Genomic DNA, 72,089 nt, shown 5'->3' with positions numbered 1-72,089 from the left:
AAGTCATACCCCAAGTAACTCACGGTTTGGGTGACAATTTGGGCCTTCTTAGCAGATACTCGATAGCCCATCCGTTGCAGTTCTTCGAGTAGTTCCAATGTAGCTTCTTGGCAACTCTCCTGGTTTGGGGCTGCGATAAGGAGATCGTCCACATACTGCAGCAGCACAATTGAAGAGTGGCCAGCTCGAAACTCCTGTAAGTCTTTGCACAAAGCCTTATTAAATATGGTTGGTGAATTCTTAAAACCCTGAGGGAGCCTGGTCCAAGTGTATTGGCCTGAAAGTCTATTCTCAGGATCATGCTACTCAAAGGCAAACATTTCCTGACTTTGCTTTGCTAATGGAATGCAAAAGAAGGCATCTTTCAAATCTAATACTGAATAGAAAACATGCGTTGGTGGCAATGAACTTAATAGGGTATAGGGGTTTGGCACAGTAGGATGTATGGTCTCTACTCGAGCATTCACTTCACGCAGGTCCTGCACTGGGCGATAGTCCTGAGTTCCAGGTTTTTGTACTGGCAGTAGAGGAGTGTTCCAGGCAGATTGGCACTCCCGGAGAATCCCGGCTCCCAATAAGCGCCTCAAGTGCTGTGCTATGCCCTGTTTAGCCCGAGCAGGTACAGGATACTGTCTGATGCGTACTGGGCTGGCATCACTCCGCAACAGCACTACTACAGGCGGCTGATGTACTGCCAATCCCGGAGGATTATTTTCTGCCCAAACTCTAGGAACCTGCTGCTTTACTTCCTCGGGGATGCCCGTAAACCCACTCTTACCTTCTGGGAGGGAGGCAATCAGGTATTCTTCTGATATTGGCACAGTCACTAATACCTTGCCCTCTGCATTCTTCTCCTGGTTGAAGGTTATTGTTGCTTGAAATTTTTGCAACAAATCTCGTCCCAACAGCGGGTAAGGGCAGTCTGGAATAATCAGGAATGAATGAGTAATAGTCCCTCGCGCCAGGTCTGTAATCCGAGCAGTGGCTCGAGGATATGAGACAGCTTTGCCAGTGACCCCTATTACCTTTGTGGATTCCTTTTGTAATGTCCCAAGTGGTCTCTTTAGGACGGAATAAGTGGCCCCCGTGTCAACTAGGAAGGTAGTTGGTTTCCCCTCAATTGACAGTGTGACCATAGGCTCCTGGGGGCCAACAGAAATGGAGCCTTGGCCCCGTCAATCTAATTGGAGCAAAACCTGTGAGCTTTGTTCCTGATTTACGGCCTGTAGTTTAGGGCAATCCTTCTTCTAATGACCTTTCTCTTTGCAATAAGCACACTGGTCTTTATCTAGTTGCTTCTGCGGGAGAGTTCCCTTCTTTCCCTTAAAGGGCTGCTGTTTCCCTTTTGGTCCTTTTGATTGCTGTGCCAAGAGTAGTTTTACAGCTGCTCTCCCTAACTCAGGGTCATCACGATTGACATAGACTCTCTGTGCTATTTCTAATAATTCACTCTTATTCTTTCCCTCAAATCCTTCTATTTTCTGGAGCTTCTTTCTAATGTCTGGGGCTGCCTGAGTGGCAAAGGTTATGTTTATTAGCCTGCGATTTTCCTCTGCCTCAGGATCAATAGGGGTATAAACCCGGTAGGCCTCCATTAGCCGCTCTAAATATGCAGCAGGGGACTTATCCTTCCCCTGAGTTACCTCACCTACCTTACTAAAGTTGGTTGGTTTCTTAGCAGCTGCCCTTATTCCCCTTAATAGAGCCTGGCGATATTGGGTAAGCGATTCCCTATCCCTGACATTGTTTGGATCCCAACTGGGGGGGCTCCTGGTGAGCGTCCTCTCTAGTTCCCTTTTAGTGCCCCCCTCTTCCCTAAATACTTTTTCAGCTTCTTGGCTGATGTGGATTCTTTCTTCCATTGTGAACAGGGTGTGCAAAAGCTGCTGACAATCATCCCAAGTTGGTTGATGGGTCCTGAAAACAGTCTCAAGCAAAGAAATTAACCCCTGAGGTTTCTCTGAAAACGACGGGGTCTGATGTTTCCAATTATAAAGGTCACTAGTAGAAAAAGGAATATAAATCATTCGGGACGGTGCATGTGGTCCTTCATCTAGTGGGGGCAGCACCTCCCTAAGAGGCAACATTGGGGCACCTCTATCAAAGGAAGGTTGAGCATAAGGGGTCCCCCCCCGGGTGTGGGTAGGACTCTGGACATTCTCGGGCACAGTTGAATCTGGCTTCCTGGGCTTCTGAAGAAGAGGAGGATAATTTATAGGGTCTACTATATCCTCAGTAACATCAGAAAGGACCGGATACGATTTGGGAGGCTCTCTTTTAGGTGCAGGTGGAGCGGAGGGAGGGTGAGGCTTAATGTCCGCTGCGCTCACACAAATAGCTCTCTTAACCTTTTGATTAGCTTTTATGCACCTCTTAATGTACCTAGGTTTGTCTGTAGCTATATCTATCCAAACATCTATATACACATATTGGTCTGGGTGAGGCACCTGATATATAATGGCTCTTACTGCAAAAACTATAGGCAGATCAAAGGTTCCTTCAGATGGCCATCCAACCTTAAGAGATGGCCACTCTACTTGGCTTAAGGTCCAGAGAGTTTCTCGATCGGGTGGAGGTCCCTCATAACCCTGAGCTCTCTTCTGAAAATCAGAGAAGTTACTTAAAATGCAATCAAGAGGGGATTTAAGAGTAGATTCTTGCTGTCCCATCTCGCGGTACTTGTTCTTCTCAGCCAGGTATGCTTCTAGTCCTACAAAGACAACACACAGGATTCCCTACCCTATAAGCAGGGTGATCTAGATGGATGAGCGTTGATCACACTGTACTGGCAAACAAATTAACACCAAACACAACAGTGCAGCAAATCCCAGGAGGGCAATACACAAAATTTCCTACACAGTCATTCAGGCTAAACAAACAACCAGACAGCAGCGCGGCGCGGCACGAGTGAGCTCACTACTTCAAAACGATCGATCGATTTCAGACAGAAACAGAAACCTCGGCCGGCAGCGTCCTGCCCTTTGGCCCGAGTGTCTGGGCGGGTCTCTGACAGCGTCCTGTCTGCTACCACAGACTGCAAATGCTCCGGAGCCAGACAGATTACAGAAACAAGGGAATTCCACAACAAAATACTCACCAGCTCGAGCTGTTCCGCCTGTCCCCAGCCAAAATTCCCGTAATGGGAATCCCGGACGAGCCCCCATAAAATGTTGCACTCGCCGGGTAAAACAAACACTGGAGACGTTTGGAGAGTTTCAGACAAAGTTTTATGGCCAAGAGAAAAAGAAAACAAAGCAAAACAAAACAAACCTGCACAGGGGTGTACTCAAGTGATAGTCACAAGAGCCACACCCCGAGCGCCTACAGTCTAGGGGTTTTTATAGTATAGCAAGCAAGCAGTTCATACAGAAGCAAATTTGGCATTTAGCAATTGGTTCCCCCAAATTAAATTCTAGTCACGTGCCTTAGTAACCAGTCATACAGTTGAAAGCCCCAGCTGGAAATATCCCTATCTATCCCCTAGGATGTGGTTACATTTTCTGTCTTAGCAGTTCTTGTGACTTCCTTATCTCAAGGACTCCTCAGCTCCTAGCCATCCTAGGAGTCTGACGACTTCTCTATCTCAAGGACTCTTCAGCTCCTAGCCATCCTGGGAGTCTGGGCTCATCTGTTTACTGGACTAGTTCCTTTGAAGTTATTTCTAAAGCCTATTAATGTATTTTATAACTTTTATTCGAATGTCACATTAGCACTCACCACCACACATTGACATTGGTACCAAATTCTTTTCTTGTGATGAGAACTTTTAAGATCTACTCTTAGCAACTTTCAAATGTGCAAGGCAGTATTATTAATTCTAGTCAAGTGCTGTACATTATGTCCTTATGACATTTATCTTATAATTGAAAATTTTACCTTTAAACTACCTTTGCTCACTTCACATGCCCCCCCACACACACTTCCTGACTCTGGTAACCATCGACCTGTTCTCTGTATGGATCTATGAGTTCAGCTTTTGTTTTTTGTTTGTCTGGTTTTGTTCTTTTTTGTGTTTTTTTTTTTCTTAAGTTGGAAACGGGGAGTCAGACAGACTCCCGCATGCGCCCGACCGGGATCCACCCGGCATGCCCACCAGGGGGCGATGCTCTGCCCATCTGGTGCATCGCTCTGTTGCATCCAGAGCCATTCTAGCACCTGAGGCAGAGGCCATAGAGCCATCCTCAGCCCCTGGGCCAACTTTGTTCCAATGGAGCCTCGGCTGCGGGAGGGGAAGAGAGAGACAGAGTGGAAGGAGAGAAGAAGGAGTGGAGAAGCAGATGGGTGCTTCTCCTGTGTGCCTTGGCCAGGAATTGAATGCAGGACTACTGCATGCCAGATCGACGCTCTACCAGTGAGCCAACCAACCAGGGCCTGTTTGTCTGGGTGTTTTTTATATTGTGTTTTGCAAGAGTTTGAAAAGAATTGATGCAAGGCCAGTGGCCTCCATGGCCATACAGCTTCTCATTGGATTCGGGCAGATGGTAAAAGAACTGTGGAGCCAGAGGAAGGTGGGCTATTCTGTTTATTAGAGTCTCTCAAACCAGCAGACAAACAGGCAGGGAAAACTGCTTCCCTCTCACTCAGAGCTCCCAAAGCCCAAACTTATTTTTTGAACTCTCCTGGACTCACAGGCCCCCACCAGCCTCAGATCTCATTCTCTCTCTCTCTCTTTCTCTCTCTTTTTCTGCAAAATAGGCTGAAATAAAACCCCTTCTCCAGAAAGCAATAGAAAACAATGGCTCCTCCTAAACAGAAAGGCAATCCATAATTTGCAATCCACCGCCCTGAGGGCAAGCACCTGCAGCTTTTCACAGACTACACACACATGGTGATGCCCCAATTCAAGCAAGCAAACTTTAAAAAATGTTTGTTTACCCAACAATTGATATTAATTATCCTTTAAAGGTTTGGTAGAATTCACCCTTTATATTTTTTCTTAAGGGGAGGTAGAGAGAGAGAGAGAGAGAGAGAGAGAGAGAGAGAGAAAGACTAGTGTATGCACCCTGACCAGGATCTACCTGGCAAGCCCCCTACCAGGTGATGCTCTGTGCATTTGGGACAGTTGCTCTGTTGCTCTGAAGTTCAGCTATTTTAGCACCTGAGGCAAAGCCAATGGAGCTATCCTCAGTGCCCCAGGCTAACTTTCTCCAACTGAGCCATAGCTGCAGGAGGGGAAGAGAGAGATAGAGAGTAAAGGGAAAGGGGGAGTGGTGGAAAAGCAGATGGTCACTTCTCCTGTGTATCCTGACTGGAAATTGAACCTGGGATGTCCATATGCCATGTGATGCTCTACCACTGAGCCAACTGACTAGGGCCAGAATTTATCCTTAAAGTCATCTTGTCCTGACTTTTGCTTTTTGGGAGGTTTTTATTAATGATTCAGTCTTCTTACTGGTAATCAATCTGTTCAGATTTCCTTAGTTTTTAATCTAAGTTGCTTTCCCCCCCCCCAAGTTACAGCCTTGTAAGGTACCAAAAGCTACAGAATTAATAAATATTTTTAAAAGCTTAAAGAACATTTATTAATTTGGCTTAGGCATGCAGAAAGATTTTGTAAGTGTAATTTCTATGCTTGTGCGATTAGCATCACAACCAGGATGGCCGATGGCATTGTATTGTAAATGCAGAGGGGAAGGAGAGTTGCATTCTCTGACCTCCCCCCACACCTGCAAGGAAGCCAGTGAATAGCTAGCCAGGTGCAGGAAGAGAAAAGATTAAATTAAACCTTTTTTATATACACTATGGAATACTACTCAGCCATAAGAAATGATGACATTCAATCATTTACAACAAAATGGTTGGATCTTGATAACATTATATGTAGTATAATAAGTAAATCAGAAAAAACTAAGAAATGCATGATTCCATACATAGGTGGGACATAAAAATGAGATGAAGAGACATGGACAAGAGTGTGATGGTTACAGAGGGGGGGAGGAGAGGGAGGAAGAGGGGAAGGAGAGGGAGGGAGAGGGGAAGGGGAGGGGGAAGGGCACAAAGGAAACCAGATAGAAGGTGACAGAGGACAATCTGTTTGGGTGATGGACATATTTGAATGACAAGATAACCTGGAGATGTTTTCTTTGAACATATGTAACCTGATTTATTGATGTCACCCCATTATAATTAATAAAAATTTATTTAAAAAAATAAATAAAATAATGGCACTAGATTAAAAAAACAATAAAAAAAACCTTTTCTAATATTGATGAGCTATTTACAGGCATTTGTCCCCATGGAAACTACCCCTCCCCTCCTGAAAGTGTGAAGTTAATGTATATATCTCTGAACAAAGGTGAACACTAGAAAATATACGAATATCTTTTAATATGTAGAGTGACATTTTTACTATTGTGTTACCTTGTAAGTTTTAATGTGTAGAGACATTTTTATGAATCCTATAGACAAATGTTGTAAACTTGCTAATGAATTGTGTCCCATCCCCCCTTCATCCTTTCCCCAATCTGTATAGGTGAAAACAAAGGTTATAAGCTTATGCTATAATGTCAGGCTTTTTTCCCACCCATGTATAATTAAGGGTATATAACCAGCCACTAGAATATTAATCAGGCACATGATTTGGAACTGCTGCCCCATGTATGCTGTATGAGGCTGGCATATTTAATAAACTTCCTCCTTTAATAAAACTCTTCAAAACCCATCTGGACTTGGTGTCTTTATGAAAATCCACGGAATTGAGGACTGGGTACTTTACAACAGTGGGATTTTATCCAGGTTACCACATTACATTTAGTCATGTCTTTTTAGGCTTCCCTTGACTGTGTCTGAGACTTTTTTTTGTTTTTGATGACTTTGACAGTTTTTAGAAGTAGCGTATAGGTATTTTACAGACTACACCCCAGTTGATATTTGTCTGGTATTTTTCAAACTGACTTTAAGTCAGCAGGGAGGAAGGGAGTCCTGAGCATCAGAATGGGGAGAGATTATCTCCCATTCTGATTCCCAGCTGAGGAGGATGAGGAGTAATAACAAACTTCAAGAAGACCACTTGAAAGGAAGACCAGTAACAAACTCTGGGAGTTCAGTGTTTGTAGACACTCACAATCTAGAGGGTTTGCATTACTCCTTCTGGGGGAGAATGTAATATTAAACATCTCATTGTTGGTTTAGACTTAACATCCTTAGAGCTCATGACCCTGAGGTTCTGCTGATTGGAGAAAGTGGGGGCCTGATTCCCTGGTCAGCAGAAACTCAGAGCAAAGGAGTGGCCTGCTGTGGTTGTACTCTAATATTGAAGCAAAGAATTAACTTTGTGATGTTCAAGTAAAATTTAATTAGATGCATGGATTTGCAGATCTATAAAATGAGATCAACATTCAGAAAAACAAAACATACAAAACAAAGCCACGGGGATTTTTTTTTGGTGGGGAAAAAAGAAGCAAATATCAGGGCCTTATTCACACTAACAAGGTGAAGGCTAGTAATACAAAGAACAAATGTAAAGATGAAAGGAAAGGGGGTCATATAAAAGCTACACACACCTTTCCCCCCCCATACAGTGAGAAACACCCTTTAACATCGTTGACTCCCTGTGCATTGCTTTCACATCACTCTTGCAAGATATTTCCTGGTGAACATAAATAACCATTTCTGGGTGTAAGTTTCCATATCACACTTAGAATGAATGAGAAACTTTCAGTAAATACAAAGTTAAAAGCCAGCTTTTTACTATAAAGTCAAATAATTAAAAATGAAATTATGAAATTAATGGTTACCCAAGTGGAGGATGTTGAAGAATCTGATTAGACAGTATTTATAGATTAAAACCCATTTCTTTCTCTTTGATAGTATAACTCTACCTGTGAAGGGTTTTATAATTAAGATGAATAAAAACTTTTCTGAGTAGAATGCAAAATATCTTGCCATGATGAACAAAACGAGCTTTTAGAGGTGGAAGAGGAAATGAATTACGTAAGACTTAATACTGGGGGGGGGGTGTCTTATTTAATTTATAACTACTTTTTCCCTTTCCCTCAAAGGTTAAAAATAAGCTTCTTGCATTGATGTTATTAACATGGTGAATGGTTTGACTTTATCTCTGGGTCCAGTATTACATACACCTCAGAATAATTCAAGGAAAAAATATACACTAGAAGTTTTAAATGAGTCCTTGCAGATTCTGTCCACAAAGCTGCAAAGGTCTTACAATTGGTAGCAGTGGGCACAATATAAAGAGCCCTCTGAAGAATAAAGAGAACCCTTTCCTGTGTGCCAGCTACCATACGAGGCATTTGACATGTGATTTTGTTGAATCTTCTCAACAGCTCTGTGACCTTGACATTATTACTTGCATGGTTCAGAAGAGTTGGGGCGTAGAGTAGTAGCTTGCTCACTCAAAGTCACACAGCTTATTGATGTCAGAGTTGGGATTTAAACCTTGTTTCTATCTGATTCCATGTTATTTCAAAAAATTTTTTTTTCAATATCACTCCAATGTCTCTAAGGTATGGCTTTTTACAAAATATCCTACTTGAACTTGATTTAAACTTTTACTCTGTGGATTAGTGTTTTTAAAAGTTTGGGAAACCCTCAGCCTTTTGTTTCTTCTGATATTGCTCTCTCTCCTTTCCCTTCTTCTGTGACTCCAATTAAATGTATGTTAAACGTTCTCAATGTAGCCTCTATGCATCTTACCCTCTTTTTTATTTGCCATTTTATCTCTCTGTGCTTTACTCTAGACTGTTTCTTTGGAACTATTTTCCATTTCACTGATTCTTTCTTCAGCTATGTATCTGTTGTTTTCTCAATTTTGGTTACTATAATTTTTTTGTTCTACACTTTCTGCTGGGTTATTTCTCAAATCTGTAATACCACTTTTTAAATTTCCAGTTTCTTGCTAGAGTTTCCAAGGTTGCCCTTTATCACCATGAACATGGTAAGCAAAGTTATATGATCATTTGTGTCTAATAATTCCACTATTTGGAGGTCCGATGGGTATCTCTCTCTCTCTATTTTTTCTAAGTGAGAGGAGGGGGTATAGACTCCTGAATGCACTGAGAACAGGATCCACCCAACAATCTCTATCTGGGGTTGATACTCAAATCAACTAAGCTCTTTCTAAAAAGCACTTGAGGCTGATGTGCTCTGAGCAACTAAGCCACTGGCTGTGGCAGGGGAAGAGTGAGAGAAGGGGGGAGAAAAGCAGCTGGTCACTTCTCTTGTGTGTCCTGAACAGAAATTGAACCCAGGACATCCATATGTCAGGCCGATGCTCAGCCACTGAACCAACCAGCCAGGGCCCCATGTGTCTCTTCATGCATTCTGTTTGTTTTTGATGACTCTTACTAATTTTATCTTATTTCTTTACGTGCCTTGTTATTGTTTTATGTTTGCTGGGTGTTGTATTTGAAAAAATTGCCATGAGATTAATTTGGATTGTAGACAATGATTTCTTCCTCTTGAAACCTTTTCTTCTGCTAGTTGCTAAGGGTGTTGGAAATCCATGGATTGCAATCTGCAGCCATAGTTTCACAGTATAACCTTTGGAGTTCCAGCAGGACATGGGTGGTGGGGAAGGCTCAGCAGATTACAACCCTGATAAGCTAGACTCCAAATTTGGATACTTCTTCCCAACACCTCCCTACTCTCACAAGATCATCTTCCGGCTACTTTTTCCAGTCTGAGTATAGAAGACTGAGGATTAAGAGGCCGTATTTTCCTCTTCTAAATTTTGGCCTCATAAATCCTTACTATTATTTATCTCTATAATACTTTTAAAATTAAAAAAAAATTCTTTCAGATGTTGTCTTCAGTGAAAGAATTGGTCCAAATGACATCATCTGCTATTTCCAGCTGGAAGTAACCCTTTGCTCTTTTCATGACAACCTGAAGCTGTTTCTTTCTGGACCCACCCCGGCAAACTATCCTTTACTGAAAAGGTTTCAGCATAGCTCAGAAAAATTTGAAGGCTAATTGTCACAGTGAAAAGTGAGAACTAAATACTTGGCAGACTGCCAGTTCTGCCATTTTCATGTTTTGTTTTTACCAAGATCCTTAAGTGATTCCCATGCACACTACAGTTTGAAAACCATTTAACTAATTGTGTTCCGGGTTGGCTGGTTGACTAAAAGTGTGCCTCAGTGCACGTGTGTGTGCATGTGTGTGCACACATGTGTGCATGTGTGTGCATGCCCAAGCTATCGTCTGAATGTTATAGTCAATTATTTAGTGAGTTCATACTCCAGACCTGACTGCACTGTAGTTGCTGAGAACCATCTCCACTCCACGTGGAAATAAGTCGCCTCTGCCCTCACTCTTCTTCTGCCTGGTGTTTTCTCTCCCAGATCTCCGCACAGCTCTGCCTCACTTCCTCAGTCCACTCCTCGGAGTCCTTTCTTAATCACCTTATCTAAATGGCCTCCGCATCTTCAGTCCCCTAACCCGGCTTTATATTTCTTCATATCACTTGCTCATTTCTCGCATTATCGAATAGATGGGGTTTTTAGAAAATTGTAATTGCCTACTGTCTCCCCAACTCCTGCAGTAGAATGTGAGCCCAGCAGGAGCCAGGAATCTGCCTGCTAAGCTCCCCATGTAATCTCTGAGTCTCTGCTTAGTTAAAATATTTTGCCTCATTTTCTGCAGACTATAACATGAGTAATTTGGTGGCACAAATTACTTTTCAATTTTCTTTTCATGAGAACAAATTCAAAAGTCTTGATCATGATTTTGAACTAATTTTTTGGTTGAGGCTTCTCTTTATGTTTGAGTATATTTTAAACTTTGTTCCTATTACATAAATTTGTTGATAAAAACCTAATGAATAAATCTTTTGCAATTGTGCTTTTAACAAATAGCTGTTTTGTTTTTACCTACAGTGATCCAATTCTTATCTATATGAATGAACTCAGATTTTGTTCTTCTTTGAGAAAGAGATACAGGAAGAGAGAGAGATGAGAAGCATCAACTTATAATTGCATCACTTTAGTTGTTCATTGATTGCTTTGCATACACGCCTTGACCAGGGGGCTCCAGGAAAGACAGTGACCCTTTGCTCAACTTAATGACTGTGGGCTTTAAGCCAGCGACCTTGGGTTCATGTTGATGGTCCCATGCCCAAGCTGCTAAGCCTGCGCTCAAGCTGGACAAGCCTACACTCAAGCCAGATGAGCCCGCACTCAAGCCAGTGACCTTGTGGTTTGAAACCTGGGACCTCAGCATCCCAGGCTGATGCTCTATCTACTGTGCCACCACCAGTTAGGCTGGATTAATTTAGATGTTTAATCAGTTGCAGAGGTCTGCTGAACTAATTGACAAATATAGATCAGAGTTTCTCAGAGCTAGGGATTTGCAGTACTTTTTTCTTATTCTTGTTGTATTTTTTTGTTTTGTGTTTTAAATATTTAAACCATTAAACATTGTAAGTGATAAAAATATTCAGTAATTTAACTTTAAAATAATTATATAAAAATCCATGTTTCTAAGGGATATGGAAGGGTCATGTCTACTTGCAGGGGGTAGGGAACAAAAAGCTAGAAGCTGATGTTAGGATGGTTTCTTACTCACCATGTTCAATGAGACGTGAAAATTGCTTGAATGTAAAAGAAAGCTTATCCAGTAGGGGAAATAAAGAATGACTATTCCACAAAGAAAACATCTTTATAGCATGTATACATGCCATAATATTGGAGACATAATACTAACCCTAATAGTCATACCATGTTCATCCTTTACTCAACTTTTGAGCTTTTAAATGTCATTTTCTTATATCACTTTAACCAGAATCATGGCCAGGCCAACCATCTGAATATTTTCATAAGTGATGACACTTGGAGGCATTCAATCAAAGGTAGGCAGCTAACAGTTTATAAAGTAGAAAATTCCAAGTTCACACATTGTATTGCATGTCATAAACAACTAGTCAAATAAATAAATTGTACCCTATGGATAACAACTTGGCAATGAAATTTACTTTTTTTATGCAAAAACATGGACAAATCTTGAAAACAGTAAGCTGATCAAAAGAAGGGTGTCACATACTATATGATGTATGGTACCATTTATATGAAATTCTAGAAAACACAAAGTTAACTGATAGAGGCAGCAATTAGATTGCTGGTTACCTGAGGCCAGGGAGAGAGGGGACCTAACTGCAAAAGAGCACAAGGAATATTGTGAGTGATGGAAATATTTTGTATTCGATTGTGGTGATCATCACATAGTTGTATACATTTGTCAAACTCATCAAAATATATGTCTAAAGTGGATATATTTGGTTGTATGTAAAATTATACCTTAACAAAATTGATTTGAAAAAAATATTTGTCCATCTTCTCAAAACTTTTATTCATGTACTTTTCTCATCAAAACAATTTCAAGATTCATTCAATATTAGTGCATTATCTGTTAAAAAAAAGTGTTTTTATTTACTGTATGTGTTAACCCTCCCAGTAACAATAATAATAAAATAGCCATGTTTTATTAAACCACTATTCATATTATTTAGTGAACATTTTCTTTAGGATCTGCCTGATATGAGCATCCACACCTAAATATCTACTCCTGAAAGCCTTCTCATTGGTTTATTTTTATTTCCTAACAAATAATAGAGAGATGTGACAAGTGTCATAATTTTAATACATTATAAAATATACAAATGTATATTTAAAGGAGTAGAACAGAATGGTGAGTGCTGATTTCCATATTAGTCTCTTTGGTTAGTTATTTTTACAAATAATAACGTACTAAACATAATTCTTTTTCTTACATATAATTGGACTTATATGAACAAAATAAGACTAACAAGGGAAAAAATAGAAAGAGCCCAAATGAAATTATTTATATTGTGAATTGCACAGTAAAAAGAATCAAATAAATTTGGCATTTCTGAGACGCCTTGGAAATCACACTGCATGCTGGTTGGTTCTGTGGCTGCCTGTTATCATGCAAGTCACTTCTGCACTCAGATTGAGAGAGTCATTTTTTGATTGTTGGTGGTGGTTGTAATTCTGCTAATGCTGGTGCTTATTATAGCAATCGTATAACTCAATTGACTAGGATTGATTTGTTGACTTTCGGTCTTATTGATAACTTTTACTGACCTTGTGAAATTCACAGATCCTCATTATGGCGTACATCCAAAATGCTTCTGGAAACAGTGTGTTGTCACAAGTATATAATTCTGTGAACACTGGATGGAAGAAAGGTTGCTCTGCAAGGAGAAACCATAACACCCAAACCAAAGATTTTCCTTGAAAAGCCTAGTATGAAATACACACATGTATGTGTTTATTTCTTCTCTGCTGGACATGTCTAACTCTCTCTTCCTACATCCTTTGTGTTCCAAGGCCTTTAAAACTTGCTTTGAATTCTGATGAAGCTATATCAACCCCAAAACCACTAAGTCCTATACATGTCTGTGTTGTCACAGAGATCCTTTACAGCTCTCAGAGCAAAACTGAACTCCTGCAGCAAACAATTGTTTCACACAATAGAATGTAATCCCTTAAATCTTTTATCATTCATTTCTTATCATTTAATTTGGAGACATATGTGTTGGGGATGAGAATGTCTTAGTGAAGAAAATAATGTTATGGAACCCAGAGAAGCAGCTTTTTATGATATTTCTGAAAAACAAATCCATATTTTCTGAAAGAGCAAAGCAAATGATCACGTTCCCTACAGTAACTTCATCAGTTAGTTCATAAATTTCCTGGCGTGTCCACCCACAGTATGTAGAAGCCTGTTTTACATGCTCTGGAGCATTAGGAGAAGAAACATTGGAAGAGGCATTTTGCCCCCAAGGAATGTCAATTTTAATGAGTATTAAATGAGTGACATATAAGAACACTGGGTGTGGAGGTGTGCACAGATACACATGTCTACATCCATCTCTCATCATCATCCAGCTTCTGCAGCTAAATACAGATTAACTAGGACTGCTGGGGTTTTCTTATGCTGAGAAAGAAATTCTTTATTTGTATACAATCATTCTTTTCATTGTTAAATTAGCAGAGTAAAGCAGTGATTTTTAAGTTTTTTTTAATTGAATTTATTGGGGTTACATTGGTTAATAATATTGTATAGGTTTCAAGTGTACACTTCTAAAGTATATCATCTGTATATTGTATTGTGTGGTCGCCATCCAGGGTCTGGTTTTCTTTCATCAACATTCATTCCGCTGACCCTCCTCTACCCACCCCTGCCCTTTTCCACTGATAATCACCATGCTGTTGTCTCTATGTCTTATTTTCCTAATCCCTTAATCATTTCACCCAGCCACTTAGCCCCTTGCCCTCTGACAGTTGTCAGTCTGTAGCTAGGAGTCTGTTTCTATTTTGTTTATTTTGTCCATTAGATTCCACATATAAAAAAATCATATGATATTTGGTATTTCTCTGACTAGTTTGTTTCACTTAGCATATCCTCTAGTTTTCTCCATGTTTTCACAAAAAACAAGGTTTCCTTCTTTTTCTACGGTTGAATAATATTCCATTGTGTAAATACACCACAGCAGTTTGGCTATTATTATTAGTATTTGTTCTTCTACTGATGGGCGCTTGGGTTGATTCCAAACTTGGTGATTGTAAATAGCACTGCAAGGAACAGGGGTGCATGTATTCTTTTGAATCAGTGTTTCAGGTTTCTTCAAATATATCCCAGAAATGGGAATGCAGGGTCCTAAGGCAGTTCCAATTTTAATATTTTGAGGAATCTCCATACTGTTTCCTACAGTGGCTGTACCAGTCTGCATTCCCACCAGCAGTGCAGGAGGGTTCTGTTTTCTCCACATGCTCACTAACACTTGTCATTTCTGAATTTATTGATGAGCTCCATTCTGACAGGTGTGAGGTGATATCTCACTGTGGTTTTAATTCACATTTTTCTGATGATTAATGACATTGAGCCTCTTTTCATATGCCTATTGGCCATTTTTATGTCCTCTTTGAAGAAGTATCTATTCAGGTCTTTTACCCATTTTTAAATTGGATTTTTGTTTTCTGGTGTTGAGGTGTTTGAGTTCTTTATAAATTTTGGATATTAATTCCTTATTAAATGTATATCACTGATGAATATGTTCTCTTATTTGGTGAGTTGCCTTTTCATTTTGTTGATAGTTTCTTTCCTGTACAAAACTTTTTAGTTTGATTAGTATCATTTGGTTATTTTTTTCTTTTGTTTCCTTTGCCTGAGGAGATATAGCAGAAAACAAATACTGCTATGAGAAATGTTTGAGGTTTACTGCCTATGCTTTCTTCTTTTTGTATTTGTATTTTTTATTTTTATGAAGTGAGAAATGGGGTGAGGCAGACAGACAGACTCCCGCATGCGCCTGACCAGTATCCACCTGGCATGCCCACCGGGGGGTGATGCTCGCTCTGTCCATCTGGAGCCTTGCTCAGCTGCAGCCAGAGCCATTCTAGCACCTGAGGTGGAGGCCACAGAGCCATCCTCAGTGCCTGGGGCCAACTTTACTTTAACAGAGCCTTGGCTGCGGGAGGGGAAGAGAGAGATAGAGAGAAAGGAGAGGAGGAGTGGTAGAGAAGCAGAGGGGTGCTTCTCCTGTGTGCCCTGGCTGGGAATTGAACCCAGGACTTCTTCATGCCAGGCTGATGCTCTACCGCTGAGCCAACCAGCCAGGGCTGCCTATGCTTTCTTGTAGGATTGTTACGGTTTCAAATTTTACATTTCATCTTTAATCCATTTTGAGTTTATTCTTGTATATGGTGTAAGTTGGTGGTCTAGTTTCATTTTTTGTATGTATCTGTCCTATTTTCAGAGCCCCATTTATTAAGTAGACTGTCTCTACCCCATTGGATGTTCCTTCCTCTTTTGCCAAATATTAATTGACCACTTAAGTGTGGGCTTATTTCTGGGCTCTCTATTTTGTTCCATTGAAGAAGTGGCCAAGCCTCCGGTATGAGGGTGGAAGCTGTGTAAGCATGGGGAGGTACAGAAACTCAGTTTCATATGCTCTGAATTTACTGCATTAAAATAAGGTGGGTTAAATGCTTGCCATTTTTTCTTGTGAGCCATTTTTTCAGAATGTTGAATTGGTTCCATAGCTCCTCCAGGGTGATCAATAAGGAATTTAAGGTTTTAATTTTTTAGGAAGGTGGGAATATTATTATAAATCCATGAATTTCTTTAAAAAGTAGATTAATTTTAATCCACTGAAATTCGTCTTTCACATAAATGCATATTTTATAAATGTCACAATTATCCTTTCTTTGGACAGTGGAAGCCACTTCAAGTTGCTTCCTGATTCCTACATGTCTCTAAGAGTCTTTGAGTGCCTCCTTTCTTTCTTGTGCAACAAAGTATCTTGTCCATTTCCTGCTGCAGGCCTGAAAGGACCATTTCTGCAGAGGGCTCTGGTTCATGTTGGTGGTAGTAGTTTTAAAACATAGAAAATTTAAATTCTTAACAAGAAAACTAAAATTTTGACAAATAAATATAATGAATATATATATATTTCAAATCTGGAGGAAAATTCCAGTTTTTTAGTTGAGTGACTTGGCATTCTCTGCTTAAAGATTCCTAAAAGAAGACATTTTCTGCCCTGGCAGTGTAGCTCAGTTAGTGTGTTATCTGAAAGCAGGGAGATTGCTCGTTTGATCCCCAGTCAAGGCACATTTGGGAACGGATCGAGGTCCTTGTCACTTTCTCTTTCCTTTCCTCTCTTGCTAAAAAGTTAATAAATAAAAAATTAAAGAAGAGACAAAGATAACATTTCATTCAATTGATTGATCAACGTTACTTAGATACTTTTTGTTTGAAAATTATGTGATGTTAGGTCACCAAAGGAGGGACTCATGAGGCCTGATGAGTTTTAGAAGTGTGTTTATGCATCTGTAAGACGGGCTGAGACTCTAGTGGCATCAGCAGAGAAGTGCAGGAAGGGGGTGTCTGAGATAGGAGCTCCTGCAGGCATCTGCCGATGTGAGGGTTGGTGCCCCTGGACGTGCTCAGATTAGCATTTCATGGTTTGTGGCCTCTTTTCCAACCCTCAGGCCCCTCCCGATGGCCCGGTCCCAAGGACACTTCCCAGAACCTACCAGGGTAGGGGGAGTTGCCTAAGGGGAGGGAAAAGTCAGGTGAGGGAGATGCTTAATGAAGAATCTGCCCCAGTGGGAAGTTGGGTGGGGGGAGTTTGAGTTTAAAGAACCTTGAATTTGCCTGACCAGGTGGTGGTGCAGTGGATAGAGTGTTGGATTGGGATGTGGAGGAACCAGGTTCTAGACCCTGAAGTTGCCAGCTTGAGCGTGGGTTCATCTGGTTTGAGCAAAGCTCACCAGCTTGGACCCAAGGTCACTGGCTTGAGCAAGAGGTCACTTGGTCTGCTGCAGCCCCATGGTCAAGGCACATATGAGAAAGCAATCAATGAACAACTAAGGAGCTGCAATGAAGAATTGATGCATCTCATCTCTCTCCCTTCCTGTCTGTCTGTCCCTATCTGTCCCTCTTTCTGACTCTGTCTACACCACCAAAAAAAAAAAAAAAAAGGGAACCTTGAATTTAAAGGAGCCATAGACCCCAACTTAACATGTGAGGCCCTCTGAGTGCTCATAGGGTTTTAAGAGTGTACGTGGGTCCTGAGACTGGAAGCTTGCAATGGGCCAAGGATCTGTAAACATTCGTTTTACAAAAGAAGCTTCATTAAGTATAGTGGTTAACTGTGAATGGGCCCTGGGAGAATGAGGCATAAGAAAGAATTGATTTATTAGTCACAGCCTTCCATGTAGTGGACTCTGCCATTAAGAATTCAAGAGTGAATTTAAATATGGGGTTTATCTCTCCAGGTATTTCCAGATAATTTGAAATGAAGAGGAGAAAATAACTGAAAATACTGTGTCTTATGGGCTACTAAATTCCATAGACAGAGGAGGGAGAGGCCTCCAGGCAAAGTAGGCTTCTGGGAGAAAGAACTATTAAGCTTGGTTGTGAGAAATGATTTTCCCTGGTGGAGAAAAGAACACTCAAGCCATGTAAAACAGCCTCTGCAGGCCCTGGCCGGCTGGCTCAGTGGTAGAGCGTCGGCCTGGCATGTGGGAGTCCCGGGTTTGATTCCCGGCCAGAGCACACAGGAGAGGCGCCTATCTGCTTCTCCACCCCTCCCCCTCTCCTTCCTCTCTGTCTCTCTCTTCCCCTCCTGCAGCCAAGGCTCCATTGGAGTAGTGATTGCCCGGGCACTGAGGATGGCTCTGAGGTCTCTGTCCCAGGTGCTAGAATGGCTCTGATAGCGGCAGAGCGATGCCCCAAGATGGGCAGAGCATCGCCCTCTAGTGGGCGTGCCTGGTGGATCCCAGTCAGGTGCATGCGGGAGTCTGTCTGACTGCCTTCCCATTTCCAGCTTCGGAAAAATACAAAACAAACAAACAAACAAACAAAAAGCCTCTGCAAAGCCAAAGAGCAGGGAGAGAGAATGTTGCAGTGGAACAGCAAAACATTTGTGTGTTGGAAACGGAACAGGAAGGGGGATCAGGCCTGCGGTGAGGGCGTGGAAGACGTGAGTCTGGAGATGCAGGCAATGAGGTAACTGAGAAGGGGGTTATACACCATTGCAAACCATGTGAGCTGTCTAGATAACTAAACAAGACTGAGTTCATGTGGGAAGTATCATTGAAGAATGCAATTTTGTCATTTCCTTTGTAGATAAGATGTTGACCTTAAAACAGCTTTCAAGCTTAGCTGGATAGGGCAAAGAGCACAGTGCTCTGAACAGGCCCGGGGACATCAGGAGGCCAGGGCTGTGGGCCGGAGGAGCGGGAATGCATCTGGGAAGCAGCTGCTCCAGGGGGCCCCAGGGCTCTCAGCTGCTGCTCTGTAGCTCTGACTCCATCTTCTGCAGTGCCTCTCAGCTCCCAGTCTTGACGTCGCAGGACTTGTCATTAGGAACTCTTGTTCTTCCCTATTTTCTGACTTTGCTGATGATTTCTGAGTGACTGAATCTTCTAGGACAAGGGTCACTAAATAGTGGTGGGAGTTAACATTTGATTTCCAAAGTCTCACCCGGTGGATATTTAAGCTGGTAAGAGTGCAGGCTTGTGGCAGGTTTTCAGATTGATCCATTCGGGCACAGGCACTTCCGTGGGAAGTTTCAACAGAGTCTGACAACTGAGACCCTGTGGGAAGTATTACCCTAGTGTTTATATTAGGAGAAATAGAGGCTTCAGTAAAAAGACACTCCAGAAACACGACCTTAGTCATGATAATAAAATTCCTTTCTCCCTCTCACATAGCAGTTTCAAAGGGAGTGTGGCAGAGCAGCAGGATAACCCTGCTCTCATGAGAACCCAAACTTGTTCCAAGTCATGGCTCTGCCATCTCCTGGCCAGTTTGCCTCCAAATTCAAAGCATAGGAATTCCCTAGGGATCTTCTCAAAAGGCACATTCCATTTTAGTAGGTCTGGGTGGGACCTGAGATTCTGCATTTCTAATAATGATCAGCTGCTGCTGCTGTTCCCTTCTCACACTGCAGTAGCAAGAACCATGAACGTTATCATTGTCTACATTGTCAGAGCGGAGTCACTACATTCAGGTCTGACCTGCAGGATGGGCAACGTAGGTGGCAGAGGCTTCCTTGTTGATGTGGAGGTGACACAGATCACTTCTGCTCATGTCCCTTGGGTGAAATCTTAGTTACATGGCCACACCTTCTGCAAAAACAGCCAAGAAAGGTCATCTTGCCAGGCAGCCATGTGCACAGCATAGCTACAGCTCTGTTACTTTCAAAGAGCAGAAAGCAGATGTTGGCAGACAACTCCCAGGCCCTGCCACATGACTTTCTCTGCAGTGCCCTTGTGCCTCCCAGAGAGCTCTCAGAACAGTGTCCAGAATGCTTTCCAGACCTGCACTTCACAGTGTTCTTCCCTTCAGCACATTCTCACAATATTTCTTTCCTGGAATTTCCTGAGCACAGAGGTGACTTATTTATGAGAGAATTCAAGAGCAGATTTTCTCTTTCTACCTTCATGGCTTCGGGAGTGAATAAGATGACCAGATTATACCTCTTCAAGATCTACTTGTTTAATGCTTCCTGTTTGGATAAGAATAAATTGACGCTTCAAGCCCAGCAGCTCATTATTCTAGCAAAGACGGCTTGCTGGGTTGGATCGAATGGGCTGCTGGTTTTCAGTCCAGAGAGTGAGATAAGATAAGGAAGGAGTCCAGGCTGCTGGCCTGAGAAAGAATCATAATCACAGTGCATGTATAATACAGCCCAGCTTGTATGTGGACAGACAGCAACAATACAGGGTCACATAGCCCAATGATTTTGAATGAAAAACTGACTGTTCATGGTGATGGTACTTGCCCTTCTGTTATTTTGTTGTTGTTGTTGACTGTTTTCCTGTGGAATTTACTGGGGCAGGACTTTTTTTTAATTTAATTTTTTAAATTTAATTAATTGTGTTTACATAGATTCTAGGGTCACCCCGAATGCCTCCCCGCTCCCTCTATTCCCCTCAACATCTCCCCTGCCCCCCTCCCTACAGCACCCTCCTTCCTTCCCTTTGGGTTTATCCCATCCTATCATCCCCTTTCCCTCTGTCCTCTTTTCCTCTGGTCCCTTTGATCCCTCCTCTGTCTCAATTCTGTTCCTCAGTTCTCATTATTCCTTGTTATCTCATATGAGTGAGGTTATATGATATATTTCTTTCTCTGTCTGGCTTATTTCACTTAACATAATAGTTTCCAGGTCCCTCCATATTGTTGCAAAAGGTAATATTTCCTTCTTTTTCATAGCCCCATAGTATTCCATTGTATATATGTACCACTGCTTTTTAATCCACTAGTCCACTGATGGACACGTGGGCTGTTTCCAGATCTTCGCTATTGTGAACAATGCTGCCATAAACATGGGGGTGCATTTATTTTTTTCAGTCAGTGATAGGGTGACCTTGGGATATATTCCTGTAAGTGGGATGGCTGGGTCAAAGGGCAGTTTCATTTCTAATTTTTTGAGGAATCTCCATACTATTTTTCACAGTGGCTGCACCAGTCTGCACTCCCACCAGCAGTGCAGGAGGGTTCCTTTTCTTCACATCCTGGCCAGCACCTATCGTGTGTTGTTTTGTAAATGAGCACCATTCTGACTGGTGTGAGGTGGTATCTCATTGTGGTTTTAATTTGCATTTCTCTAATGATTAGTGATGTTGAACATTTTTTCATTTGTCTTTTGACCATCTATATGTCCTCTTTGGAGAAGTGTCTATTCATTTCTTGTGCCCATTTTTTCATTGGATTGTTTGTCTTCCTGGTGTTGAGTTTTACAAGTTCTTTATAAATTTTGGTTATTAATCCCTTATCAGCTGTATTGTCAAATATGTTCTCCCATTGTGTGGATTGTCTTTTTATTTTGTTCTTATTGTCTTTAGCTGTGCAAAAGCTTTTTAGTTTGATATAGTCCCATTTGTTTATCCTGTCTTTTATTTCATTTGCCTGTAGAGATAATTCAGCAAAGATATTGCTGCGATAGATATAGGTGAGCTTACTGCCTAAGTTTTCTTCTAGGATACTTATGGTTTCACGATTTACATTTAAGTCCTTTATCCATTTTGAGATTATTTTTGTGAATGGTGTAAGTTGGTGGTCTAGTTTCATTTTTTTGCAGGTAGCTGTCCAGTTTTCATAACACCATTTGTTAAAGAGACTGTCTTTACTCCACTGTATGCTCTTACCTCCTTTGTCAAATATCTGTTGTTCATAAAGATGTGGGTTTATGTCTGGGTTCTCTGTTCTGTTCTATTGATCTGTATGTCTGTTATTATGCCAGTACAAAGCTGTTTTAAGTACAATGGCCTTGTAGTATAACTTGATATCAGGAAGTGTGATACCTCCCACTTTATTCTTCCTTTTCAAGATTGCTGAGGCTATCCGTCTTCTTTTTTGGTTCCATATAAATTTTTGTAATATGTGTTCTATATCTTTGAAGTATGTCACTGGTATTTTAATTGGTATTGCATTGAATTTATAAATTGCTTTGGGTAATATAGACATACTTCCAAGTTCCTTTTATGAGATGAATATAATTCTGATTCCAAAACCAGGCAAAGACAACACAAAGAAAGAAAATTATAGGCCAATATTACTGATGAATTTAGATGCTAAAATCCTCAACAAAATATTAGCAAAGAGGATCCAGCAATACATGAATAAAATCATACATCATGATCAAGTGGGATTTATTCTGGGGAGGCAAGGATGGTACAACATTCATAAATCAATTAATGTGATTCACCACATAAACAAAAGGAAGGACAAAAACCACATGATAATTTCAATAGATGCAGAAAAAGCATTTGATTAAATTCAGCACCCATTAATAATCAAAACTCTCAGCAAAGTGGGAATACAGGAAACATACCTCAACATGATAAAGGCCATCTTATTACAACCCACAGCCAACAGTATAATTAATGGACAAAAAGTAAAAGCAATTCCCCTAAAATCATGAACAAGGTAGGGGTGCCCCCTTTCACCACTCTTATTCAACATAGTTCTGGAAGTCCTAGCCACAGCAATCACACAAGAAGAAGAAATAAAAGGCATCCAAATTGGAAAAGAAGAAGTAAAACTATCATTATTTGCAGATGATATGATATTGTATATAGAAAACCCTAAAGTCTCAGTCAAAAAACTAGTGGAACTAATAAACGAATTCAGCAAGGTGGCAGGATATAAAATTAATACACAGAAATCAGAGACATTTTTATACACAAACAAAGAACTTCCAGAAAGAGAAATTAAGGAAACAATCCCCTTCACTATTGCAACCAAAAAAATAAAGTACCTAGGAGTAAATTTAACCAAGGAGGTTAAAGACTTGTACTCAGAAAATTATAAAACATTGATAAAAGAAATCAAGGAAGACACAAAAAAGTGGAGGCATATACCATGCTCATGGTTGAGGAGCCACTGAGCCATTTCACCTGCAGATGTTGTAAAGTACCAAAAGGCTACAGAATTAATATTAATATTTTAGGAGGCTTGGAGAACATTTTATTAATTTGGGTTAAGGTGTGCAGAGAAATTGTGAGAATAATCTCTGTACTGTGTGATTAGCATAACCAGGATGGCTCTTGCCATTGTATTGTAAATGAAAAGGGAAGGAAAGCATAGATTCCCTGACATTCCACCACACCTGTGGGGAAAGGAGTGAATGGCTTGCCAAGTGCAGGAAGGGAAAAGCCAAAATAAACCTTTTCTTATAACTATGAGCCATTTGCGGGCATTTGTCCCCACAGAAACTACCTCTCTTATGTAAATGCATGTGGTTAATACGTCTGACTCTGGACAGAGAGATAGTGGATGAACACTAGAAAATATAGGAAGGCCTTTTAATATGTAAAGAGATATCTTTCTACCATTGTGTTGACTTGTAAATTTTGTTTTCTCCAAAATGATGTATGGTTTGCAAATTGAACATGGTCCTATCATGTTAAAGGATATATGAATATAACCAATAGCAGTAAGGGGCTCCTAATTGCAATTTTTGCTTCTGTACTTCCCACTTACAAAACTATAAAAACTAAGCAGAACAAAGGGCCGGCGCACTCTCCGTCAGATTTCTGTCAGAGTTCCCGCTGCTTGGCCAAGCTAGACAATAAAGCTTTAATGTGTAAACGATGGACCTTGCTCCTGTCTTCCATAATTCGGTCCCTCCGAATTTGGATTAACAATGGTTAAGAAGAATAAACATAATTAAAATGTCTATATTGCCCTTCTTGTTTTTATTTGTCTGATTGAAAAGTGTCTGGCTTTTTCCAACTGAAGGAAATTTTCATTTCCTGATATTCTTCTCAATACTCAGGCAAAAAAAAAAAATAGAACTAACTAAAAGGTGTGAGGTGATCGGTTTTAGTCAAAAGGCTAGAAGAACAAAGAATAATCAAGTAAGCACTCCATGTCTGCTTTAATATGTCCTCGATAATCGAATGTGTTGGGAGAGATACTAAGCTGCTCTCTGAAACAAAAATGGAATATGTACTGTCCCCAGAACTGCAGGCTAGGGAACAATGAACCCTTAGTTGGATTTTTTCACCAGCATGGCATTTCTGTGCTATTTTTCATTAAAGTGAAAAATGTCAAAGTCAGAAAATACCCCTGGAATCTTACTTATGAATCAAATAAGCCTACCACGACCTTCCATTAGCCCAAACAATTGCTGCCAATTACTGTGACTAGGTTTTCTCATTTGTGCTTTTTAGAGAAACAAATTTATTTCAGGAGGAAAGCTGAGAATTGAATCATTTACAAAGATGCTTAAGACCATAGCAGTGGTCTAGAAAAACAGAATAAATTCTCCCTGGATTCTAAGTCAAAAGATGGAGACTTAAGTCCCAGCACTTAGTTTTCAGTAATCATGATAATGATGAAAAGAGTGGTAATAAAGATGTTGATGATGCCAATGACAATAGCTAGTGTTTGTGGAGTGCTTTCTGAGAACATAGCACTCCCCAAATGCTTCCTGTGAATTAACTCATTTAACCCTCATAAAAACTCCCTCTGGGGAGGCAGGTAACACCACAATCCCCGCTTTATAGTTGAGAGAAAATGAGGCACAGAGATGCTAGGAAACACTGCTGAACTCAGATAGCGAGGGTAGTGCCCACTCCTCACCAAAGACCTGTCTATTTTTTCTGGGGACATATCCAGCTGACATTTCCCAGCTGCTTCTGCAGTAAGACCTGCAATGGCATGTGAAAGCTATAGCCTGTCTAGACTAGAACTGTTAGAAACAGGGTGCCCCAGTATGCTTTCCCATCTACCCACTGGCTGGACGAAGGTGATGACGAAGGCCAGGGGGTGGCAGAGCCACAGGTGGACAGAGCCCGGGTCCCTGCCTCACTTCCAGCGACCAGAACACAATTCCTGGAGTATCCCACAGACTAAAAACGACTTCTACTCCATCTGAATCATTACACCTTTGAGGTGTAATGACTTGTGAACACAGGCTGGCCAATCCCAGCTGAGCGAACACCTCAGGAAGTAGGGAAGTCTGGACTTCAGTCCAGGCCTTTGGGCTCCATAGTCCGCCACAGTTAACTTGCTAACCTACTTCTTCACTTGAAAATGAGATCGATTGTTACAACCTGTCTCTGCAGGCTTCTAAGCCAATGTCCGGAGGCTTCCAGAAGATGGAATTCTGTGTAGTTGGAGGCAGTTTGGGGCAGAGTGAGAAGTGTCCTGGGCAAGGTGGTCTGCTTGGTTTTGGTTAACAGGCCTCAGAGACTGTCTCTCTCTGCGGGCCTCACTCATCAGTGGGCTGCCATGGGCTCCATGATGCTCCTTCTGGCATTCCCCACCTGCCGTTTCCCATCTCTAGGTGTCCTCTGGCCCAGCCCCAGCCAGCCCTCCTCGGTAATGTGCGACATTGATCTCCCTCGAGGAGGCTGCGCTGGAACAGTGCCAGTTCTCCTGACTCCAGTTCCTCCCACTGTAGCTTTCTTCTCTTCCCCAACTGTCTACTGCTGAGATCTCAGTGTAATATAAGCCAGCCTGCCTGACTTTTCACCCTGATAGTATCTACTCTGCCAACTTAGAAGGGTTATTGTAAGAATGGGTTTAGGTGCATGAAAGTGTGTTGCAAACATGTGGTATAAAACTAGAAATTATTATTAACATGTTTAAGTCTTTATTTCTCATGTGAAAGATGAAATTTTATTTTGTTCAAATAAATATTAGTTCAGAAAATGATCCCAAATGTTTTCTAAACAATAGTCTTTAAAATTTGACTTTGCAGGTGAAATTAATCCAAACATGCTATGGGTTGTAAGAGAGTTCTAGAAAGAATTGGCGTGAAAAATGAAGGTGGCATTGAAGTATAGAAATAATTATAAAAGTTCACAGCTACTGCCTGGCCAGGTGGTGGCATGGTGGATAGTGTGTCGGACTGGGACACAGGACCCAGGTTATAAAACTCGAGTCGTCAGCTTGAGCACAGGCTTATCCGGCTTGAGTGCGGGCTCACCAGCTTGAGCATGGGGTCACTAGCTTGAGCTTGGGATCATAGACTTGACCCCATGGTCACTGGCTTGAGCCCAAATGTCACTGGCTTGAAGCCCAAGGTTGCTGGCTTGAGCCCAAGGTCATTGGCTTGAGCAAGGGTCACTTGCTCTGCTGTAGCCCCCCTCCTCCCATCAAGGCACATATGAGAAAGCAATCAATGAACAACTAAACAGCTTCAACGAAGATTGTTGCTTCTCATTTCTCTCCCTTTTATCTGTCTGTCCTTCTCTCTGTCTCTGTCTTGTTACATACACACACACAAAGTTCACAATTGAGAAGTGTTAATAGCTGCAAATAACACATTCACTAGTAGTTCTTAGTGGCAGAGACTGGTGGCTCTTCTGTGGTTTCTTTATGCTGAATTATGACATGGAAGCAAACTTTTAATTATGAAAGACTGAGATGAAGCCTCCCAGTGCCGACCTGTAACTCTTTTTATTTGTCATTGGCAGATGCCTTCCCAGGGCATCACAAGCTCTGCCCATGGGGTTGGAAGTGTTTCTATAATATCCATTTTAATTCATGAGCAGAACGCTTTCTTCCAGATCTGCGTATCCTGCCTGGTTGATTTTAAAGACTCGGGTTTCAGCTTCCAAGTGGAGCAATTCAGAATAAATGCCATACAAACCCCAGAATGGAGAGGATGCTTTTATTTGCTTGAGTCATTGGCCAATATATTATATATTATATAATATGTACACTACATAATTATACTATATAACCTAATAAGTATTGAATATATATTATAATGTATAATATAATACATATTAAAAGCCTTTTGTTTTGGAATAATTTTAGATTCATAGACAATCACAAGTCAGGAACAGAGAGTTGACATATGTTCTTCAGCAGCCTGTCCTGATATTAGCACTGTATAGAACCATAATATAGTGTCAGACTAAGAAACGAATACTGCAAATTATTAAGTCCTCTACGGCTGCACCTGCCGGTCACGGCTTTCCCACCACCACTCTTTCCTCATCCAGGTTCCTATCCAAGATTTCACTGCATGTAGTTGTGATGTCTCCTCGATCTTGTCTGTGACAGTTTCTCAGCTCTGAAGAGTCCTGGTCAGGTATTTTGTAGAAGGTCCCTTAATTTTTAAATTTGTTTGATGTTTTCTCATGACTAGACTGGGGTAAGAAGTTTGGGGGGAAAATACGACAAAGGCAAAATACCATTCTCATCACATACCAGCAAAGAATATATATAATGAACTTGACTTATCACAGGTGGTGTTTACCTTGGTCACTGGCCAAGGCAGTGTTTGCCAGGTTGCTCCACTGTAAAGTCCCTTCCACGCCTTGCCAGTCTGTCCTTTAGAAGCAAGTCACTAAATTAAGGAAGAAGGAGGATAAATCTCCACCTACTCAAGAGTGAAGTATCTACATAAATTATTTGAAATTTTCTGTAAGAAGGATTTGTCTCTTTCCTCACATTTTTCTTCAATCAGTTATTTATATTAGCATGGACTTGTGGATATTTATGTTATACTTTGGGTTATAATCTAATGCTATGTTATTTTCTTTTTTTTAAGTGAGAAAAAGGGAGTTAAAGAGACAGACTCCTGCATGCACCCTGTCCAGCATCCACCTGGCAACCCTGTCTGGGGCTGATGCTAAGATCAGCTGAGCTATCCTCAGTGTCTAAGGCTGACACTTGGACTGCTGAGCCACTGGCTGCAAGAGGAGAAGAGAGGGAGGAGGGGGAGGAGGGAGGGAGATAGAAGCAGATGGTCACTTCTCATGTGTGCCCTGACTGGGGATCAAACCCGGACATCTGCACACTGGGCCAGTGCTCTATCTGCTGAGCCACCAGCCAGGGCCTGTTACTTATTTCATTACTCAAATTAGTCTAGCTTGGCCCACAGGAAGCACTTTTATGTTCACTCTTGAATCCCTTTGACATACCCTGTGTTTTTAACATACATACACACACATACATATATACATACATACATACATACATACATTTATTTATTTATGAGCATGATTTTCCTTTGGGGCACTAAAATATGCTTCTAGTTTACCTTGTGTTTTCATGGCCCTACAATCAGCCATTTAGTCAAGAAGCCCTGGTTCATTTTATTTGAGAATCCTGCCTTGTATTTCATAGTCTCTGGAAGCTTTAGCAGTGTTCTCTGTAGAGAAAACTTTGGCACAGAGTGGATCTAACTTGGGCTCAGACTGAGAATTAAAATATTGTAGCATCAAGTGGCCCTACAAGGGGCTTCAGGGCAGGATCCAGAGGATTTGTATCGTGTGTGGGGTGACAGGGCTATCTTTTTCTGACCTTTTAGGGTTGGTGCTGAGAAATGGAAATTCTTTGCCCTGTCTCTCAATAGAAATTGGTGTGCTTACATCATATATGTCTTAAGTTAATTATACCTCTGTGATTATTATCCATGACAGTCTTTCAGAATTAATCTTAATGCCTCTTTTGCCAATGGCTGTTTTAGAGAGAAGTCTCTTTTCTCAGTTTTGTTGCAAGTTCTTGTCTATGGAGGTTGTAAACAAGGAAGAGACTGGTGATGTCCTGTGGAGATTATGTGTTAGAGAAAGGCTGGTAGTACTGAATTGTCTCTAAGTAGCAGAGAGATTATATTGAAGAAGAATTCTAGACTGGTATTAATAAGTAAATGTCTTTGTTCAGAATGTCCTTCTAAAAAATTTATATCTGTAGCAGGACAATGTATTAGTATGCTATTTTTTTCTCTATTCATACTGTTGTAAAAGATGCAAAGAATAAATAATTAATATTCCCTGATATTGTCATATAATAAATATACATTTGGTTTTTGTCCTCAGTTCTTGCAAGAGCTCTTAAAACCCTTGGAATTTTGTGGTAGGTATGACAGAAGCATCTTTTATTATTTAAAATAAGCTCCTTTCAACCATAACTGATTTACACTAATAAGGTGACTTCTGCAGGATGGAGGCTGGTTGCCAGAGAACCCAACCCTCAGCTAGAGGGGGTCAGAATGGTCAGCCTCACCCCCTGACCTCTGGGAAGGGAATGAGATCAGAGGTTGACTTGATCACCAATACTTAAGATTTCACCAGTCATGCCTATGTGACAAAGCCTACATAAACACACTAAACGATAGAATTTGGAGAGCTTTCAGGTCAGTGAATGCATTCATGTGCCAAAAGATTGACACATCCCAACTCCACCGGGACAGAAGCTGCTGTGCCCAAGACCCTTCCTGTGCACCTTTCACTCAGCTGTTCATCTGTGTATCCTTTATTCAAAACAAACAAGCAACCTTTATATAGTAAGCAGTGTTTCCTTGAGTCCTGTGAGCCATTGTAGCAAATCTTCAACCCGAGAAGGAGATTGTGGAAACCCCTCATTTGTGACCACATTGGTCAGAACTACCAGAGACTTGCGAATTGCACCAGGCATCTGAAATGGAGGCGCCTGGTGGGACTGAGGAGACATTCCTTTGCTTTGGCCTAATTATTCTGCTTTCTACTAATTCTTTTTTTTTTACATTAATTCTTTGTTGCAGCATCTTAGTTGTTCATTGATTGCTTTTTCATATGTGCCTTGACCAAGGGGCTACAGCAGACAGTGACCTCTTGCTCAAGCCAGAGACCTTGGTCTAAGATGATGAGTATGGCTCAAACCAGATGAGCCCGCACTCAAGCTGGAGACCTTGGGGCCTCAAACCTGGGTCCTCCACATCCCAGTCCAACACTCCATCCACTGCGCCACCACCTGGTCAGGCTCTACTAATTCTTAAATATCCTGTAGTGATAAAATTTTCAAGCTGACTCATCTTGGAAATTGTCTAATCTAACTTTCTTATTGTGTAGATGTAAATCTGAAGTTTAGACAGGTTACACATACTTCCTGAAAATTGTTTTCAGTCCTTGACTTCTCAATCTATTTTCTATCCCCTGAGAGATGTTTCTATTTGCCCTCCGACCCCAGGCCTTTATCAGGCTCCACTGAACATGCCCATTTCAGGGAGTGCCTTCCTTGGTTGTGTATATTTTTCTTGCCTCCCTGGTATCTCTCCAGCCCCCTCACTGTGTGTTAGGGGAGTAGTGTTGACCTTTGACAGCCATATTTTGTCATCTTCTATCTTAGACAAATTTATTAAACCAAGCAAAGGTTGTACATAAACAATTCTCCACTGCCTATAATGATAGCATCAAGTACTGATTTCTGAATCTTTGTCCTCATATCACAGGGCTGGCTACAAAGTTTCCTATCAGATCTCCATACTTGTTTCTATCAGCCATGTATGTCACACAGAATGCAGACACCAGGTGCTTAGTTTAAGTTTTGTCCTGAGTCCTTCAGTTAATGTCCAAACACACATTTAGATTTTACTCTTTCTACTTAATTTTTGTGTGTTATGAAAACTCCTGTATTCTTTCTGTATCTAAAGAATGTGACAAGAATCTTCACTGGCCTAGGTTCTGTGTGGACTTAGTTGAAGTATGCATAGGAACAGGGCCTGGTTCTTCGGATTCTCAGGGTTGTCAGATCCAAGTGACAAGAACACTGATTTATTTGTTTGCATGGAAACATAGACTAACTGCAGGTGGAGTCCTTTTCTGGCAAGGCTGGCTCCCCCATGAATACCAGGCCCTGTAACTAACCTTTCTCTACACTTTGGCTGAGCCACAGTTTCCTAAGCACATTGCTCCTTGTGTAAGACAGTGATTCTCAAAGTGTGCGCCAGGGTGCACCGGTGCACCCTAGAAGATTTCTAACTGTGCCCTATGGTATTCTAGAGAAATATGTGCCTGTTGGGGACCAAAAAACCAATAGGGTTTTTGGAGTTTAGATTTTTGGGGGACAAAGGTCTGGGAAATTGGCTGTAAGCTGACGGTGTGCCCAACCCCCCACCTCACTTGCCTGATTAGGTTGCAAAAGGCTGTTAAGTTGTGGTGCTGTTGGATTGTTTAGACAACCCCCCTTGATCCCCAGAAAGACTGGAGGCAAGTTTCTTCTATCCTTTGTTTGGTGTAAAGTTAAGATGATAAGTATGGTGGGGGGTTTGGATTGATGATTAAACATAAGGAATTGTCTCTTGAAGCCTTTTGGATTTCTATCAGAGAAGAATATGTGGCAATATCTAAAATAGCTTTGAACATTTTACTACAATTTTCAACATCTTATTTATATGAATTACAATTTTCTACCATTAACACAATTAAGAGTTGATGTGTGCTCATTATAATTTGTTTCTAGGAATTTTTTTATTTCTTCTTCTTTTTTTTTTTTTTTTGTATTTTTCTGAAGCTGTAAACGGGGAGAGACAGTCAGACAGACTTCCGCATGCGCCCGACCAAGATCCACCTGGCACGTCCACCAGGAGCGACGCTCTGCCCACCAGGGGGCGATGCTCTGCCCATCCTGGGCGTCACCATGTTGCGACCAGAGCCATTCTAGTGCCTGAAGCAGAGGCCACAGAGCCATCCTCAGCGCCCGGGCAAACTCTGCTCCAATGGAGCCTTAACTGCGGGAGGGGAAGAGAGAGACAGAGAAAAAGGAGGGGGGGTGGAGAAGCAAATGGGCGCTTCTCCTATGTGCCCTGGCCGGGAATCGAACCCAGGTCCCCCGCATGACAGGCCAACGCTTTACCGCTGAGCCAACCGGCCAGGGCTTTATTTCTTCTTTGATCTTATTGTTAACCCATTCATTATTTAATAACATGCTATTTAATTTCCAAGTGTTTGAGTATTTTTCAGTTTTTTGGTAGTGATTGCTTTCTAGTTTCATGCCATTGTGATCAGAGAAAATGGCTGATATGATTTTAATCTTAAATTTGTTGAGACTGCTTTTGTACCCTAACATGTGGTGTATCCTAGAGAATGTACCATGAGCACTTGAAAAGAATGTGTATTCTACCGGTTAGGGTGATGGTTCCTTGTTCAAGTTTCAATCTTACTGGTAAAATAGTTCTTTTGTTTGTTGATTTTATTTTGGAGTTCATAAAACTGCCAAATTGATTTTCTTGGGCATCTCATTTTATTTTTCAGCTCTGCAATTTTTACTTCTCTGTCTTTTAAACAATGTATTTTTATGTATTTAAATTTATTGTCTGGAGGGTTTAAATTTTCTTTCTGAGTGCCTCCTTACCTAGGTTGTTAATGGTAATTGATGAATACTTATTTTGGTCTAGGCATCTGTGAGAATGAGTCTGGTTTTTCATTTCCTTTTTAAAAAATTTTTAAATGTGAGGCACTTTGCTGTTTGTTTGTTTTTTTTTTTTTTTTTTTTTTTTTTTTGTATTTTTCTGAAGCTGGAAACGGGGAGAGACAGTCAGACAGACTACCGCATGCGCCCGACCGGGATCCACCCAGCACGCCCACCAGGGGCTATGCTCTGCCCACCAGGGGGCAATGCTCTGCCCCTCCGGGGCATTGCTCTGCCATGACCAGAGCTACTCTAACGCCTGGGGCAGAGGCCAAGGAGCCATCCCCAGTGCCCGGGCCAATGGAGCCTTGGCTGCGGGAGGGGAAGAGAGAGACAGAGAGGAAGGAAGGGGGATGGAGAAGCAAATGGGCGCTTCTCCTATGTGCCCATGCCGGGAATCGAACCCGGGTCCCCCGCACGCCAGGCCGACGCTCTACCGCTGAGCCAACCAGCCAGGGCCGGCACTTTGCTGTTTTTGTAGGTTAATAAGTCTTTTGTTTTCTAGTAGGCCGAGCCAAAGCATAAGTTTTTAGTTTCCCTTGCAATGCTCTAGCTTCTTGGGTCTCTTAGAGTGTGGCAAATACCCTGCATTCCCTAAGGAGGGGAACATCTCCTCTGTGACCAACCAGGTTGCCATATTTAGGGGCCAGCCTGAGTGTGCGGGCTAGTGGGGAGACTTAGAAGCAAGAATGAGTGGGCTGGGTGAGGGGCCAGGTTGTGTGCGGGCTAGTGGGGAGACTTAGAAGCAAGGATGAGTGGGCTGGGTGAGGGGCCAGGCTGAGTGGGCAGGCTAAGATGCCATGTTCACTGGGCAGGCTGAGTGGCCACACTGAGTTGGCAGGCTAAGGATCCAAACTGAATGGACTGGCTGAGTGGCCAGGTAGAGGGGCCAGTCTCAATAGCAAGGCTGAGTGGCCAGACTAAAAGGCCAGGCTGAGTAGGCAGGCTGAGAAGCCATATTTCAGTGAGCAGGCAAGCTGGGAGTAAGACTGAGAGGGCATGCTGAGTGGCCAGGCAAGGGGCCAGACAAAGCAGACAGACTGAGTGTCCAGGCTGGACTGCCATCCGGAAGAACCAGGCTGAGGGGCCATGTAGAGTGGGAAGTCTGTGAGTCCATGTGTAGTGGGAAGCTTATTGGGTTAGGCTGATTGGCCTGGCAGAGGGGCCAACCAGATGGGCTAGTCTGATGGGAAGGTTGAGGGGCCAGGTTGAGTGGCCATGTAAACTGGGCAGGCTGAGGGGCCAGCCAGAAGGGCCAGGCAGTGTGGGCAGGCTGAGTAGGCAAGCTGATTGGCATGTATTGTGGGAAGTCTATTATGCAAGGATGAGGGGCCAGGACGAGTGGCCATGGTGAGTGGGCTGCATAGGGGCCAGACTGAGTGGCCAGGCTGGTGGTGTGGCTGAGAAGCCAGGCTGATGGGCAGGCTGATGACCAAGCTTAGTGGGCAGATAAAGCTGCCATGCTGAGTGGGCAGGCCGAGTGGCCTGGCTGAATGGCGAGCCTGAGTGGACTGTCTGAGTGGCCATGTGGCATGGACAGGCTGAGGGGCCTGACTGAGAGGCCTTTTAAAGTCGCCAGGCCTAAGGTCAAGGCTAATTGCCAGGCTGAGTGGCCAGGCTAAAGAACCATGTGGAAGGGCAGGCTTAGTGCACAAGGTGAGGAAACAGTTTGAGGTGCCAGGCTGAGTGGCCAGTCCAGTGGACTGGAAGAGGTGCCAGACTGAGGTGCAATACTGAGGGGCCATTTGGAGTGGCCAGGCTGAAGGGCCATGCAGAGTGGGCATCGGCGGGTCCATATGGCGTGGGCAGGCTGTTGGGCCAGGCTGATTGAATAGGCTGAAGAAACAAACTGAGTGGGCAGTCTGAGTGGCCATGTGGAGTAGGCTGGCTGAGTCCAGGCTGAAGTTCTATGCTGAGGGGCCAGGATCGGGGGCCACGTGGAGTGGGCCAGCTGAGGGGCCAGGCTGAGTGACCAATATTAGGGGCCACACTGAAGGGCCAGGCTGAGTGACCAGTCTGAGGTGACAGGCTGAGTGTCTATGTTAGTGGGGATGCTTGTAAGCCAGGCTGAGTGGGAAGGCTGTGGGGCCAGTGTGAGGGGCGATGTGCAGTGGCCAACATGAAGTGTCAAGCTGAGTTCAGGCTGCATGGCCAGGCTAAGTGGCCTAAGTGGCCTGGATGAGGGTCCAAGCTGACAGGGCATGCAGAAGGGACAGGCTCAGAAGGCAGACTCAGTGGCTATGTGAAGTGGGCAGGCTGAGTGGCTAGGCAAGTGGGCAGGCTGAGAAGCCACGCTGAGTGGGCAGGCTGAGAGTCCAGACTGAAAGGGTAGCCTGATGGACCATGCTGAGTGGACATGCTGTGGGGCTAGGCTAAAGGGCCATGATTAGTGGCTAAGATTTGGGGCCAAGCTGAATGGGCAGGCTGAGTAACCATGTGGAGTGGGTACACTGAGGCACTAGGCTGAGTGACTAGGTCAGTGGGAAGGCTGAGTGGGCACTGAGGGGCCAGGCTGAGTTGGCAGGCTGAGGGTCCAAACTGGCTGGGCAGGCTAATGTGACATGTGCAGTAGGCAGAGTGTGTGGGTAATCTGAGCGACCAGACTGTGTGGGCAGTTTGATTGGCCAGGCCAGGTGCGAAAGTGGGCAGGCTGAGTGGCCATGCTGGAGTGCCATGTGGAAGAATCAGGCTGAGGGACCATGTAGAGTTGGCAGTCTGCAGTTCCATGTGTAGTGGGGAGCCTGTTGGGCTAGGCTGTATTGACAGACTAAAGGGCCACATTGAACGGCCTGGCTAAGGGGCCAGCCTGATGGGCCATGCTGAGGGTCCATTCTTACTTAGCAGTCATTCTGGAGGTCAGGAGGAGGGGACATGTGGAAAGTCCAGGGTGAAGGGCCAGCCAGAAGGGCCATGCAGACTGTGCATGCTGAGGGCCAGACTGAGAGGCCAGGCTGAGTAATCATGTGGAGTGGGCACATTGAGGCGCCAGGCTGAGTGGCTAGGCCAGTGGGCCGTCTGAGTGGCCACACTGAGTTGGCAGGCTAAGGGTCAAACTGAGTGGGCAGGCTGAGTGGCCAGACTACAGGGCCAGCCTGAGTGGCCCGGCGAGGGGCCAGACAAAGGGGACATACTGAGTGGCCAGGTTGGACCGCCACGCGAAAGAGCCAGGCTCAGGGGCCATGTAGAGTGGGCAGTCTGTGAGTCCATCTGTAATGGTGAACCTGTTTAAACTGGCTGATGGGCAGGTCGAGGGGCCTGGCTGAGTGGCCATGTGAAAGGGCCAGACTGAAAAACCAGTGTGAGGGTCCATGTGGAGTGGGCCGTCAGTGGGTCTATATGGAGCGAGCAGGTTTTGGGGGCCAGGCTAAGGAGCTAGCCAGAAGGGCCAAGCAGAGTGGGCAGTTTGATTGGCCAAGCTAGGTACCAAAGTGAGCCAGGCTGACCAGTATGAGGGGCATGCTGAGGGGCCAGGCTGAGTGTCTATGTTAATGGGGATGCTGAGAAGCCAGGCTGAGTGGGCAGGCTGTGGGGCCAGGGTGATGGGCGATGTTCAGTGGCCAATATGAAGGGTCAGGCTGAGTGCTGTCTGAGTGGCCAAAGAGGCCACGCTGAGGGACCAAGCTGAGGGACAAGCAGAAGAGCCCTTCTGAGGGGCCAGGTGGAGTGGGCAGGCTGAGTGAGTATAAACAGTGGGCAGGCTGTTAGTCCAGACTGAAAGGGAAGGCTGAGGGACCATGTTGAGTAGACATGCTGGGGGGCTGGGCTGAGGGGCCATCATTAATTGCTAATCTGTAGGTCCAGCTGAATGGACAGGCTTATTGGCCAGGTTGAGTGGCCAGGCTGATGGTCCATTCTTGGCAGTCAGTCTGGGGAGCCAGGTTGAGGGGACATGTAGAATGGCCAGGTATAAGGTCCAGGCTGAGTATCCAGGATAAGTGGGCAGGCTGAGGGGCCAGACAAAGGGGACAGACTGAGTGGCCTGACTGGACTACCATGTGGCAGAGCCAGGCTGAGCGGCCATGTAAATTGGGCAGGCTTAAGGTCCAGGCTAATTGCCCAGGCTGAGTGGGCAGGCCAGGGTCCATGTACAGTGGGAAGGCTGTGTGGGCAAGCAGAGGGGCCAGAATGAATGGCCAGGCTGAGTGGGTAGTCTGAGCGGCCAAAGGGGCCAGGCTGAGTGGCCATGTGGAAGGGCCAGGCTGAAAGACCATTCTGAGGGGCCATGCAAAGTGGGGAGCCTATTGGCCTAGGCTGAATTGACCGTCTAAAGGTCCATATTGAGTGGCCCATCTAAGGGGCCAGCCTGATTGGCCGGGCTGAGATTCCAGGCTGAGGGTCCATTCCTAGCAGTCATTCCAGGGGGCCAGGAGGAGGGGACAAGTGGAATTGCCAAGTTGAGGGTCCTGGTTGAGTGGGCAGGCTGAGGGGCCAGCCAGAAGGGCCACACAGAGTGGTCAGGCTGAGGGCCAGACTGAGTGACTAGGCTGAATAACCATGTGGAGTGGACACACTGAGGCGCCCGGCTGAATGGCTTGGCCAGTAGGCAGGCTGAGTGGCCACACTGAGTAGGAAGGCTAAGGGTCCAAACTGAGTGGGCAAGCTTAATGGCCATATAGAGAGGTTAGTCTCAATGATCAGGCTGATTGGTCAGACTAAAGAGCCAGGCTGAGGGGCCACGTAGAGTGGGAAGTCTGTGAGTCCATGTTTAGTGGCGAGCCTGTTGGGATAGGCTGAGTGGCCCGGATGAGGTGCCAGCCAGACGGGCCAGGCTGAGGGGCAAGTTGAGGCGCCAGGCTAAGTGGACATGCTGAGTGGTCAGGTTGAGTGGCAAGGTTGAGGGTCCATTCTTAGCAGTCTATTCCAGGGTCCAGGAGTAGGGGACATGTGGAATGGCCAGGTTGAGGGTCCAGGTTGAGTGGGCAGGCTGAGGGTCAGCCAGAAAAGCCATGCAGAGTGGGCAGGCTGACGGCCAAAGTGAGTGGCTAGGCTGAGTAACCATGTGGAGTGGGCACATTGAGGTGCTAGGCTGAGTGGCTTGGCCAGAGGGCAGGCTGAGTGGTCACGCTGAGTAGGAAGGCTAAGGTTCAAACTGAGTGGGCAGGCTTAGTGGCCATATAGAGAGGCCAGTCTCAATGGCCAGGCTGATTGGCCAGACTAAGGAGCCAGGCCTAGTGGGCACACTGAGATGCCATGTTCAGTAGGCAGGCTGAGTGTCTGAGAGAGGGGCCAGACAAAGGGGACAGACTGAGTGGCCTGGCTGGATTGCTATGTGAAAGACCCAGGCTGACGGGCTATGTAGAATGGGCAGTCTGTGAGTCCATGTTTAGTGGGGAGCCTGTTGAGCTAAGCTGAGTGGTCTGGCTGAGGTGCCAGCCAGATGGGCCAGGCTGAGGGGCAGGTTGAGGGGCCAGGCTGAGTGGCCATGTAAACTGGGTAGGCTGAGTAGACAGGTGTGTGACCTTGTGGAGTGAACAGGCTGAGGGGCCATTGCTAGGGGTCAGTCTGGGGGGCCTGACTGTGGGCCATGTGGAATGGCCAGAATGAGGGTCCAGGCTAAGTGCCCAGGCTGAGTGAGCAGGCTGAGGGTCCATTCTTAGCAGTCATTCTGGGGGCCAGGAAGAGGGGACATATGGAATGACCAGGTTGAGGGGCCAGCCAGATGGGCCACGCTGACTAGGCAGGCTGAGGGCCAGACTGAGAGGCCAGGCTGAGTAATCATATGGAGTGGGCACATTGAGGTGCCAGGCTGATGGCTAGGCCAGTGGGCAGTCTGAGCGGCCAGGTAGAGAGGCCAGTCTCACTGGCCAGGCTGAGTGGCCAGACTATGGGGCCAGACTGAGTGGGCAGGCTGAGTGGCCAGGTGAGGGGCCAGACAAAGGGGACATACTGAGTGGCCAGGCTGGACCGCCATGCAAAAGAGCCAGGCTGAGTGGCTTTGTGGAGTGGGCAGGCTGAGAAGCCACACTAAGTAGGGAAGCTGAGAGTCCAGAGTGTAAGGGTAGGCTGAGGGACCATGCTGAATGGACATGTTGGTGGGCAGTGCTGAGGAGCCATTGTTACTGGCTAAGAAGTGGGGCCAAGCAGAATGGGCAGGCTTATTGGCCAGGCTGAGTGGGCAGGCTGACTTGACATGTGCAGAAGGCAGGATGTGTGGGCAATCTGAGGGGCTAATCTGAATGAGCAGTTTGACCAGGCCAGGTGCCAGACAAAGTGGGCATGCTGAGTGGCCAGGCTGGATTGCCATGCAGAAGAACCAGGCTGAGGGGCCATGTAGAGTGGGCAGTCTGCGGGTTCATGTGTAGTGGGGAGCCTGTTGGGCTAGGCTGAACTGATTGACCATATTGAATATCCCGGCTAAGGGGCCACCCTGATGGGCCAGGCTGAGTGGCCAGGCTGAGAGTACATTCTTGGCAATAATTCTGGGGGGCCAGGTTGAGGGGACATGTGGAATGGCCAGGTTGAGGGTCCAGGCTGAGTGGGCATGCTAAGGGGCCAGCCATAATGGCCACGCAGAGTGGGCAGGCTGAGGCCCAGACTGAGTGGCCAGGCTGAGTAACCATGTGGACTGGGCACACAGAGGCGCCAGGCTGAGTTGCTAGGCCAGTGAGCAGGCTGTGTGTCCACACTGAGTTTGAAGGCTAATGGTCCAAACTGAGTCGGCAGGCTGAGTGGCCAGGGAAGGGGCCAGACAAAGGGGACAGACTGAGTGGCCTGACTGGACTACCATGTGGCAGAGCCAGGCTGAGGGACCATGTAGAGTGGGCAGTCTGCGAGTCCATGTGTGGTGGGAAGCTTGTTGGGCCAGGCTGAGAAGCCATGTAAACTGGGCAGGCTGAGTGGCCAGGCTGAGTGGACATGTGGAAGGACCAGGCTGAAAGTCCAGTCTGAGGGGCCATGCGGAGTGGGTAGTCGGTGGGTCTATATTTAGCAAGCAGGCTGTTGGGCTAAGATGGCCAGACCGAGAGCCAGCCAGAACGGCTAGGCAGAGTGGGCAGGCTGAATGGGCAGGCTGAGTGGCAGTTTGAGTGGCCATGTGTTTTGAGAAGGGTGTTATGCAAGGTTGAGGGGCTAGGCTGAGGGGACATGCAGAAGCTCTATGCTGAGGGACCAGGCTAAGGGGCCATGTGGAGTGTGCAGCCTGAGTGGGCAGGCTGAGTGGCTATGTGGAAGAGCCAGGCTGAGGGGCCATGTAGAGTGGGCAGTCTGCGAGTTCATATGTAGTGGGGAGCCTGTTGGGATAGGCTGAAATGACAGGCTGAAGGGCCATATTGAGTAGCCTGGTTAAAAGAACCACTTTTACGCCGGTCATTATTTGAAAAAAATGTGTATTCCAGTCCCCACTATGCCCCCCAGGAAACCAGAGTGGAAGTGAAGAAAAAAGAGTCCTCTGAGCGCCCAAATCCTCAATCTGAGTTTCGCGTAAAAAGTCCGGTTCCCACTGTTTATTCATCTTAGCTCCTCTATCAGAAATGATTTACTCTGATTGCAACATGCTTTCCCAATAAGCCTGATTTTCTCTTTTCCAGCCCCTGCTAGATGAGAAGCTTTAAGTTAAAGGGGGAGGTCTACTGAGGGTGAACCACGCACGGCCCAGAGAATGGATGCCTCAGTGGCCCCTCTGTTCTGGAAGGGAAGGGGTGCTGAATAACTCTCGGGACACTTTCTATCCCCGGTGTTTGAATTCTAAGACGTGATTGTGTTGGAAATTCTGTCCTCCTGATCTTGGACTCTTCCATCTGAGTAAGACCTCCATCCACACGGCTGCTGGCGGACACGCAGGTAAACCAGACATTGGTGGTCAGGCACAGGGGTCTGGGCAGTCCTGAGGCTCCTCATTTGACTTCTAAATAATTTTGGGGGGGTTTCCTTCTAGGTTTATGTTGTCCACCTATGTAAGACATTTGGCCCAGGAACCACGCATCTTGTATGACAGAAGCACCCTGCGGCACATGGCGGCCCCTCGGTGACAGGACCAGCCCTTGGTGACAGGACCAGGTTTATGCATCTTCTTCCTGGTGGCCCCGGTCTTGACGTCACAGCTGCTGGCTCACCTGAAGGGACGCAGGTACTGACTTTCTGTTTTTCCTTGAGATATACTTAATGACCCTCATGGCTTGAGCATTTTTGTTTTGGGAGATTAGCCATTTCGGGGACTGAGGGATACACCTAGGGGACAGTGCAAGTATAAACAGTGGAGGGAAAATCGTACTGGCCCCCTTTCCCAGCGGCCATAACCAGCTGTCTGTGAGGCACAAAGTAGGGCTACTACACAGGAAATAGTATCGTCCAGGGGCTGCCTGGCAAAGGACACCACCAACTCAGTGAATGGGAGACCTACTCAATCGAGAGACTATTTGTAAATCATACATCTGATCATAGGTTAATATCCAAAACATATAAGGAACTCCTACAACTCAATAGCAAAAACACCGACATCTGATTTAAAATTGGACAGAGAATTTGAATAGGTACCTTTCTCCCCAAAGAAGACATTTCCATGGCCAAGAGGTGCATGAGAAGGTGCTCAACATCGCCGTTCAGTGGGGACGTGCAAACTAACCATGGCGAGGGACACCTGTTAGAACAGCTACTCACCAAAAGACAGAAAATAACAAATGCTGGTGAGGATGTGGAAAAAAAAACAAACCTTGTGCACTGTTGGTAGAAATAAAAAGTGGTGCAGCTACTAACAAAAACTGTAACATGTCCTCAAAAATTTTCAAAATAAACCTACCGTATGATCTAGCAAATCACTTTTGGGAATATATCTGAAGAAAACAAAAACACTAATCCAGAAAGATATGCAAAACCACCTGTTCACTGTAGCATTATTTCCAACAGCCAAGATAGGGAAACAACCCAAGTGTCCATCGGTGAATGAACAGACAAAGAAAATGTTGTGTGTATATGTATATATGTATACACACACATACAATGGCATATTATTCAGCCATAAAAAGAGAATGAAATCTTGCCATTTCTGACAACATGGAGGGACCTGAAGAACATTACACTGAGTGAAATTAATCAGACACAGAAAGACAGGTGCATTATGATTTCATGTAGATGTGGGATCTAAGGGGAAGAACAAGCTCACTGATACAAGGAACAGATTGGTGGTTCCCAGATGGAGGGGATGGGGGTGCTTGAAATGGGTGAAAGGGGATCAAAAATGACAAACTACAGTTATAAAAAAAATAAGTCGTGGGGATGTCGTGTACAGCGTGGTGACTATAATTCACAATACTGTATTGCATACTGAAAAGTTCCTAATGGAGTAGGTCTTTAAATAACCTCATTACAAGAAAAAAATTCTATGAAATCGTTGAGTGAAATGTAGAATTTTTTCTGCCTTCTAATGCAAACTTCTACTCAGCCCTGTGCAGGAAGCTGCAGGTCTCTTCTCCAGAGAGTTCCCACAGACACCCTGGGGAGCAAACCGCACAGAGGGTGCAGGTGAATACCCAGGTCTGAGCCACAGGTCAGCTCAGGGAGGTTCCAGGCCTTTTAGTTGTGAGAACTGGTGGGAAGTGAAACGTGGGAGTATGTGGACCATCTCAGGGAAAGCGGACATGTTATCTGTGTATCATTCTGAGAGCTGACTTCTTAATGGAATGAGCTGAGAGTGTGAGATTGGAGGGCAGGAGAGCTGACATGCCAGACTGCACAGAGTGCACCTGCCTAGAGGACATGTGCACCTGTGCACATCAGGACTAGAGCCGCTTGGCTCTGTGTCTGCAGAGGATTCTGATCGGCTGGGCCAGGGGTGATGGGAGGAGGGGCCGTCTGGACTGCTCTGGGTCATTCTTCAGGGACAGAGGGTGGCTCTCTGAGGTTGGGCTCGGGTTGGAAGTTTTTGTAGGAGCGCAATGGAGAGAGGAACCAAGGATGATTCCTGGGCTAAGACCAGATATCAGAGACAGAAGGCTGGCTTGCTCAGTAACAGTCAACCCACAGCTCCCAGCGCGGTCCTGTCCACTGTGACATTACCGGGAAGTTTTCTAGATCACAAGGGGCTTGCGTGCAGCTCTGGCCACTCACAGTTCAGGAAGCAGAGTTGGTTTGGCCAACTGCTGTCTGAGCTGGAGGACCAAGAAAGTGGAGGATGTGGGTACTGGATCTGAGAAGGCAGGAACTGGAAATGGCTAGCCCAGAGGTGGTATGTCTGGACACGCTCTGAGGGCGTATCCAAACAGTCAAAGGACTGACTGGTGAAAGAGCAAGGGAAGTAACTTTTTTGAAACTCTAAGTGCAAAGTTAGGAGTACTGGGTTAACTCGACAGGGGTGTGAATTCTGGCTCAGTTAGCAGTCTCCTGGACCCGAGCTTTGGGTTTCGCTGTAAAAGGGCTCACTCGATGTGGACTCAGCGTTAGCCATGATGGGGTTCTGGCAGAGGCTGAGAGGTCATTTGTTCGGTGCACTGCTATGGGGCCCCAGCCCTGGACCAGAAGAAGAACAAGAGGGCCCCTAACATTACCTGATGTCAAAGAGCTGACGGTCTTCAGGGACATACAGTCAGGTCACACAATGTCACATCAACAGTTGACCCCAACAAGCAGTGAGATGTGAGAATTACAGAGATGCATGCGTAATGCCACCTGGCTGGATTCAGGGAAGGTGAGGCTTGCACGGGTCCTTCCTCTGTGACTTCCACACCCCCTCTGCCCCTGCAACTCCTTTTTTCTCCCCACTGGGGCCACCTCATTCTTCAGTCCTGGTTTCTCCTCCTTAGCTTGGTTTCCAAAAATTCTGCCCCCTTGCCTTCCTTCCCTGGCCCTCTCATCCCCTCTAAATGATCTCATTCACCATCAGAGCTACAATGACATGAATTTTTCTTGAACTTCTGATCCTGAAGAGTAACTGTCTTTGAAAGTCTGCATGCCTGTGGTTTCCTGTGGGTTTATGCAATGTACTACAGCCCCTTGTGACTCCGTCCTCTCTCTCATCATTGAATTTTCTCTGTGTATAGCCTTGTTGGGCAGATTTCTCTCTCTGTGTAACACCCCTGGGTAAGAAACCCTGACTTTCTTAAGAGCTATATAAGAATCTGGACGGTGTGATGTTTACCTCGTTCCTGACTTCACTGTTTTCTGTACAAGAGGAATGCAGAATGAGCTGATTTAAAAGATGACACAAGGTCTTTGGGAACAGAATAAATATGTCTCTTACCATGGTCTTGAAGCCAAGTTCACAGTTCTGCGCCCCCCCCCCGCCTCGCTCTATTTTGGTAGCGTTTCTCTCTGTTCCCCCAGCTGCAATCACAAGCATTCTTACTCATGATATAGCCTATTAACCAGCCTGCCTTGCTGACCAGCCCTTGGATCAAGTGAAAAACTAACCTCCATCTAGGGCAGGGGTCCCCAAACTTTTTACACAGGGGGCCAGTTCACTGTCCCTCAGACCATTGGAGGGCCGGACTATAAAAAAAACTATGAACAAATCCCTATGCACAATGCACATATCTTATTTTAAAGTAAAAAAAACAAAACGGGAACAAATACAATATTTAAAATAAAAAACAAGTAAATTTAAATCAACAAACTGACCAATATTTCAATGGGAACTATGGGCCTGCTTTTGGCTAATGAGATGGCCAATGTGCTCCTCTCAATGACCACCAATGAAAGAGGTGCCCCTTCTGAAAGTGCAGCGGGGGCCGGATAAATGGCCTTGGGGGCCACATGCAGCCCGTGGGCCATAGTTTGGGGACCCCTGATCTAGGGGAAATGGCCATGAGAACTCCAGATGCTGCATTGATGAGGATTGTAGCCAAGAGGCAGAGCCTACGGCCAAACCTGCAGGGAAAAAAACAGAGGGAAGAGCATTAGGTCCAATGCGTGAAGGCTGCAGAAACTCCATGGAAGTTATGAAAATCTAATTTCTGAGGGACAGAATTTGGGAGGCACACATTAATAGCCACCAGGAGAGTCTAACTGCAGGTCAGCCTGTTCAAGACTTTTTCTCAGTGCACTTTGCATACATTTTAGGCACAGGAGCCCCATTCACTGCAAGACAAGTCACCCTCTCAGTCCCACACTGAAGGATATGGAGGGAGAGGAGGGCTCTTCCAGGCCACATGGAGCTGAGTGCCCTGGGGGCCTGCTGAGGCCTTCCATTACCTGTGAGCTGGGACCCATCAACCAGCTGCCCACCTGGGAGTTTCTGCTTTGAGAAAGCAAAATTTATTGCTTAGTGTACTTGCCACACATTTTTAAACTTTTATTTTTCCTTTTTGCACTTTGTGGTACGTGCACATCTCCATGGAAACGTGTCTTGCGTGCATGAGTCACGGCATGTATTGCCATCCGTAGGCCCCTGTGAATGAGCGCCCCAGAAGGAGAGCTCCCACACCTCAGTGCAGGGCCCTGGGGACTCAGGTGTCTGTACACAGAGCAGAGGGACACTCGGAAACCTGGGGTGATCCTGGCCTCACCACATGCTATGATGTGTGAGTTAGTCAACCTTTCTTGGTGCCCTCACTTGGAAAAGACCTGACCCGGCTGACAGGAGGAGTTGGTGAGGTGTTACCTGCAAAAGCTTGGCACAAAGCCCTCCCCTCCCCCTCCTTCCCTCTGTTTACAAAGCTGGCTCTTAGAAAGCTGACTGGGGGCTCAGGACTCTTAAGTTCACATTTGCATCAGGATCTCCTGTTTTTGTTCTAAAAGCCACCCTAGGCCCTGGTGGGTTGGCTCAGTGATAGAGCATTTATCTGGCATGTGGAAGTCTTGGGTTCAGTTCCTCATCAGGGCACACAGAAGAGACCATCTGCTTCTCCTCCCCTCCCTCTTCTCTCTTTCTCTCTCCCCCTCCAGCAGCCATGGCTCAGTTGGTTCAAGCACACCAGCCTCCAGCCTCTGTCTGAGGTGCTAAAAATAGCTTGTTTGTGAGCATGGCCTCAGACTGGGGTTGCCTTGGGGGATTCCAGTTGGGATGCATGTGGAAGTCTGTTTCTCTGTCTCCCCTCCTCTCATTTAAAATAAATAAGTAAATAAATAACAGCAACTCTAATTAGCTATTTGTGGATATTCTGAAAGTTCTTCCTAGAAAGCAGTGTTTTATTTAATCTTTATCTACTTCTAACCAAGTTGTCATTAGTGCTCTGTGCCCTGAGCACGCATGTTGCATGGTGGCTGGACAGTTTATAATGGCCGCTCTCATTCTGGACAGCTATGTTCTAATGGCCATTTCAGTACCATCTGAACACTGGAAAATAATCAACATCATTAATAATTGGGAATATTAATGCTTTGAATCTGAAATTTAAAGATCAACAAGTCTCATTAGTAATGAATGCAAACTATTCAACTTCTTGTTGTTATTTTTTTTTTTTTTGTATTTTTCTGAAGCTGGAAACAGGGAGGCAGTCAGACAGACTCCCGTATGCGCCCGACCTGGATCCACCCAGCACACCCACCAGGGGGCGATGCTCTGCCCATCTGGGGCATTGTTCTGTCGCAACCAGAGCCACTCTAGCGCCTGCGGCTGAGACCAAGGAGCCATCCCCAGCACCCAGGCCATCTTTTGATCCAATGGAGCCTTGGCTGTGGGAGGGGAAGAGAGAGACAGAGAGGAAGGAGAGGGGGAGGGGTGGAGAAGCAGATGGGCGCCTCTCCTGTGTGCCCTGGCCGGGAATCAAACCCAGAAGTTCTACACACCAGGCCGACGCTCTACCACTGAGCCAACCGGCCAGGGCCTATTCAACTTCTTAAACCCTGTTTTCTCTGCCACTTTTTTGTTTATTGTTTATTTTATTTTATTTTATTTATTTTTTTAGCAAGCAAGAGAGTGAGACAGAGAAGGAGAGACAGGAAGGCAAAGAGATAAGAAGCATCAACTTGGAGTTGTTCACTGAGTGTTTTTCATACAAGCCTTGACCCAGGGCTCCAACTGAGGCAGTGACTGCTCCATCCTCTCCTCCTTTCTTTCCTTCCTTCTTCCTTCCTTCCTTCATCCCTCCCTCCCTCTCTCTCTCCCCCCTCCCATCCTTCCTTCCTTCCTTCTTTCTCTCCTTCCTGCTTTTCATTTGCAAAGCTGACCTCCAGAAAGCTGACTTAGTGTAAGACTCAGTATTCTTATATACAACTTCTTCATAATTTTCTCCTAGTGTTCTTTTAAAAGAAACCATAATCATCAGTCAGGTCATATTTAAAAATTTATGTATGCAACATAATTGATCAACAAGATAACCTAGAAGAAAAAAAAGAAGAAAGAAAAAAGAAAAAAATTTTTTTCATAGAAAGCAGTCCATTTTATTTAACAGTGATTTAATTTGTTGCATAGAATAGACTTTCATGAGATTCTTGTATAATATCTGAAGGTTGTTCAGAAACAGGCATTAAGTATACTCAATATAAAGTGCCTGTTTTTGACCCTCTGGTGGTTACTGCGCGCTTTTTTGTGCACACACACAGAGAACAGAAGGAGGGGCACAACCAACCACACTTCAGACAATTGAAGAAAAAGCTTTCAAACCAGAGATATGTACACAGCTTTTTAGGGAAGAATAGTGAGTAATCAGCTTTACCTAGGAGGTATAGACAGTGTGAACAAAAGAATGAGGTCATTGAGAAGGTGGATAATTGACTGGGGGTTATAAATCAAGAATGCACTGTCAGTAGAAAATTATAACTGGTCTCTTGCTCTTTGAGTGGGTTGCAAATAATTAACTCATTTATTTAACCAGCCATGTCCTTCTGTCCAGGAGAGTTAGTACCTGTTCCTCCCAGGGAGGGGGTGAGGGGAAGGAGCCACCGCAGACTCTGGACCCCTCCTCCCTCAGTGTGTCCCTCCTGACTTAGGGGTTATCTCCAAACAACCATCCTCAGTTCCGAGGCAATAAAACAAAAGGGAATGACCCTCCTCTTCACCTCACACATCTCCCACACAGAGTCCCACCAAGAGCTTGTGAAGGGAGGCTGAGCAGACAAAGAAGCAGTGTGGTGGGTGGAGCTGCCTGTGGCCCAACCTCTGGGCTGTCACCCTCTGTCCCACCACCACAGTGGGCGGGCTGTAAAAATGCAGATGCCCCTGGGGGTGTGGTAGGTTAAGCCATCCTTAACAGTCTGTAACACTGTTGAGAGATTATTTTTGAGAGAGAGACAGAAAGGGAGAGAGATGAAAGGCATCAACTTGTAGTTGCAACACCTTAGTTGTTCACTGATTGCTTTCTCATCTGTGCCTTGACCAGGAGGCTCCAGCTGAGCCAGTGATCCCTTGCTCAAGCCAGAGACCTTGGGCTAAAGCCAGTGACCTTGAAGTCATATCAATGATCCCATGCTTAAGCCACATGTGCTTGTGCTTAAGCTGGTGACCTTGGGTTTTCGAACCTGGGACCTCAGCATCCCAGGTCAGTGCTCTATCCACTGCGCAATCACTGGTCAGGCTGTTGCAAGTTATAATGTAGCCCAACAATATAATATAATCAGAGGAAATGTTCTATTTACATTTAATATTATACTTGCAGGTTTGGGTCTATCTATATCCTAGATATAGTTGGGGAAGCAAGCTTAAAGTATATTTACTTCACCATTTATTTCAAAATTAAATATCTATCTCTGTATTTGATATAAAACTATATGATAAAATTGTATATTTACATAACACTATTGTATATTTATATAAAATTGTATATTTATATAAAACTGTGTAATTCTATAATTTAGATGTATTTATATATTTCTATATCTCTAGATGATTGATGATCAGAGAATTACATTGTCTAAAATGTTGAGCTCAATGCCTGGCATATGAAAAACACTCTATAAATAGTATTATGAGTTTTAAATAATTAGCCCTGATGGCCAAGTTATCTAAAGTGCTTAGCAAGGATAAAGCTATTTTTCCTGTTTCTTTTCATATGAGGACTCCTAAAAATATCTAATTGGTCACCAACAGCATAGAAATGCATGTTCAAAGGAACTTTCAGCAGAGTGAATCTGGGATTCTCTTATGATGGACAAACAAAAGATATGGGGGTGGCCGGGGGAGTCACTGACAACAGCAATGCAGACACAGGCCACCTGAGTAGGGTCCGTCAGCTGAGAGGATGTCCCACACAAAGTGGCTTTCCTCATCTCTCTCCAGAGACTCAGACATTATGGAAGTGGATGGTCATTGCTCTCAGTGTAGACAGATCTGCTTCCCTCTCACTGAGTTTACCATAGGTTTCATACCTATAATTACACCTGGCCCCAGGGCCTTGAATCAGAGGTCCCTGTGATCCCAAGGGAATTCTGCATGGACTTGGGGCATAGAGAGGCAAACAGAGGATGGATAAAGCAGAGCTCAGAGGCCCGAAGGCTCATGACCAGGTGGGTGGCAGTGAGGACAAAGACTGAATTGGGCACTGTGCATGAGATCAAATCCTCTATTGCTCTCCCTTCTAGCCCTCAGCCTTTGGATGGCTGCAAGGGAAACCACGGCCTAAAATCCCCCTGTGAATTGCAAAATAAAGAAAATTGGAAAATAAAGACATTGAACACGTGCATCTTCTCAGCAGAATACCTCTGAAATAGTCACGGCAACTGACACTCGGCCGGCAGCTACAGTCGGTGTAACCTGGAGCGTGGTATCTAAGCAGGGACAGGTAAACCAGTGCTTTTGAACCGGTGGCACCCACCTGTCTGCTATGTAGCCAATACCCACAGAACTGATAAAAAATTCTGTGTTCACAACCATCTGAAACAGGTCCAGGTCCAGGAGTTGGCACACACTAGGTTAAACTGGTGAAGGGCGTGTCAGGAGGAAAGAAAACAAATCCCATTAGACCCCTCACCTAGGGATCTTATCACCTACCCCTTGCACTGGACTGAGGGGGCTGAGAGGCCATTAACCCACTGGTTTTCTGCCATCATATTAATTTTCTCTACACAACCAAAGATTTGTCCCGCAATCTACTTAGCATTGTACCTGGCAGTATGTCAGTAGGCTAAACTCTATGCTTGGCTGACTCAGCTGAAGGGGGACAAGTACTTCATTTTTGCACAAAACCATTTCTTTTCCTTTCTAATTTAAATCTGCAGAAGCAAACAGGTGTGTGAACAGGGTACAAAAGCTGCCGACCAGAAGCTGGGAGGCCAGGCATCTCTTTGCTGTCTCTTTAAAGGCTGGGGCATCAGGAGCATCCTGCAAAAGCTGTTACATTTGCTCTCATTTGGAACAAGAGGCAGAGGCAGAGTTAGAGGAGGAACAGGTGCTGGCCTGAAAGTCAGGGGATCCTGTTTCCAGGACTGATTGTGAATTCTCTTGCACTGTGGCCTTGGGCAAACTTCTTCTTGGCTCTGGGCCTCGGTGTCCTCTGGTGTCCTCTTTGCATGAAGGGTGGACTTTAGCCATGCTGCACAACCTCTTCCAGTTGGGTGGTGTTAAATCTGGGACCACCCACATTTCACGTGGCTATGAGATGCCACCTTTGATCCTGGAAAAAGGCTCCTTGATGTATCTACCTGTTCATCTAGATTCTAGATTCTAGAATATCTTCACATCCAACAGCAGTATTTTTACATTAAGTGAGGCACTGGCTTCCTGTCTAATCAGAATAATTGCATCTCCCTCTACCCCTATTTTGCTTTGCCTTAAGTAAAAGCAAGTCTATTTTTTTTCTCTGTATTTACTGAAGTGAGGCTTTGCAATTTGATGCTAAGGTTGACTGTAGTTTTTAATAACATAACAGTACCATAGTCTACACACCAACCCCAGATGGTTTCATGTGAACACTTTGAGCAAATTAACTAGAAAAAGAAATAGCCATTAAGAGACAAGGACACCATATCATAGTCAGGCACCATTCAGGTGAGTTTTCAGATGTCAAGCTGTGTGACAGGTGATTGGAAGGGGAGGTAGGGCTTCCAGAAAAAGAGGAGACTTGAAAAATTGTCCCTTTTCTGGCATTATTTCAAGGAACTCTTGTATGTTTTCACTTGTTTCTTACTGGTTAGAGTTGCATAATGAGAATCATGATGGTCTGAATCTGATTTTCACTTGTTTCTTACTGCTTAGAGTTGTGTAATGAGAATCATGATGGTCTGAATCTGATCGGGTTTTTACTGATTTCCTCAAACCCCAGACAAATGTGAAGCTGCATGTTTTTGTCAGAAATGAGGACTTGATAAGACACCTCGAGTCCAAAGAGCATGCCTGGGCCTTTCTAGCTTTTTCCTTAAGAAAAGTGGCCCTCACCTCAGTCATGATGGAGGAGCTGGGCATGTTGTACACCCAGCTACGCTGACAGGGACCCAGCATTAGGTGGCTCCTGTTGGTGGCCAGGCTGGCCAGCGGGTCCACGCAGCCCAGGGCACTCTGGTTCCAGTCCACCTCATAACTGTAGCAGTGGCGGGGGAAGGTGTGAAGTTCGGCTCCTCAGACATTGGTTTCAGATTCGAAAATATCAAACCATTGCAGGCTGAAAGCTCCCTTCTCTCAGAAAGCTGTGGCTCATTTTCACAGCCATTGTGGATAACAGGAAGGCTTCTCAGAGAGATGTGACCATGACGATTGCCACACAAGGCACACAAGGGCATGGCTGTGAATTTGGAGACACTTTCCAATTCTTTGGTCAGGAGCTCTCTAGAGGCAGAGGTACTTTTCAAATAAAGATGCAAAGTTGTTAATGAAATAAAGGGAAGATAAATAATCCTAACCAGCAAAAAAGAAAAGGCAATGTCAGTCACGACATTTATACTTTGAACTTCTGCTTCTTGTTTGGAGTAGATGTACTTTTTCTTATTATCCCCACTGAGTACAACTAAATGCCCCAGACACTGTATATAAAATAATCATAAGATGACTGAACAGTAGAGAGAAGACACACTGACTAGGGACCCCAAATAATGACAGAGTGGGGGGTGGTTTTCTCCCTGCCTTACAGAACTGAGGCTGGGTTCTGGGAAGGGACAAGCCAGAAATACAAGTGGGGACAGACATTGAAAACCCCCACAAAAGCCTGCTCTTTCTAGATCTTAGGAATAAGTTAGAGCTCTTTAGTGACTCCCAGGGACACCTCACTTCTCTTTTCTAAATTCTTTGGTTAGTCTCAGGACATCCACATGCCAGGTTGATGCTCTATGCACTGAGCAGGCTGGCCAGGACCTAGAACTCCTTTAGTATCAACAAATTGTTCTTATTTACCAAAGGTCTACAAACAAGACCACACTAATGTCTAGCTTCCCTATGTTGTAGCATTTTCTTAAGGTTTTTCCTGTGGAGTAAGTAGCATTGGGATTGGCCTATATCTGTATTTGAATTTCAGTTACACATGAAGGATTGAGTACATTTCATTTTGACTGTTCTCTTCTGAAATTCTGGGAAATGACAGTGAAAAGATTTAGAAATGTTCATAAGAATAAAATGAACCATGGAAGGAATGACAGTGACCAGTTCTGGCAGCTGGAGGTCAGAGCACAAGACAAGGTCCTCGTGGAGGAAAGGAGCAGCTAGCTGGCTTGGACCTCAGAACCCAAAACACTCTCACAAATGAAGAGTTATCACAAGGGTGCAATTGGGTTTGATATAGAAGGATCATTAAATACTTTGTGTACGTAGCTGTTAAAAACACACAGATTCAGTCCTTCAGGCCAACAAATGTCTTGGAGAGATTAAATAAAAAAAATTCTATGGGACAGCAGGCAAACTGAGCAACACAAGGGTTAAGTGAATGTCTGTGCACTGAACGAGAAGATGCCTGGGGCCCTTCTCCCATTGGTCTCCAACAACACTAGCCAACACTGCATGTATCTTCCAGACAGGGGATTAAAGTATTGTCTCTGAAGTAAGTGATTGGCACAATTATATTTGGAGAAATGACCTATAATAATCACCAAAATGGCATCCCTCAAAGAGCCGGGTCAAAGAGCCCTACAGTAAAGACCATCAACCAGCAGCCTGTGTCTCTGTCACAAACACACACACAAACTGGCACAGAGCTCTCGATCAGCTTTCCAGAGCCTCCTTCTTAAAAAAAAAATTAAACACTGTTTCCAATTACTGTTTACATTGAATATTATTTTGCATTAGTTCCCCATATACAGTGTAGTGGTTAGACAATCAGATACTTTACAAAATGATCCCATACTTTGTCCAGTATCCACCCTCTGCCCAACATATTTCTTAAGCTCTAATTGACTCTGAAGGTGTGAACAGGCGAGTAAGGAGCATCAGGCACTTCAGAAACACCTCCAATGGGGTATGTATTTAAGCCAAGCAGAAGGAGGAGTAAATATCTTTTCATGAGAGGTTTCTGAGTGTTTGCACAAATGGACATGAACCAGCATCATCATCGCTTTTCTGCACAGACATGGTTTTTTAAGTAACACGGAAGTTTACCTACACGGCCTACTCAAGTTCACCTGAGAAGTCCTTTGTGTAATTTGGAAATAGATATTTAAAGTGTGTACCTTGTAGCCTCACTGCAGATCCGAATTTACAGCATCTTTTGATGAGTGCCGGAGGAAAGAGTCATCTTCAATGTTCACAGAGAGGCTCCAATCAGCTGGCCGTCCCTCAGCTTCTGCAGGTGCGCACAGGACTGCAGACCCAGGCTTCAGCCCTTTTCTTTCCTAGCGTATCTGCCCCAGAAGCTGAGTGAGGACAGAACAGGGATGTGTGTTGTAAGGTATTTTCCCCTCCGAGGAAGAAGGGTGTAGCCACCAAGTGTGGAACAGCAAAGGCTTTATTTAGTAGAGCGCTTTGTGGAAAAGGTTCTCTGGTCTGGGGGACTGGGGCCAGGGAGGGTGATGGGGTCTCTGAGTTTGAGCCCTGTCCGTTGTCCCTGAGGACTAGGAGTTCAAGTGGTGGGCCTTCCTGGCTGGCCAGGTCTCCCATTGGGGTGGCTTGTCCTCCACATAGAGGCCTGAGGAAAACCCTGTTGCCCAAAAGGGACAATTGCTCTGCCAGTAACCGGGCTGCTTGCAGTTAGGTCAGGGCTTAGTGGGTGGTCTCGGGCAGGGACTCTGCCGGGACCAGTGACCCTCCTTGCCACATTTAAAGCAAGCTCCTGGTGGGATTCCTCTTTGTGTTCTGGACTTGGTGGGGCACCTCCCGTGCCTTGCCCCTGGTGCTCTGCCAGCCTCATGGCTGCCACATGAGCCTGGGTTTGCAGTGAGACCTTCTGCTGCATGCAGGCCTGACCAATAGCCTCAGCCTGTTCCTCCCAACCATTAAAAACCTTAAATGCCATGTTCATCACGTCTCGGGTAGGGTTTGGGGGCCCTCTTCTGCCTTTTTAAGTTTCCTCTGAATGTCCAAGGCTGAGTGGGAAATGAAGTGTGCAGCTTATACAGTGGGCCTGTCACTGGAAGTAGGGTCTATATGAGTATGGAGGACCATAGCATCAGTAAGGCGATTTAAGGAAAGCCGGATTTTCCTCAGGTCCCCGAGTAATTTCCCTTAATTTGTCATGGATAACTACTTTTTGTGCTGTGTCTTGCATGCCAGCTATAAGACAGTAAATTGTTTGGTCTCATCATCTCCTACCTGTTTGTCCCATTTGGTAATCCAGGTTGGGGTCCATGTCAGGGACTGCCTCTGGGCCTGTTGGCATTTGAGGGTTTGAGATGTGGACCTTATCTGCATGAACCCGTGCCGCCATCTGGATCCAGTTTCGTTAGTGGGGAATAAGGGTAGAAGACATAATGTCATAGAGATCATGCCAAGTGAGGTCATATGCCTGAGCGAGATATTGGAATTGCTTAGTGTAGGCGGTGGAATTATTAGAGTAGGAGGCTAAATGCTTTTCAACTGCAGGCAGATCAGAGAGGAAGGAAGGGGACATGAACCCTTACAACTTCCCCCTTTTCTGGCCACCTTGCAGAAAAGGAATAAGAGCTTGGCTCCCTCCAGTGGCCTGGAGCAGTATCTGGTGTGACCGCTGACAGGGAAGAAGAGAGAGAGACCAGAAGAGAGAGAGACCATTATTGGGAACCAGATGCAAAACTGGATCTGGCAAAGGGAAGGGAGGAGTCCAAGAGGACTAAAGGATTCATGCATGTGGGGAAGAGAGTTCCTCAGGGAAGTCAGCAAAGCAAGAAAGACCTGGAGCGAAGGATTTGGCTGAGGTTTCTCTGGACAAAAACTAGGAGAAGAGCGCAAATGCCAGAAGCCCTGAATGTAAAGGATCTCCAACCATTTTACAGTTTCTTGGAAATAGTTCTTAAATCAATCAGGGTGTTAAAACCAAAAGTCCCTTCAGGAGGCCACCTGGTCTGGTTATCCAGTGGGTATTGTGACCAGGCTACTTTGGAGAAGAAAATTAGTTTCTTCTTTGTTAGGCAGAGATCAATGATTGAGGGATTCTGTTAGGGTCAGGTTTGAATTCCTTTGCCTCAGGGACACTCATAGACCTTGGAGTAGTTAGAGATGAGAATTGGCATCCCGCATCTTAAGCTCTGACCTCCAGACTGTTAGGTAGACTGGACATGTCCAGGACATCTCCATGAGCAAACACACACTCAGAACACAAAAGAGGTCCCTGACACAGCTGTGATTAGGGAGAGGGAGCCTCGGCAAAAACAACAGGGGAGGCTGGAGGCAAGCCACTTACTACTGCACCATGTACTGAAGTGAATAGAAAGTCAGAGGTCTTGTTTCTTCCTCGGAAGGGAAGGTGATTTGGGTTTGGATTGTGACTGAGGCTATTCTTTCTGGATTTGGTTTAGATTAGGCACCTTGGATTTTTAACATCATCAACTCACCATGTTTGGTGACTTTGGAGTAACCACTTGGAGAATGAGTGGCACTATGGGAAATTATATGTTAGTTCGCACCCTGGACACAGGGGACTTTGTCACTGTTAATCTGGCTCCGCAGGTCCCAATGGGCATATATGATGCTGCAAAAATCATAAGCTTTAGGGACTGCCCTAATGCCTTCCAGGAGATTCAGTTCCTTAAAGAGTTAAACCATCCAAATATGATAAAGCTGGTGGAGGTAATTGTCAGGGACTTCATATTACACATCATCATGGAGTATGTCAGCCATGGTAACCCCTTTTATTATTTACCTAGGAACTGCCTGAGCACAGAGACAGAAGGACAACACATTTTAGACAGTTCATTTTGGCACTACGGTACTGCCATAGGCTGGGTATTGTCCACAGGGACCTTAAGCTGGGGAACATTCTGATCAATGTAGACAGAAGCATCAGAATAATAGACTCTGGTTTAGGGAGAAAGTTGAAAAGGTTAAACTCAAAACCTACTGTGAAACCATGTAGTATATGGCGCCCGAGGTCCTGCAGAGCTGCACTTCCAAGGGCTGGAAGGTGGACATCTGGGGCATCCGTAGAATTCTATTTTACATGGTGAGAGGACGGTTGCCATTTAGGGGCCAGGATTTAATGAAATTAAAAAAAAAACATTATGACTGGGAAATTCACAGTACCAGGTTTGAGAGACACTACACTGACAAAGTGCAAAGCCCTAATAAAGAACTTAATGGCTCTCAGCCCCCATGAGAGATCGACCTTTGAATAAATCCTCAAAGATCTGTGGGTAAATGTGGAAAGAGAATAGGAGGTTGGCTCCCTCCTGTGCCCTGGTGTGGGATCTGGTGTGAGCACTGGCTGGAGAAAAGGGAGAGATACTATACTTGCAGGCAGATTAAAAACAGGATCTGGCAAAGGAAGGGCAGGAGTCTCATAGGACTGAAGGTTCCTGCCTGGAGCAGAATCTGGTGTGAGTGCTGATTGGGGAGAAGGGAAGAAGACAATTATTTGCAGGCAGATGCAAAACTGGATCTGGCAAATGGAGGTGAGAAGAACGAAAGCTCTATCAAAGTTGTGCACGTTGGGAAGAGAGTTCCTCAGGGGACTCAGCAAACAGGAAAGCCCTGGAGTGGAGGCTTTAGCTGAGGTTTCTCTGGCCAAAATGACCTGTGCTGTAGCACAGCCAGCACAGAGATTAGGACAAGAGCGCCAATGCCAGAAGCCCTCAATATAAAGGATCTCCGACCATTTTCCAATTTCTTGACAATAGTTCCGTCAATCACTAAGGGTGTTAAAATCAAAAGATTTTTTAGGAGGCTACCTGGTCTGCTTATCCAGTGGGAATTGTGGGCAGGCTCCATTGCAGAAGAAAATTGGTTTGTTCTTTTTTTAGAAAGGGATCAGTGATTGACAGATCTTGGATAAGGCAACCCAGGGGTATTTAGGGTCAGGTTTGGATTCCTTTGCCCCATGGCCACCCTCAGACCTCAGAGTGGTCAGAGATGAGAATTGGCATCCCGCCATTCAAGCTCTGGCCTCCAGACTGTTAGGTAGAGTAGATGTGTCCAGGACATCTCCACGGGCAAACACACACTCGGTAGAGAAAAGAGGTCTGCCACATCTGCGCTCAGGGACAGGGAGCCTCAGCGGAAAGAACTGAGGGGAGGCTGGAGGCAGGCCACTTACTGCACCATGTGCCAAAGTGGGTGGAAAGTCAGAGGTCCTAGTTCTTCCTCGGAAGAAAAAGCGATTTGGGTTCAGATTGTGACTCGGGGTATATTCTTTTGGGATTGTGATTTGGTTTAGGCACCTAAGATTGAGTTAGATTGGATTTTTAATATCATCAAGTCACCATGTCTGGTGAGTCTGGAGGAACTGCTTGGTAGAAAAGGGGAAATGTGGAAAATTTTCTGTTCGTTGCACCCTGGGCACAAGGTGAGGAAAGAGATTAAGGTGCCAGGCCATGTGGCCAGTCCAGTGGCCTGAAAGAGGTGCCAGACTGAGGTGCAATGAATGCTCAGGGGACATGTGGAGTGGGCATTGGCGGGTCCATATGGAGTGGGCAGGCTGTTGGGCCAGGCTGATTGGATAGGCTGAAGGGCCAGACTGAATGGGCAGGCTGAGTGGGCAGTCTGAGTGGCCATGAGGAGTAGGCTGGCTGAGTCCAAGCTGAAGTTCCATGCTAAGGGGCCAGGATCAGGGGCCACGTGGACTAAGGATGCTGAGAAGCCAGGCTGAATGGATAGTTTGTAGGGCCAGGCTGAGGGATGATATGCAGTGGCCAACATGAAGGGTCAAGCTGATTGCAGGCTGTGTGGCCAGGCTAAGTGGCCTAAGTGGCCAGGCTGAGGGTCCAAGCTGACAGGGCATGCGGAAGGGACAGGCTCAGAAGGTAGACTCAGTGGCTATGTGGAGTGGGCAGGCTGAGAGTCCAGACTGAAAGGGTAGGCTGATGGACCATGATGAGTGGACATGCTGGGGGGCTGGGCTGAGGGGCCAAGAGCAGTGACCAAGTTGTGGGGCCCAGCTGAATGGGCAAGCTTATTGGCCAGGCTGAGTGGGCAGGCTGAGTAACCATGTGGAGTGGACACACTGAGGTGCTAGGCTGAGTGACTAGGCCAGTGCCTAAGGTGAGTGGGCAGACCGAGGGGTCAGTCTGAGTTGGCAGGCTGAGGGAAGGTGATTTGGGTTCTGGTTTGGTTTAGGCTCCTTGGATTTTTCACACCATCAAGTCACCATGTTTGGTGACTTTGGAGTAACCACTTGTTGCATGAGGTGCGACATGGGAAATGATCTCTTTGTTAGCACCTGGGGCACAGGGTGCTTTGGCACGGTTAAGCTGGCCAGGCACGTTCCAATGGGCTTGTATGATGCCGTTAACTTTGTAAGCACAAGGAACTGCCGTAACGCCTTCTGGGAGGTTCAGTTTCTTAAAGCATTAAACCATCCAAATGTAATAAAACTGGTGGAGATGATTATCAGGGACTCCATATTAAACATCATCATGGAGTATGTCAGCGGTGGTGACCTCTGACTATTTACCTAGGAACTGCCCGAGCACCAAGGCGGAAAATCGACACATTTTCAGACAGCTCACTGTGGCACTACAGTAGTAGCACAGGCTGGGTATCCTGCACAGGGATCTGAAGCTGAAGAACGTCCTGGTCAATGCAGACAAAAACATCAAAGTAACAGACTCTGATGGGAGTTTAGGGAGGAAGTTGAAAAGGATAAACCGATAACCTACTGTGGGACAATGTGGCGTTTGGCGCCCGAGGTTCTGCAGAGCTGCACTTTCTAGGGCTGAAAGGTGGACATCAGGAGCCTCGGTCTAATCCTATTTCACATGGTGACAGGTTGGTTGCCATTTAGGGGCCAGGATTTAACGAAAGTAAAAAAGAACATTATTACTTGGAAATTCACAATACCAGGTTTGAGAAATACTACCCTGACAAAGTGTCAAGCCCTACTAAAGACCTTAAAGGCTCTCAGCCCCCATAATTGATCAGCCTTTGATTAAATGCATGTGGGGAGAGAGTTCCTCAGGGAAGTCAGCAAAGCAGGAAAGACCTGGAGGGGAGGATTTTGCTGAGGTTTCTCTTTCCAAAATGACTTGTGCTGTAGCACAGCCTGCACAGAAATTAGAAGAAGGACGCAAATGCCAAAAGCCCTGAATTTAAAGGATCTCTGACCATTTTCCGGTTTCTTGGAAAAAGTTCCGTAAATCAATCAGGGTGTTAAAATTGAAAGTCCCTTCAGAAGGCCACCTGGTCTGGTTATCCAGTGGGTATTATGGCCAGGCTACATTGCAGAAGAAAATTAGTTTCTTTTTTGTTAGGCAGAGATCAATATTTGAGGGACTCTGGGTTAGGCACCCCAGGGGTATTTTAGGATCAGGTTTGGATTCCTTTGCCCCATGGCCACTCTTAGACCTCAGAGTGGTCAGAGATGAGAATTTTCATCCCGCAAATCAAGCTCTGACCTCCAAGACTGTTAAGTAGACTGGACATGTCCAGGACATCTCCACGAGCAAACATGCACTCAGAACAGAAAAGAGGTCCCTGACACAGCTGTGATTAGGGAGAGGGAGCCTCGGCAAAAAAACCAGGGGAGGCTGGAGGCAGGCCACTTACTGCACCATGTGCCAAAGAGGGTAGAAAGTCAGAGGTCTTGGTTCTTCCTTGGAAGGGAAGGTGATTTGGATTTGGATTGTGACTGAGGCTATTCTTTCTGGATTTGGTTTAGTTTAGGCACCTTGGATTTTTCACATCATCAACTCACCATGTTTGGTGACTTTGGAGTAACCACTTGGTGGATGAGGGGTGACAAGGGAAATTATCTGTTATTTTGCACCCTGGGCACAGGGGGCTTTGGCTCAATTAACCTGGCTGAGCACATCCCAATGGGTATATACAACACCTAAAAATTATAAGCTTAAGGGACTGCCCTAACGTCTTCTGGGAGATTCAGTTCCTTAAAGTGATAAACCATCCAAATGTAATAAAGCTGGTAGAGGTGATTGTCAGGTATTCCATATCAAAATGGAGTATGTCAGCGGTGGTGACCTCTTTCACTATTTACCTAGGAACTGCCCGAGCACCCAGGCAGAAAGATAATGCATTTTCAGACAGTTCATTTTGGCACTACAATACTGCCACAGGCTGGGTATCATGCACAGGGACCAGAAGCTGGGGAAAGTTCTGAACAATGCAGACAAAAACATCAGAATAATAGAGTCTGGTTTAGGGAGGAAGTTGAAAAGGATAAACTCAAAATCTACTGTGGGACTGTGTAGTATATGGCTCCTGAGATCCTGCAGAGCTGCACTTATGAGGGCTGGAAGGTGGACATCTGGGGCATTTGTATAATTCTATTTTACATAGTGACAGGACGGTTGCCCTTTAGGAGCCAGGATTTAAGGAAAGTAAAAAAGAACATTATGACTAGAAAATTCACACTACCAGGTTTGAAAGACACTACACCAACAAAGTACAAAGCCCTAATAAAGAACTTAATGGCTCTCAGGCCCCAGGATTGATCGGCCTTTGAATAAATCTTCAAAGATCCATGGGGAAATGTGGAAATGAAATACGAGCTTTTCTCTCTCCTCTGGCCTCGAGCAAGATCTGGTGTGAGCCCTGACTGGGGAGAAGAGAGAGAGACTAGTATTTGTAGGTAGATAAAAAACTGGATCTGGCAAATGGAAGTGAGAAGACCGATAGCTCTGAAAAATTTGTGCATGTCGGGAAGAGAATTCCTCAGAGGACTCAGCAAACAGGAAAGCCCTGGAGTGGAGGCTTTAGCTGAGGTTTCTCTGGCCAAAATGACCTTGGCTGTAGCACAGCTGACACAGAGATTAGGACAAGAGCGGCATGCCAGAAGCCCTAAATGTAAGAAATCTCTGTCCATTTTTTAGATTCTTGGAAATAGTTTCATAAATCAGTAAGGGTGTTAAAATCAAAAGATTTTTCAGGAGGCCACCTGGTTGGTTGTCCAGTGGGTATTGTGGCCAGGCTACATTGCAGAAAAAAATTAGTTTCTTCTTTTTTAGAAAGTGATCAATGATTGACAGAGTCTGGATAAGGCACCCCAGGGGTATTTATGGTCAGGTTTGGATTCCTTTGCTCCATGGCCACCCTCAGACCTCAGAGTGGTCAGAGATGAGAATTGGCATCCCGCCATTCAAGCTCTGGCCTCCAGACTGTTAGGTAGAGTGGATGTGTCCAGGACATCTCCACGGGCAAACACATACTCGGTACAGAAAAGAGGTCTGCCACAGCTGCGATCAGGGACAGGGAGCCTCAGCGGAGAGAACTGAGGGGAGGCTGGAGGCAGGCCACTTACTGCACCATGTGCCAAAGTGGGTGGAAAGTCAGAGGTCCTAGTTCTTCCTTGGAAGAAAAAGTGATTTGGGTTCAGATTGTGACCCGAGGTATATTCTTTTGGGATTGTGATTTGGTTTAGGCACCTAAGATTGAGTTAGATTGGATTTTTAATATCATCAAGTCACCATGTCTGGTGAGTCTGGAGTAACCACTTGGTAGAAGAGGGGCAATGTGGGAAATTTTCTGTTCGTTGCACCCTGGGCACAAGGTGAAGAAAGAGTTTGAGGTGCCAGGCTATGTGGCCAGTCCAGTGGCCTGAAAGAGGTGCCAGACTGAGGTGCAATGCTCAGGGGACATGTGGAGTGGGCATTGGTGGGTTCATATGGAGTGGGCAGGCTGTTGGGCCAGGCTGATTGGATAGGCTGAAGGGCCAGGCTGAATGGGCAGGCTGAGTGGGCAGTCTGAGTGGCCATGAGGAGTAGGCTGGCTGAATCCAGGCTGCAGTTCCATGCTAAGGGGCCAGGATCAGGGGCCACATGGACTAAGGATGCTGAGAAGCCAGGCTGAATGGATAGTTTGTAGGGCCAGGCTGAGGGGTGATATGCAGTGGCCAACATGAAGGGTCAAGCTGAGTGCAGGCTGCGTGGCCAGGCTAAGTGGCCTAAGTGGCCAGGCTGAGGGTCCTAGCTGACAGGGTCTGTGGAGGGGCAAGCTCAGAAGGCAGACTCAGTGGCTATGTGGAGTGGGCAGGCTGAGAGTCCAGACTGAAAGGGTAGGTTGATGGACCATGCTGATTGGACATGCTGGGGGGCTGGGCTGAGAGGCCAAGAGCAGTGACCAAGTTGTGGGGCCCAGCTGAATGGGGAAGCTTATTGGCCAGGCTGAGTGGGCAGGCTGAGTAACCATGTGGAGTGGGCACACTGAGGCAGTAGGCTGAGTGACTAAGCCAGTGGGCAGGCTGAGTGGGAAAACTGAAAGGCCAGTCTGAGTTTGCAGGCTGAGGGAAGGTGATTTGGGTTCAAATTGTGACTCAGTCTATTCTCTCAGGATTCTGATTTGGTTTTGGCGCCTTGGATTTTTAACATCATCAAGTCACCATGTTTGGTGACTTTGGAGTAACCACTTGGTGAATGAGGGGTGATGTGGGAAATTATCTATTCATTCGCACCCTGGGCACAGGGGGCTTTGGCACAGTTAAGCTGGCCCGGCACCCCTAACAGGCATATACATTGCTGTAAAAATTATAAGTTTAACGGACTGCTCTAACATTTTCTGTGATGTTCAGTTACTTAAAGCATGAAACCATCCCAATATAATTAAGCTGGTGGAGGTGATTCTCAGGGACTCCATATTATACATCATCATGGAGTATGTCAGTGGTGAGGACCTCTGACTATTTACCTAGGAACTGCCCGAGCACCGAGGCAGAAGCACGATGCATTTTCAGGCAGTTCACTCGACACTACAGTACGGCTACAGGCTGGGTATTGTCCACAGGTACCTGAAGCTGGGGAACGTTCTGATCAATGCAGACACAAACATCAGAATAACAGAGTGTGGTTTAGGGAGGAAGTTGAAAAGGATAAAATCAAAATCTACTGTGGAACCGTGTAGTATATGGTGCCTGAGATCCTGCAGAGATGCACTTACGAGGGCTGTAAGGTGGACATTTGGGGCATCTGTATAATTCTATTTCATATGGTGACAGGACAGTTGCCATTTAGAGGCCAGGATTTAATGAAAGTAAAAAAAAAAACATTATGACTAGGAAATTCACAATACCAGGTTTGAGAGACACTACACCGACCAAGTGTCAAGCCCTATTAAAGAACTTGATGGCTCTCAGCCCCCACTAGATATCAACCTTTGATTAAATACTGAAAGATTCATGGGTAAATGTGGAAAGGGCATAGGAGGTTGGCTCCCTCCTGTGGCCAGGAGCGGGATCTGGTGTGAGCGCTGACTGGGGAGAAGAGAGGGAGACTAGTATTTACAGGCAGATGTAAAACTGTATCTGGCAAAGAGAGGGGAGGAGTCTGATAGGACTGAAGGACTTGAGCATGTGGGGAAGAGAGTTCCTCAGGGGAGTCAGCAAAGCAGAGAAAGACTGGGAGTGAAGGCTTTAGCTTAGGTTTCTCTGGCCAAAATGACCTGCACTGTAGTGCAGCCGGCACAGAGATTAGAACAAGAGCACCAATGCCAGAACCCCAGAATATAAGGGATCTCCGACCATTTTCCAGTTTCTTGGAAATAGTTCTGTAAATCAGCCAGGGTATTAAAATCAAAAGTCCCTTCAAGAGGCCCCCTGGTCTGGTTATCCAGTGGGTATTGTGGCCAGGCTACATTGCAGAAGAACATTCGTTTCTTCCTTTGTAGTAAAGGATCAATGTTTGAGAGATTCTGGATAAGGCACTTCAGGGGTATTTTAGGGTCAGGTTTGGATTTCTTTGCCCCAGGGACACCCTCAGACCTCGGAGTGGTCAGAGATGAGAATTGGCATCCTGCAACTGAAACTCTGGCCTACAAACTGTTAGGTAGACTGGATGATTCCAGGACATCTCCAAGGGCAAACACACACTCAGAACTGTAAAGAGGTCCCTGACATTGCTGTGGTTAGGGACAGGTATTTTTGGCAGAAAAAACTGAGGGGTGATGTGAGGCAGGACACTACTGCAGCATGTGCCGAAGCATAGAAAGTCAGAGGTCTTGGTTCTTCCTTAGAAGGGAAGGTGATTTGGGTTTGGATTGTGACTCAGGCTATTCTTTCTGGATTCTGGTTTGGTTTAGGCACCTTGGACTTTTAGCATCATCAAGTTACCATGTTTGGTGACTTTGGAGTGACCACTTTGTGGATGAGGCATGACATGGAAAATTATCTGTTTCTTTGCACCCTGGGCACAAGGGGCTTTGGCACAGTTAAGCTGGCCAGGCACATCCCAATGGGCATATACGATGCCGTTAAAATCGTAAGCATAAGGAACTGCCGTAATGCGTTCTGGGAGGTTCAGTTTCTTAAAGCGTTAAACCATCCAAATGTAATAAAACTGGTGGAGGTGATTATCAGGGATTCTATATTAAACATCATCTTGGAGTATGTCAACAGTGGTGACCTCTGACTATTTACCTAGGAACTGCCCGAGCACCAAGGCGGAAAATCGACACATTTTCAGACAGCTCACTGTGGCACTACAGTAGTGGCACAGGCTGGGTATCCTTCACAGGGATCTGAAGCTGAAGAACGTCCTGGTCAATGCAGACAAAAACATCAAAGTAACAGACTCTGATGGGAGTTTAGGGAGGAAGTTGAAAAGGATAAACCGATAACCTACTGTGGGACAATGTGACATTTGGCGCCTGAGATTCTGCAGAGCTGCACTTGCGAGGGCTGGAAGGTGGACATCAGGACCTTCTGTCTAATCCTATTTCACATGGTGACAGGACAGTTTCCATTTAGGGGCCAGGATTTAACGAAAGTAAAAAAGAACATTATAACTGGGAAATTCCCAATACCAAGTTTGAGAAACACTACCCTGACAAAGTGTCAAACCCTACTAAAGACCTTAAAGGCTCTCAGCTGCCAGGAGTAATAGGCCTGTGATTAAATCCTCAAAGATCCATGGGTAAATAATGGCCAAAAGGAACAACCTGAGCCATCCTGCGATGTGCTCTGGGGGAACATGGACCTCGAAGTGGTAGCAGAGATGAACCTCCTCAGCTCAATCATGATGACATCCAGAAAACACTGAGCGAGCCTTCAGTGGTACAGTCACATCCTGCGGCCCTGTCTCCTCTGAGAGTCCAGGAAGCAGAAGAGGAAAGACTGCCCTGTCTTCACAAAGACCTACTGGCTGTCTTCACATTATCCTTCCCTCCGCTCAGTTATGGAGGAAGAGGACTCTCTGCCAGCGCCTGAGGAGAGGAGTGTCAGACTGCCAGTCGTGGTCCAGGGATCCAGAGTTTGGCCCAAAGTCTCTAACCTGTGACCCATTCTCTGGCCCTGCCCATGGGCTGTCACTCCAGCATCCGGTACAAAGTCCCAGGTCGGCACTCCAGCAGCCAATCCAAAGTCCAGGGCTGGCACTTCAGCAACTGGCAGGCCCCTGGGCTGTCATTACAGAATCTGACCCAACGTCCCTAACTGATACTCCAGCCTTTGGACCCGCCTCCAAGGCTGTCACTCAGGCATCAAGTCCAAGGTCCCACCTTCTGGGCTGTCACTCCAGCATCCAGTCCAAGGTCCCGCCTCCTGGGCTGTCACTCCACCACTAATGTTTCCAGCCTGCTTTCAGCAATGAGCCCCACCACCCTGGCCCCTGCTCCAGCATCCCGCCCATCACATGGCCAGCAGTTCAGCATCCAGTCCCCGGGACCAGTGCTCCAGCTTCCAGCACCAGGACCACGGCACTATTATCCCGCCCCAGGACCAGTGCTCAGCCTGTCAGCCCAGATCCCAAGGACTCCACCTGCAGCCCAGACCTCCAGCCTGACCCACCCACAGCAGTGGGATTAAATCCCCAGGAAGGGCCTCTGAGCTGCCTGATGGGGGGACTCCAGCCTCTCCAGGCCATTGCCAGGGCCGGCTGAGGGTGACGAGGTGAGTGCTAAGCATATTTTTAAAAAGTTTTTGCTGCATTCCAACCGATGCACAGTCATCTGTTAAAAGGAAGCATGTCATGCCTGCATGACAAACTTGTTGTGGCCAACGCATAATACAAGTGAGGTCAGTATTTTAAATGCTGAAGTGGGAGGTGCTATATTCCAGTGCAGACGAACCATGCTGTGGAAGGGGAGCCAGGGGTTGGAAGAGTTTAGGTGAAAAGGAAAAGAAAGAGATAACTCATAATCTACCAGAAAACGAAGGTCTTGTAAGATGGGAGAGGTTTAAGTGTAAGTTAAGCTTGCAACATGAAAGCCTTTGAGACTTTCTAAAAATAAAAATCTTGCTACTGAATAACACATTGTTCATCTGTGTTGCACTGGGTATAAGAGTAGTTTTGTGTCACAGAGAAGATGCCTGTCTTTTGTATTAGCATTCCTTGCTACCTTCAATAATTCACTTGTCCTCTTAGCTTCAATTTCTCCTTTTATAAAATACAAATATTAATAGAATTATTGTGAGAAGTAAAAATAATTTTTACACAAAAGTGTAAATGAAGCACATTGTAAGCATTATACATGACAAGATAAATACAATTTACAGATCTAAAAAGAGACATAATAAAGAATAATGATTAAAGTACTACAAATTCTATTTCCTTTAGAATTTAATAAAACAAATATTTGCATACATAGTGTACTTGGACAATTGTCTTCCTGTCTAGGTTCATTATTTATAAAATGTGGATACTATGTGGAGCTGAAATATTTCCAAGACTCCTGCATGTGACATCATTTGTATTCTGGGATGTGCCCAGGACCCCAGAGTGTGCTTCAGCATGTACATGTCATTTCTGTCATTGTGATCTGTTTGCCAATTAGAGCCATTCTAGTCTGGAAGTCCCATGAGCTCTGATAGCAGTGTTTGGCCTTCTGCAGAATGATAACCAAACAGAACACCGTGTTTGTAGAAATAGATTCCTATTTGGTATTACGTTGTCACAGAGCATAACTGGAAATGTCCCAGTTATCCCTCCACAGGTGACAGAAGCCAAGCAAGCACTGAGTAGGACAGCTGCTAGGCAGATACAGGATCAAGATATAAAAAACTAACATCTCTAAATCCTTAATGGCACGTTCCTGACATTGTCAGAAAATTCAGAGGCACAGAGAATGAAACACAGCATTAAGTTAGATATTAAAACACAACAATCCTGGCTGATGGGGAAATCACTTCTCCTCAATGTCTTGTCTTACAGAGCTCAGGAAATGCTTTAGGTGGTTAGTGATGCCAGTGGGGGCCACCATCACTTCCTCTGAGAAAAGTTATCCTCAATTTATCTCGGCTGCTCCAATTCCTCAACATCCCTTGCTGTGTAATTTCTGTGAGAGCTCAGACATTCCCAGTGAACAACCATCCTTCTTTCTAACTGTCACATTAAATGCAAAGGAAAAACACTGAGTACAAAAAGAATTAAGCAGGCTAGATGCTGAGCACACTGATGTTAGAGTCAGAAAGCAAAATCCCTCGATGTTGTGAACACCCTCAATGTTATGAAAACACCCTCAAGTTTGTATGTCATTTTAACTAATCTGAAACTAAATAGTCAAGAAATTCTTTGCCCTAATAAGTTGGGTAAAGGTCAGCCACAAGAAACATCTGTGTGTGGTCTGGGAAGCAGCTGTCAAGAAGTAGCCATTGAACTCTAAGGGTTACACATTGCTTGGCAGATTTCAATTTGTCCTCACATTAGCATCTCTCCTTGACAATTAGTCCTATTGAATTCCAACATCTCAACAATCTAAGGCCAATGAAAGTAGCTTCATTGAGAACTCAGAGAAGCAATAGCCTGAAGACCCAATAACTGTCATAAACTTCTGCATCAGTTAGACATCAGCACCCAGAGGGCTTAGCTTCCTGTGAGTTCCGAAGCACTCAGTGCACCAGGACTAATTAGGAACTTTCCTCTGATTTCTTACAGACCTTGATTTCCCAGCTCTTCTGGTGGTGTGAGGCTGTTTTGCATAATAAATTCCTTATTCCATAATATTTATAATATTTCTGCTTCTATAATGGAACCCCAATTATTACAAAAGATAAAATAAAATAATTATCAGTAAAGACAAAAAGTTTTACTTTTTTTCTTTTAATTAAAAAAAAATAATCTTGCAAGTCTCTGCAGACAAAAAAAAATACAAAAAAGAAAAAGAAGTAAACATTTAAAACTATCCTAGTGTAAATGTATTGGCTTGGCCTAACCTCACTTGCATGATGTGGGGCAAGAGTACAAATGGTGGTTCACATGCAATATTACTAAAAATACATTATAAATTGAGCTAAAACTTCCAAGCAAAATGGGTTCTATTTTCCTACCTTGAAAATTACATCTTCAGGCCCTGGCCAGTTTGTTCATTGGTACAGCTTTGCCCCTTGTGTGGAGGTCCCAGGTTTTATTCCCAGTCAGAGCACACAAAAGAAGCAACCATCTGCTTCTGCACTCCTCCCCCTTCCCCTTCTTCCCTTCTCTTTCTCCTCCTCTCTCCTTCTCCCACATACATGGCTTAATTGGTTCAAGTGAGTTGGCCCCAGGTACTTAGGATGGCTCCACAGAGCCTCTCACCTCAGGCATTAAAAATAGTGAGTTGGCCAAGCAACCAGCAAAAGTCCCAGATGGGCAAAGCATTGCCCCTGTGGGGCTTGCCAGGTGGATCCCAGTCTGGGCATATATGGGAGTCTGTCTTGCTGTCTCCCCTGCTCTCACTTAAAAAAAAAATTATATATTCAAATTAAAAAAAATTTAAAATATACCTAAAGTTACCGTTTCTTTTTAATGTGGCTTAAATACCAAATTAGACAATTTTTGTAGTTATTTTAGTTATCAGATACATTTTTAATATTACAATTTAAAGAAACAGTGATAAGGCAGGAGGAACTAAAATTTTCAAAATTCTTAAATATTTTATTCAGAAATAAAGAATGAATTTTACATATTACATTTAAACATTATTGTGAGGGCAAACAATAAATTATCCCTATGCATAAAATGTTACAAAATTTTTCAATTTTTTTACTATTTTGAAGGTCATGCTTGTTACTATTTTTAAAAGTATTAAATAAATCTTTACTATAATGTAAACACTAATGTAAATTATAGCAATTTAGTTATACTTTAAGACAGTTGCTAATATACAAATTTATTTTCAATCGGGATTTTTTTTTTTGTATTTTTCTGAAGCTGGAAATGGGGAGAGACAGTCAGACAGACTCCCGCATGTGCCCGACCGGGATCTACCCGGCACACCCACCAGGGGCGACGCTCTGCCCACCAGGGCTATGCTCTGCCCCTCCAAGGCATTGCTCTGCCACTACCAGAGCCACTCTAGTGCCTGGGGCAGAGGCCAAGGTGCCATCCCCAGTGCCCAGGCCATCTTTGCTCCAATGGAGCCTTTGCTGCAGGAGAGGAAGAGAGAGACAGAGAGGAAGGAGGGGAGGGAGGTGGAGAAGCAAATGGGTGCTTCTCCTATGTGCCCTGGCAGGAATCGAACCCAGGTCCCCCTCACGCCAGGCAGATGCTCTACCGCTGAGCCAACCGGCCAGAGCCTCAATCTGGATTTTTATGATGTAAAATATTCTTTGGTTTACATGTACAGGGGCTATAAATATCACTAATTCACCTGTATTTGAGAGTAGGATGGTGTGATGGTTAATTTTATGTTTCAGTTTAACTGGGCCATTTGTCTGAGTAGGTGTTTTTGTATGAAATTAGTATTTGAATTGCTGAACTGACTCAAGTTGATGGCCGTCCCCAGTGTGGGCATCTTCATCAGATGCACTGAGTCACAAAGAGAACAAAAGGCTGAAGAACAAAGATTCACTCTCCTGCTCTCTGACAGCTTAAGCTGGGACTTAGCTCTTCTCTTGCCCTTGGACTGAGATTTATACCTTTGGCTCCTGCGGTTCCTGGCTTTTGGATTCTGGCTGAAATGGCAATGCCAGTCTTCCTGGATCTCCAGCTTGCAGACAGTGGACCTTGGGTTTTCTCAGCCTCTGTGATCACATTGGCCAGTGGTTCTCAAAGTTTTTGAAGTTGAGGCGCATTTAAAATCCTACAAATAATTGTAGGCCACAATACACAAATTTCTGAAAAATATCTTATAATAATTAAGTCAAATATTAAAGAAAAAATATAAAGCCGAAGTGTGCTTTAATGGCAAATAAATGACAAAATTAAATTTATTCTGATATTAAAAAACATTTTTATGTTACATTTTTTGTTATGCTTTTTAGAATTTGTAAAAAAAAAAAAGGTTTAAATATAAAAGAATGACAAAATATTATCCTTTTATATATAGACACATTCTTAGTAAGATTTAGTAAATTTGGCAGGTCCTGGAGTGAATGTGTTAAGTTTTTAATTCTTGTGCTTATGAGAAACATGAGCCTGATGTGTCCCAGCAATTTCTTCAATGTTTGGGCATATATTTGAAAGGCAAATTCTCATTTTCTCATCAACACATTGAAGAATTCCTCTCTTTTTACTCTTAATTATGTTAAGGGTAGAAAATCATAATTCACATAAATAGTATGTTGAAAATTGTAGTAAAATATTCAAAGCTGTTTTAGATATTGCCACATATTCTTTTTTTTATAGAAATCCAAAAGACAATTCCTTATGTTTTTAATCATCAATCCACGATCAGTGGATATAGCTGCCAGTTCTTCTTCTGTTAATGTTACACCAAAATCACCAGGAAGTTTCTATGAATGGGTTTCTAATCCAAATGGATTGTTCAGTGTTAAGTGATGAAAAATGCTATAAATTAAATTCTTCCCATCAGCCTTTAAGTCCTATCTTATTTACACTTAACTTTTGCTTACTTTCATAATTGGATTTTTCAATATCACGCTTCTTTTTGAGAAATCTATTCATTTAATTTGGGAGTATTTATTTAAAAGTTATATAATGATGTGTTAATAGTAAATATAATAATGATGTGTTAACAAAAAGAGTAGTATTTTCATAATGAAACGATATAATAGAGTAACTATATTTATTTTTATATCTGGGCACATGATTTGAACCAATGCAGCTAGTAATTCCAGGTCCCGGGTGGGAATGATGCAAAATTAAGAAAATACATGGAATTAAGAAATTACACAGAATTAAAAAATTATGGAGTCAAGAGGGCCCTGTAATTGCTGCTGGCAAAAACAAAGCACACCCCATCTTGCTTTATTTATAGTGCAAAATGAGGCCATTAGCAAATCAGTGGTCTCTGATCATGTTTCCAAGGCAACCCAAGAATTTTACCAAGTGCAGAAAACCCCCATCATACATATCATCTTAACTTTACACCAAACAGAGAATAGAAGAAATTTGCCTTCAGTCTTTCTGGGGAACATGGGGGGTAGTGTAAGCAATCCAGCACCACAGCTTAACAGCCTTTTCCAACCTAATCAGGCAAGTGAAGTGGGAAGTTGGGAAGACTGTCAGCTTACAGCCAATTCCCCACCCACACCTTTATCCCTCAAAAATGTAAACTCTACAAACCCTGGGGATTTTTGGTCCCCAACAGGCACATATTTCTCTGGAATGCCATAGGGCACACCTGGAAATCTTCTATGGCACACCAGTGCACCCTGGCGCACACTTTGAGAACCACTGACATAGGCCAATTCTTCACAGTCATAAGTGAATATAAAAAATGCTGTTTTCCTGGAAAACTATGACTAATATAGATGGTATAGTTTGTGTCTAAGCAAAGATATAGTCAAGAAACAATAGAAATGTCAGAAAAAATACATAGAGATCTTATTCAGAGGCACCAGAGAGCCTTGAAAGCAAAGAGGACTAGAGAGGCTCAAACTGCGGAGATGCAGGAATCCTAGAGAGACAGCTGACAAACCATCCACTGCTTCTCCCCTGGAGCATTGTTGCCAATGTGGACAGACTGACAGCAGATCCTGGTTTTGACACAGGGACTTATTGGGGGACAGGAAGATGGACAGAGCTTTCGGTGGTCTCCTGGTTCTGCATTGACAAGGAAAGTGAGACTTGAGGAGTTTCAAGCACAAAATCAATCTCTCTCAAATGATATGTCAAGTGCTAGAGGTGATAAAGGTAACTTATTATAAGCTCTTTCCCTGAAACTAGAGTCACTATTTCTAGCTAGTATTATAACGGAGGTTAGAACAACTACAATAAGATTTTTAAAAGAAAATAAAAAGTACTAGTACTGAAAATAAGTAAAACTGTCATTCTCATATGATGTTTTGTAATTGTAGTAAATCAAAAGAATCTACAGGCAAACTATGAGAATAATAATGATCATTAAATTAAGGTAAAAAGCAAAACAAAAATACAATTGTTTCCCAGCAATTGTCAAGAGTTTGTCAATTCTACATGCCAATGTGTCAGTTAATGTCCAAAAACTTAGTGATTAAGAAATGGATTCGGCCCTGGCCGGTTGGCTCAGCGGTAGAGCGTTGGCCTGGTATGCGGGGGACCTGGGTTTGATTCCCGGCCAGGGCACATAGGAGAAGTGCCCATTTGCTTCTCCACCCCCACACCCCTCCTTCCTCTCTGTCTCTCTCTTCCCCTCCTTCAGCAAAGGCTCCATTGGAGCAAAGATGGCCCGGGTGCTGAGGATGGCTCCTTGGCCTCTGCTCCAGGCGCTAGAGTGGCTCTGGTCATGGCAGAGCGATGCCCCGGAGGGGCAGAGCGTCACCCCTGGTGGGCGTGCCAGGTGGATCCCGGTCGGGCGCATGTGGGAGTCTGTCTGACTGTCTCTCCCCGTTTCCAGCTTCAGAAAAATACAAAAAAAAAAAATGGATTGGTTCGAT

General features: G+C 44.7%; 1 non-coding gene across 1 annotated transcript; it reads right to left on the bottom strand.

Annotated features, from left to right (window-relative positions):
* Window positions 1-31,518: 31,518 nt before the first annotated feature.
* TRNAD-GUC (transfer RNA aspartic acid (anticodon GUC)) lies at window positions 31,519-31,594 on the bottom strand. Its single transcript has one exon. It is a non-coding gene; the product is annotated as a tRNA-Asp (tRNA).
* Window positions 31,595-72,089: the final 40,495 nt, after the last annotated feature.

The sequence above is a fragment of the Saccopteryx leptura genome, unplaced genomic scaffold, assembly GCF_036850995.1.
Source record: "Saccopteryx leptura isolate mSacLep1 unplaced genomic scaffold, mSacLep1_pri_phased_curated manual_scaffold_29, whole genome shotgun sequence".
Classification (NCBI taxonomy): domain Eukaryota; kingdom Metazoa; phylum Chordata; class Mammalia; order Chiroptera; family Emballonuridae; genus Saccopteryx; species Saccopteryx leptura.
This window is presented reverse-complemented; position numbering and strand designations above follow the sequence as displayed.